The sequence below is a fragment of the Dreissena polymorpha genome, chromosome 9 (assembly GCF_020536995.1).
Source record: "Dreissena polymorpha isolate Duluth1 chromosome 9, UMN_Dpol_1.0, whole genome shotgun sequence".
NCBI lineage: Eukaryota > Metazoa > Mollusca > Bivalvia > Myida > Dreissenidae > Dreissena > Dreissena polymorpha.
The window spans coordinates 71,079,589-71,140,536 of record NC_068363.1 but is presented as its reverse complement, the minus strand read 5'-3'; the positions used below and the strand labels follow the sequence as shown (position 1 = coordinate 71,140,536).

Genomic DNA, 60,948 nt, shown 5'->3' with positions numbered 1-60,948 from the left:
AACATTTGCATGCTCACACTAACGCCAACGCTAAAGCTAACGCAAACGCCGGGTGAGTAGAATTGCTCCACTATATAGATTTCATATATAATAGTCGAGCTAAAAAGGGTATTTCTGTAAATCTTTAAGAGAACAAATTAAAAACTCAACAGGCCTTTTTTATTATTAAATAAGCTTGTTTCCATATATAATTTAAGGCCCTAAAATCATTCAGGATATAACTTTGAACATTTTTTACAGAAGTAAAATGATCTTAAAGTTATCTGCAATGCAAAGTAATTTTTACACACTGGATATTTAAAAATAAAATTGTTAACTTGTCCATGCTATTCGGGCCGGCTGTGCTCTAACTGCCTATGGAAAATCTTGATTATATATATATTATATATATATACCTGTTGTGACCCTTGAGATCCTTATGAAATGTTCATAATTCACTAATAACTGTATGTAAAAAAAATAGTATTACCAGATAATCGGGTTCAAAAGTTATTTCTTTCAAGACAGGATGGTTGGTGGAAAATGTCTTCCGACGAAACTGAAAAACATCTAAAACAAAAAGAAAGTGACTTCTTGTATAATTTGAAGCACTATTCATTTTAATACAATTGTGTTTTGACAGCCATAGTTCTGCTGAGCCTAAAAATTAAAAGTAGGTCAACAAAACACAAAATGAAATCCAATGATTGCATCACCAAATCTTCAACATATCCAATTAATAAAATTAATTTTTATATATAGACGGTTTTGATACATGGCACAACATCAGGGGTGTCAAATGTCCCAAATTTGAAATCCTAATGATAAAGTCTGGAGTCTGAGGCTGTAGGTCCCTTACAGGTAGAGCCCCCCAAAGCCATAGTTCATTGTTCTTTTTATAGTCTTAGTTGCTATTTCTGGTGAGTAAAATGCAAAATATTATAAGCCAGACCACCAGTAACACTCGATGTGTAATTGTCATTTTATATAAATGTTATAAAGAACATCGATAACAAGGGCTGTTTGTAAAACATGCATGCCCCCCATATGGGCTGTCTGTTGTAGTGGCAGCCATTATGTGAATACGTTTTTTGTCACTGTGACCTTGACCTTTGACCTAGTGACCTGAAAATCAATAGGGGTCATCTGCGAGTCATGATCAATGTACCTATGAAGTGTCATGATCCTAGGCAAAAGCATTCTTGAGTCATCATCCGGATTTTTTTTTACTGTTTCGGGTCACCATGACCTTGACCTTTGACCTAGTGACCTGAAAATCAATATGGGTCATCTGCATGTCATGATAAATGTACCCATGAAGTTTCATGATCCTTGGCATATGCGTTCTTAAGTTATCATCCAGAAACCATTTTACTATTTCGGGTCACCATGACCTAGAGCTTTGACCTAGTGACCTCTTAATGAATAGAGATCATCTGCGAGTCATGATCCATCTTCCTATGAAGTTTCATGATCCTAGGCCTAAGCGTTCTTGAGTTATCATCCGGAAACCACCTGGTGGACGGACCGACAGACCGACTAACCGACATGTGCAAAGCAATATACCCCCTCTTCTTCGAAGGGGGGCATAATAAATGTTAATCCACTAACCATACAGTAAAACAACTGTCCAAAAATATATCCAGATATGTCTTTTGCAAATGAAATAATATATGCACTTAGTTTGACAGCAGAAAATGGAAATTTAATGATGGGGGACATATGCTACATTTTGTAGTATGTAAGATTTCTGGATAGTAGCCAAGAGTCAGTTACCTGGTCAGTTACCTTTTAACTGGTAATTTAACTGGTAAACTGGTAATTTCTGGTCAGTTACCTTTTATGTCCGTGTCAGCGGATAACCAATCAGACAATAGTAAAACAAGGGACAAAATTGTCACAAAACCAGGTTTTCAATGTAGAAAAAAGTCTGATAGAGGGAGACAACTCAAACTGAACTTATTGTTTATAATTAACCCCCTTTGTTTCAAAATAAATATATTTTTAGTTGTGGCGTCCTTGACCTTGGAGATATTGACGTAATTCTAAAGTGCGATACAACGTCCCACGATGGTGAACAAATATGCCAAATCATTTTTAAGTCTCACAATGAATGACATAGTTTTGGCCCGGACAAGCTCTTTTATGGCCATTTTTGACCTTTAAACTCAAAGTGTGACCTTGACCTTGGATATATTGACGGTATTCTTTTGAGCGACACACCGTCTAATGATGGTGAACAAATGTGCCAAATGATTTTAAATTCTCACCAAGAACCACAACGTTATGGCCCGGACAAGCTTGTTCCGTCCGCCCGCCAGCCGGCATTTGCCAATCTAATAACCCGTTTTTTTCTTTGGAAAACCTTGTTAAAAAGACCAGGAAAAATCCATACTAAGCGCACATGCCCGGCATGCCAATGAAGCAATTACAATATTTGTTCACACCCCCTTAAAACAAATCATCGGATTTACACTGATCTAAAATTCAATCCTGAATGGCTCAAATCGGGATTTCCAAATAATCCCGACAATTAACACCCTTGCAACATGCATGGGTTGCTAAGTTACTAAATGTCCTACATATAACAAATTCAGAATTTGTGTACCATCCCACTCACATAAATAGCAATTGCAAGATGATGTCCATTACAAACCTGTTTGTTATCATTCTGACCTTTTTGTACTTCTATAGTTTTTCAAATTTTAAAGTGATTAAAGTGCAAACACCTGATTATAGAAGGTATACCTAAGATCATATTGCTTGCCATGAGTAATAATTCAACAGATTGGCTTTGTTTGTATGCCAATAGATAGAGCTTGCACATTCTTTTTCAATATGTGGTTATGGACAACTGTAAGCATTACTTCATATATTTTAAGGGGCCTTTGCATGTTTTGGTAAATTGACAAAATAAAACAAGAGCTGTCACCATAGGATGACTTATGCCCCCTATAAATGCTTGATAGAAGTTATGAGCTTTTTTCGAAACCTAAACACAGATTTCGAAACCTAAACGCGGACCCTAAGTTCAAGGTCACAGGGGTCAAAATTTGTGTGCGTATGGAAAGGCCTTGTCCATATACACATGCATACCAAATATGAAGGTTATATCTCAAGGGACATAGAAGTTATGAGCATTTTTCAATATCCAAACGCAGATTTCGAAACCTAAACGCGGACCCTAACTTCAAGGTCAAGGTCACAGGGGTAAACAAAATTGTGCGTATGGAAAGGCCTTGTTCATATACACATGCATACCAAATATGAAGGTTATATCTCAAGGGACATAGAAGTTATGAGCATTTTTCAAAACCTAAACGCAGATTTCGAAACCTAAACGCGGACCCTAAGTTCAAGGTCACAGGGGTAACAATTTTTGTGCGTATGGAAAAGCCTTGTCCATATACACATGCATACCAAAAATGAAGGTTATATCTCAAGGGACATAGAAGTTATGAGCATTTTTCAAAACCTAAACGCAGATTTTGAAACCTAAACACGGACCTTAAGTTCAAGGTGAAGGTCACAGGGGTAAGAATTTGTGTTCGTATGGAAAGGCTTTGTCCATATGCACATGCATACCAAATATGAAGGTTATATCTCAAGGGACATAGAAGTTATGAGCATTTTTCAAAACCTAAACGCAAAGTGTGACAGAAATACGGACCGAAAGACGGACAGTCTGATAACTATATGCCCCTTTTCTTTGAAAGGGGGCATAAAAATTGTTTCAGACTTGCACATTTTTGTTGCAGTTATGATATTTGTGAGAAAACAGTTATACTTAACATTAACAACCTGAAAATGATAAATCGTTGCAAAGCAAAACAATTGAATAATTTGGAGTTCTGTTGTCGTTTTTTGTGACACTACGAGCTTTGCTTATAGAAACTAAAAGTATAAAATATTGTACGAGCATGGATGGCCGTCTTAGCGTTAGACTTTTACTCCAGAGGTCAGTGGTTCGAGCCCAGATGAGGATTACTTTTTCTTTTAATTTGTTCTTGTTTTTTAATTGAGCTTTTTAGATTTAATGTTTACATTTATAAATATAACGCATTTAATGACAAACTTCAATACATGCCATAATCTGTTATAAGGTCCCTTAAATACCAAGATGAGTATCAAGGAACCTGAGTGAACCATTTTATTTTATTTCGGATATATACAGGACTGCTTATTGGAAACAAAAAGTTTGCTCGATTCTTAAATGACTTACAAAAATGTTTATCAAATCAAGTAGGTTCGTTTATTCTTCGTCTGTTGTCCCATCTCGCCAACAGTCAACCAGCTCCCTCCAGGCTTGTCAGTTCCAGGCGAGTCTCTCTAGCTGCCCCCATTTTGGCTCATCTGCTTAGAATCTGCATCCAGGTCACGGCGCCAGGTGTTACTGTATTTGAAATAAAGTGGGTTGGATGCCATTAAATGTGACTTTAAACACCATAATGACAGACAAAATAACAGGTTTATTTCCCTTCAATTAATAACAAGCAAATTCATTGAATTGATATCCCCCGCTAATTAGCTTCTGGACACAAAAGTGTTATATTTGACACTCAGGTAAAAAAGGATTTTTTTTAGGTTCGAAGGGCCATAACTCCGTTATTAACAGATAGTGTACAATGCCATTTGGCATGCATCATCCTCTTATCTATACATATACTCATACCAAGTTTCAATGAAATCCACCAAAGCACTTCCAAGATATGGCTCCCAACACAAAAGTGCCGGATGGACGGAAAGACGGGCGGACAAGGCCAAAACAATATCCCTCCGCCTATTGCAGGGTGATAATAACATGAATGTAAATTAAAGCCAGCACATATATGAATTAACTGCCTAGATGGGTTACTGTATTAAATATAATTTAGGGCTGTACAATACTTACTGATATGTGAGCATATATTTACTTTTAGTAAATATAAATAAATGTAACAGTAATACTTACACACTTGTGACTGTGAGTTTATACATGTAACTAAACTTCCTTTATAATTTTATAACAGTTTTTTTATTCCTGCCATAGTATTAAGAAGTCACTTGCTCAATAACACATTTAAGCATGAGCTGTTTTTTTTTAATCTGCATACATAAGAAAACATCGAAAAAAACACAAGAGGAGCATGTATCCGAAAGTAAATTACGTCCGAAATCAGGCAAGTTTAGCATGCGCGAAATTCACCAAAACATCGATTAAATATGGTTTAAACAGAATCATATGTAAAACGTGAATGATAAATTAAACATTATCCAACAAAAGCATGCAGCTTTAACCAATAAACAAGGTGTCCAGTCATTACACCCCCTGGACGTTACACCCCTGGTCTTTACACCCTCTAAGCCTGGACATTACTGTACACCCACCAAGATATTGATTAGATTAGAAAGGTGTAATCAACTTATGAACCACTAATTGGATTTGTCATGTAAGATGACACTGATGAGATTAATGGTTGCTCAAATTATTTAATTGAGCAGCCATCATTTAAAACATTAATTTTTATTTCACCAGAATGACTGTAACAATATGCATCTAAATAATAAATACTTTTTTTCAAGAATATACAGACAGAAAAAACTTGAAGAAATAAAAATAAAGATAAATAAAATAAATAATTATGGAAACGGCCTCAAATACATAAGGACTAAGGCAATATCTTTATCTCAGTGTATCACATCTGTTACTTAAGTTTTATTATTATTGTAGTAACCATAGTATTTCACTTATCTATAGATATATCTATTTGATTGGCAGTGCATAAGATGCATGCAGTGTTATGTCTCTGATATTGACAATGAAGCAAATCTGCCCTTAGGCTATTTCATATCACTCAAACAAAAGGAGGTAACTTGCTATTAATTTAAAGCCAGTATTAATAAAGTAAAAATATCCTATATCTGTTGGTTTCAGTGAGTTTGTTAGATATTGAAATAGAAGTAACATATTGTCACTGTATGATATATAAAATTTTACTGCAGACTTCAAAGTTCATTAATTACAATATCATTAAACTTTAAAGTCAGAATTGATAATGAGGGATCATTGAAGAAAAACTTTTTTATATTGAAACACAAGTAACAGGAATCTGTCACTAACTGTAGCAATCAAAACATGTTTTCACAGTTTATGGGAGGGCCCTAATTGACCAGTCGCCAAATTATCGATCGCTCCGCCCACATAGTCACGTGGTCTAGTGATAAGAAAACTGCGACAAGCAGATCGCAATTATAGCGGATTACGTGAGCGAAATACTATATTTGTAACGAGGTATCATGCTCTTTTCTATAATATAAATTATTTAAAGCCGCACAGTAAACTAAACTGCTTTGTAAAACTTTAATACAATCATAAATGCTTTAGAGAAAAATGGCGTAATCAAAATAAATAATATTTTATGCACACATAAAAGATTTTATGTCATTGTACGATTTCTTAATTGTTGAACATTATATTGGTTAAAGCCTTATATTTAATTACTTGTGTATAACCTCAGTGTGGGGTCACATGGGCTCTTTTGACCAATCAAATTCAGTGTTGGCCATTGTGGCCCTTTTGGATCCTTCTTGACTAACGTGGCATCCAATATGGTCGAAATTAACAATTACGCTCTTAAGCGATACTTTCAAGGATTAATTTTAATATGATATGATGCCGTTTCATTCCATTTATGTGAAGGATTATCTCTAGTTGTACGAAGATTTACACCATTGGTGTTATCCCGTGTGATACTAAGTTTAAAGGGCAGTACTGTTGAACATGTACACATGCTTCTCAGTGCCGTGTGCAGAAAACTTTGCGCAGTCTACCGTGAAAGGTTTCCAAGATGGCGGCGCCCACAGCGTAATTAGCGCATCACTCCAGTCACTTTTTTATGCTGGTCAGCTACACAGTTGTCGCTGCCCTGTATCCGTCATACTGATTCAGTTCAGATAAGTATTCAAATATCGCGTTAACATTTGTGCCTGACTAAGTTCTGGCTGTTAAAATTATTTTTTTTTCTGCCTTTTTAAATTTTTAATAATAATAAATAATGATCAATTCGGGTCAGCTCTATAATCTTGTATATTTATTATTGTCTTATTTAATTTTAAGTTCAGCCTGGGCTTATACTTTATGAATATTAACGACACATTTGTATTATCAGTTTAGCTGGGTTTCCCACTGTCACATTAACAGATGTCATCACGTTTTTATGAAATAAACAATAAAACACCCTTTCATTTTAGTCTATATTACCATACCTCATTTATATGGTCAATGTGTGTATTTTAAAATTCTTGTGATGTGTTTTGTTGTGCTATGTTGTTAATGTTTTCTTTATGGCAATTATTTGGTTGTAATATTTTCATTAAACATATCCTTGTTAAGTCTGTAACTACTAAAAACTATATAGTAATTTTAATATTCTTAAAAGCTTCATATTCATATATATATCTTATTTGTATGTGGTGTGGTGTGTCTTATAGTCACACTGTAATTTTAACCTTCAAGTTTTGTCTTGTAGTCACATCGGGTCAGTCTATTTGTGACTTGTAGTCACAATAGTTCACCTAAGGTTATACCCAAGGAGTGTCCGTACAGGTGACCGGTAGCTGCGGAATCCACAGCCCGAGCCAGAGAACAGAAATATCCTTTCACGTATCATTCAGTTAACGAAAAACTGTGTCTTTATGATGCCAAAAACTTGCTGAAGTTTCTTTCTACATTTTTATTTATCAAACTATTTTCCATTATTATACTTTCATTAATGCTTCATAATTGTAATATCTATCAATCTTAATTTTTATATCAATTTTATGTACAGGTATATGTTTTGTAAACACATTTTGATTTATATAATTATATACATAGGTGTTTCATCAAATTAGCAAGTTTCAGGTTTCAAGTATTTGTGTACGTATAACATTTGTGCTAATTATAAGCAAGACATATGTATTTGTATCTATCTCTAAAACACACTCAAGTGTTATTGTAACTAAAGGCCATGCTCGCTATTTAATATACTATCATTTACCGGTATGTGTCTTTATGTACTTCAGTCATTAACAATGTGAATCATATTCACAATCTTGAACTCATGGGTTATATACTGTATGAATGATAAAAAAGCAGCTCTTCTTAACATTTGATTATGTTTTCGACTCACAGTATATTTTACAATAGGATTTTGGAGACAATTATTTATAATCTCTTTCGCAATATAAATGTAATTTTTGTAATCTGTCATTATATTTTCAAGATTATACCAAGTTTAAATGATTTTAATCATCTGTATGCTGCTGGTTTTATAATATATGCACACTGTTAGTTATCATTTCAGGCCATGCCTACCTCTCAACAGTGCAATACAAAGGACCTGTCCGCTGGCTGGCCCTTCCTGTACAAGTACTACAAAGGGGCGATAAGGCACGTTTCCAGCCCTTTCTTTGAACACTACATTAAACCTGCCTACCTCTCAACACCCCAATACAGAGGACCTGTCCACTGACTGGCACTTCCTGTACAAGTACTACAATGGGACGATAAGGCACGTTTCCAGCCCTTCCTATTGAACACTACATTAAACCACGAAGGACCGGAACGAACAATTACAGCAACAGGAAGACTTCACTCTTCAGAACATTGTGTTTTATCTAGTGAACTTCAGTTTTTTAGTTCTCATTTCATACTTATACATTTTTAATGTTATGTCCGATTATAGTTATAAGCTCAGGCTGATACTAATGGTTTAGTTCTCTCTGAAGTAAGTATGTATATGCCTGATTTAAGTTTTCAGTTTAGACTGATATTGATGTTATAGTTCTCTACGAAGGAACTATTTTTATGCAGGCCTTGATTATATTTTTCAATATTCGGCCTGATTTTGCTTATACCGTTCAGGCTGATATTGTTGTTATAGTTCTCTACGCAGGAACTATGTTTATGCACGCCTTGCTTATTCATTTTTCAATATTTGGCCTGATTTTGCTTATACCGTTCAGGCTGATATTGTTATTATAGTTCTCTACGCAGAACTATGTTTATGCAGGCCTTGCTTATTTATTTTTCAATATTTGGCCTGATTTTGCTTATACCGTTCAGGCTGATATTGTTATTATAGTTCTCTACGCAGAACAATATTATAGTTCTCTACGCAGAACTATGTTTATGCAGGCCTTGCTTTTATATTTTCCATTATTCAGCCTGATTTTAGTTATACAGTTCAGGCTGATATGGATGTTATAGTTCTCTACGCAGAATGAAAACGGGCATTTATTATAAAATGCCATAAAAAAAATATAAAAATAGAACAGATTCTTTACAGAAAGGCATAATGGGTGGTAAAAACACACTGAATTTGAATGTGATGACGGCGGGAAAAACACGCCCAAAATAAGTATAAAAGAAAAATATTTGATGTGTATAACAGAAAATAAGAAACAAATGTGTTTTACACACAGGTAAAAACATACATAGTACGGGAGTAAAACCTTATGGCGGAGAAGGGGTGGAGGTGGGTTGTTAATTTCGACCATATTGGATGCCACGTTAGTCAAGAAGGATCCAAAAGGGCCACAATGGCCAACACTGAATTTGATTGGTCAAAAGAGCCCATGTGACCCCACACTGAGGTTATACACAAGTAATTAAATATAAGGCTTTAACCAATATAATGTTCAACAATTAAGAAATCGTACAATGACATAAAATCTTTTATGTGTGCATAAAATATTATTTATGTATTGTCCTCGGTGGTAATGAAAAGGTCATAGACCGGACGGACTCGTATGACTTGAAGGAAAGAACAAACACAATATTGTTGATTGAAAACGGGCATTTATTATAAAATGCCATAAAAAAAATATAAAAATAGAACAGATTCTTTACAGAAAGGCATAATGGGTGGTAAAAACACGCCACAAAGGGGACCGGAACGGGAACCCCGCCGCCCGCCGCCCGGTGGCTATTTCATATATAATTTTGAAAATATTTTTTATTAAATGCAAATGACACATCCATATCATGATGGGGTTTTTGTTTATTACAAATGTTTAGATCTTTGTTTTATTGTGTTATTTTTAAAAAGACACCGATTTTTTTATTTAGATATAAATTAAATTTTGATTGTAACCATAATTTAATACAGGCCTAATTTCGTGGTTTCATTAACAGATAGTCTAATATGCATTTTATTTCATTTATTTTTAATGCGAACCTGTTACATTTCACTATCGAAAAATGAAATGTTGGTATCACGGTACTATTCAGGAACATTCGAATTGAATACATTTAGCCTATTATGCATGTCTTTATTTATAACAAGATGGCCCTTATATGTTAATTGCAATTTTCACATTTCTCCCCGTATCAATGTATGTTGTATTATAAATGTTGTTATTGTATTATAAGTCGTACATTTTACACTTGAAGTCGCTTTAAGCTGGCTAAGCCGCGTTGAAATCACCTTTTTGTTGTTTTTACTTTAGTTAAAACAATATTTAAGTTAACAATTTATAATGATTTCCCTTGTTTATGATCCACTGAAAATAAATATATAATTGGAAATCATTTAAGTAATTAAATAGTTTTCTTTTCTTGTGAACAGTACCTAACAATGCCATAATGTTCCTTCATTCTGAGATCCACGCAACATACTGTCATTTATTAATCATCGACAATTACGCTGAGATTAATTAGCACGTGTGGCAATTATTATGTTGCCCAAACTGCTTAATAATATTGTGCATCAAACGGTATAACACGTTTTTATAGAACACACGATTTATTGTGTTTGATTTCTCATTAATCGTTCATATGTTCAATAAATAAAGATAAAATAATAACCTTTTATAAAGTATGTATAGCACCTACAATTTTGAATAATGATCGAACAGTTATGATCATGCATTTGATATAAAATCTGTGTAAACTCTTAAAAATTACGTCCATTCCATATGAACGACACGCTTTGTTTGTCGGACAAAATGGCGGCCAGATAAGCGTTGCTGAGGGGTGTGTGAAAAATCGATATCTGATTGGCTGATCGACAAAATGTGGGCGGAGTTGGCGACTGGTCAATTGGCACTAGTCTGTGTATCTTTTATGGCCCCTAATAAACAGTTAGAGGGTCTTTGTCTGGCCCTAATGTGGCCCAAATAGGTCCAATCTTTATCTAAGTGGCCCAGTGTTACTGTTAGTTTTACAAACTGTGTTTCATAAATGATGACACAAAACTGTGTCAATAATTTAAAACACTAAATTGGGGCATGAGTCTTAATGCAACATAAGATCAACTTAATTATTTGAATAATAACAAAAATATATATTACATGTATAATCCCTCATGTCTATACCCATTTCCATTTTCCTGCATAAATACCATTCTGTTACATATCATATCATATTTTTAGAAAAATAATATTTTTGTTAATAAAATGTAAATCATAAGACCATCAAATTGAATTTCATTTATGTAAAAATAAGAAAGTATTATTAGTATTCCAAACTTTCCACATGATGTAGTTGGTTAATATGTAACAAATAGTTTCTAATTATTAATAATTAATGGTATGTTTTTATAGAGACTAATAATTATATAAGTTATATAAACAGATAAAACACAGATACCAAGTTATACCCAGTATTGTCCATAAGACCATTAAATTGAATTTCATTTGTGTAAAAATAAGAAAGTATTATTAGGATTCCAAACTTTCCACATGATGTAGTTGATTAAAATGTAACGAATAGTTTCTAATTATTAATAATTAATGGATATGTTTTTATAGAGACTAATAAATATATACGTTATATAAACAGATAAAACACAGATACCAAGTTATACACAGTATTGTCCATAAGACCATTAAATTGAATTTCTTTTATGTAAAAATAAGAAAGTATTATTAGGATTCCAAACTTTCCACATGATGTAGTTGATTAAAATGTAACAAATAGTTTCTAATTATTAATAATTAATGGATATGTTTTTATAGAGACTAATAACTATATAAATTATATAAACAGATAAAACACAGATACCAAGTTATACCCAGTATTGTCCATAAGACCATTAAATTGAATTTCATTTATGTAAAAATAAGAAAGTATTATTAGGATTCCAAACTTTCCACATGATGTAGTTGGTTAATATGTAACAAATAGTTTCTAATTATTAATAATTAATGGATATGTTTTTATAGAGACTAATAATTATATAAGTTATATAATTGTGTAGGTTAAAGTTTATAAATGAGTATTTACAAAAATAAATTGGTCAAGAATGGCGCAGCTAAAGGGATCTTTTCACGCTTTGGTAAATTGACAAAATTGAAAAAAGTTGTTTCAGATTCGCATATTTTCGTTTAAGTTATGATATTTGTGAGGAAACAGTAATACTGAACATTTACCATGGTCTTATATAGCCATTATATGCATCTTTTGACGATTTTAAAACCTAAAAATTAAGCTTAAACCAAGTTGGTGTTTTAAATTATTTATCAGTTACAAGACCATTTGATAACAACGGAAAATGCCCTAAGGTCCAAAATCGCATGATGTCATGGAGCTCAAATTATATAGATCTACAATGTTTATAATAGGAAGAAGAAAATCTAATATGCTGCCATAATCCACAATTATCACATGAAACAGCAAAATCAGAACTATTAACACGCTTTTTTTTACAATTTGAATCAATACACCAAAATATTTGTTTTGGGGGCATTTCGACAGAGTAACAATGTATACCTATAGTATGATATTCTCTAAAATTGTTCTGGTATATATGGGGACAATGAGTAAAAACAATTTGCATTGAGTATTTGTCTTATTAACTTTGTTACCTTTGATGTTTTGATATTCTTTTGCCACGACATAAAGATGCAATATTCTTAAGAATTCATAAAATCAAACAACATCTTCAAATGAATTTTAATAATAATGGTGTGAACAAACTCCTTTAATTTTAGGTGTTATTATTACACTTTGATAATTAACAAATTATTTGAAAAGATCAAAGAACAATGTTTTTCACACCAAAAAATTGTTATTTCTTATTAACACTGCACATCAATAAGACAGACATACAGACAAACAAACAATAAAAAACACTTGGACAGACCCCCATTAGACACACATTAAAGCAGAAACATCATTAATCAAGTGAAGTGTGCCCCATGGTAGGTGTGATCACACCTTAGTAACCTAATCAATTATGTTTACATCTTGGTGGGTGTAATGTCCAGGCTTAGAGGGTGTAATGACTAGGGGTGTAACGTCCAGGGGGTGTAACGACTGGAAATCATAAACAACAGCAAAAATCAGCAATATAGCGATGTTGTTGAATAACTCAGCGAAGGCTAGCAGCAAGAAGAGAATTTTTCAGGGGAAACAACTAAAAAAGTAATGCAAACGGATTTGAATGCGAAAGATTTTTTTTAACTATTACTCAAAGATTCCTTAACTAAATAAAATATCAATAAAAGTTAAAACTTTGAGTTTGACCTACTTAGCAATCAATGGTCAAAACAACCTCGAAATAGCTTTTTCTTCATGTCAACAATACAATTGTTGAGTTAATGTTGACGTAATACTAATAATGATAATACTATCCATATTCTCTACCTAGAATATTCATCATATTAAAATATCCAATGAATGTAGTATATTTCTTTTCACGCCAACAATTCAAGATGGCTTTCAATCGGTTTTGCTTGGGCATGCGCATTGCAAGCCTATTTGGTTTGGTCCCGCCTTTTTCTCCATATATGGTCATTTGAGCTTGTGGACGGCCGTGGACCATCCACCTACAGCATTACACCTGCACTTAGCTCTATTCTTTGGGCCGCATGATGAGGGCATATAAAGAATAAATGTTCGAAGGTGTCTGGAACGTTGCATTGGGGGCAGAGAACTGTTTCGTGGTAATCGCCGTGTAATCTAGACACCATTAGACGCATGCGCGTATATGCTCTGTCTTCTTGTTTAATGGCGCTATAGATATGAATCTTGTGGCTGGGGTTAGTGATAAATGGTAAATCATGATCAGCGCAGTATATTGAATAGTGGTGATCTTGTTCAGTATACGCTTTTTGGTTAATATTGGCGATAAGTTCGCGTGCGCTGGGTTTTAACCCGTAGAGTATACCCTCTTGTGATCCTATTTTTGCAAGTTTGTCGGCATAATCGTTGCCCGGGATGCCTACATGACTCGGTATCCATATTAATTTCAGAGATATGTTTTTGTTAGTCAATTGCGTGATACCTTCTAAGACTGCGTATATTAAGTCTGGTCGCGTTTTTGATGAGCCTGCGTTTAGTGCTTGTAATGCGCTAAGAGAGTCAGTTAAAATCGCGTAGTTTGTTTGATCGTGAGTGTCAAGCGTGTTTAGCCATATTATTGCGTCATTAATGACCGATAGTTCACAGGTGAATATGGACAATTCTTTTTGATGTTTTACTCTGCCGTGATGGATAATGGCATTTTGCGGGTTATAGACTACGTACGCAGCGCCGGCTAGTTCTAATTCCTCATTTTTACTACCGTCCGTGTAAATCTGAGTGTGTTCGCCGTATGTGGTATTAATACCTCCTTTGCATGCACCAAAATATATTTTATTTCAAAAATGCCTTTAAACAATTATAGAACTGAATTTACTTACCCTACCAAAATTCTTTGAAATATATCGGCTACATCTCCTAGCATGTCCAGCTTCTCACAGCATGTCGGGTTTCCGAGGGTGTTCATTGGCCCCATTTTAGGATTATGTTTTTATGCCCCCGGTAGGGTGGCATATAGCAGTTGAACTGTCCGTCAGTCTGTCAGTCTGTGCGTCCGTCCGAAAACTTAAACATTGGCCATAACTTTTGCAATATTGAAGATAGCAACTTCATATTTGGCATGCATGTGTATCTCATGGAGCTGCACATTTTGAGATGTAAAAATTCAAGGTCATCCTTCAAGGTCAAAGGTCAAATAAATGGCTTCAAAGCGGCGCAGTAAGGGGCATTGTGTTTCTGACAAATACATCTCTTGTTTTAAATGTCACATTGAAAAACATGGCCACAAGGGGTATGTCAGTTTTCCTTATTTGGCTTAATTGAAACCTTTTGCAACACACTAACCTTTGGCCCAAGCAGTATAGAAACAGCAACCATGTCGTATGACACAAAGTCGGGTAAACATGTAATTATTAATTCAAGGCCTGTTCTTGTGCAAAGGCAAACCATGGCTTACGAGCGTGTATGCGCTTAAAAATGGCAATGGTCCTTTAGTTTTCAAACACAAACAAACAGTAGCACACCCTGTATTTACATATTCTATGTGCAATCTGCTACCGGTCTGTTGCAATCAATATCCCTTTCTTGCATCGATATGATTAAGCTTTGCCTACCATCAAACTGAATATATTGACTAAAGTTTCCATGACATGAAGACATTATTTACTTGGTAATATTTCCGATGATTATCCCAGACAAATTGAACAGTTAAATATAAACTGTTTTGTCATTGTGGTTTAATATTTCATTACGATACGGCTATTTAATACATACTTTATTGTCATGTTATTTTTTTAAAAGCGAATGGTTAGCAACATGCGTTGTTTTATACACCACGGCCTTTCAGAAATCAGGTCGAAATCAGATCATTTGATTGAAGAACAAGGATATTCTTTAACTAGCCTCACAATTGTGCGTATAACTAGAGATAAAACAGTGTATCATCTTTCAGCCCGTACTTGTGTATGCGGCATATGCATCATTGTTTATTTTGCTCGTAACTATGTGAAGCACACTTAAAAATAGTTAGTTTGCAAATGCTACAATTGTATACAAATAGGTCATGGCTGTACTTATTGTTGCAAACTTTATTGCAGGGGCTTTTTCAATTACATACGAGACTATTTAAAATGATTAAGCTATTTACTGTGGTCCATGGTGTTATAACATACGCATTTTCCTTCCTTTTTAAATCTTGAGGTACCTCAATCATGCTTAGTGTGGCAGTTTAAGCAAGGATTAAGCAGCAAATGATTCAATTCATATAATGCAAAAACCTGTTATGGGTTAACTACTGAACACTTCATGTATGCATGCCTTTAATACGTGTATTCAAGTCAATAGCATTATTGTTTTAATAAACGTAAAGTGTGTGTAAATGTATATATCTTACACATACTTGCAGAACTTCATTGGTTAGCTGTGACAAGTAGGATACTTTTTCTATGACAGTAGCATAATGAATGTATACTTATTTTCTCAAGGTCATATTGAACACAATAATCTGCGAGGTACAGAATTCACTCTATTTCTGGTATGCTAGCGCGGTCTAAATTTTCTCGCAGACCATGTGAACAAATCCTACAATGTTTAATAAGAACAACAGTTGAAAACGCCCTATTATACCTGTTAAGATGTTAAAGATACTGAAACGGACATAATGCTAATCAAATACATGGTTTATTCCGTGTATGGTACATGGAAACAAAATAAAAATATTTAGAGCCATCGAAATTAACAATTGTAATTTCTCTCCATTTTTCCCCCAAAACAAACCAACGCCGAAATTCAAAGAGCATTGTTAAACCAGCGCAACGAACAAACTCTTAAAACAAAACTTAATTGAAAGCCGTTCAAGGGAAACAATCGTGTCGCGTCAGGAGCCAACCAAATAAACACACGTTACAAACAGTTTTACTTTTGATTGTTTAAATGTATTAAAAGAACTTTAAAAGGCCTTTTTTAGACAGCAAACATGGTGACCTAATAACTGTGTCAGTATATAAAAGATAATGCTGTAACGAGAATATATTCTATCGACCGAATATTAAAATAATCCGCGATTCAGCCCAGCGAGTCACTTAAACGGTTTCGTCCACTGTTTGCAGCGTGTTGAAAACACTGAGTATGACCTATATGTCGGAGATCATCAAATAATTGGAAAAACGAGCATTTGTACGCTCGAACAAAATATATAGTTCTATGGGGAAGATATGCTTTAAGTAATCAATTTACAAAATTTAATATTATAGTATATCAGCTTGGCACAATCTACAAGTCCTCTAAAGATTCTCCTACAAATCGTCCAGTTTCCACTCGTAATGGCAGTATACCCATTCTTATTTGGCACTACATTGTATTATATCTTATTTATTGCTCGAATGGTTAGTGTAATGACGTTAACATAAACACAATACAGTTTAACATGCAATAAATTAAAGGGGCCTTTTCACAGATTTAAGCATGTAATGAAGTTTGTCTTTAAATGCATTATATTGATCGATGTAAACATTGGATCTAAAAAGCTCCATTAAAAAAAGAGAATAAAATTAAAGAAAGAAAAAAGTAACCCTCAACTGGGCTCGAACCACTGACCCCTTGAGTAAAAGTCTATCGCGTAAACCACTCGGCCATCCGTGCTTATATAATGAGTGATGAATTTCATACTTTATATAAGTAATCCGCGAAGTATCACAAAATATAACGACAAAAACAGAACTCTCCAAATTATTCAATCGTTACGCGTTGCAACGCTTTATCGTTTTCAGGTTTTTAAATCGTCAAAAGATGCATATAATTGATATTTTAGAGCATGGTAAATGTTCAGTTTTACTGATTCCTCACTAATATCATAACTACAACGAAAATTTGCGAATCTGAAACATTTTTAAAATTTTGTCAATTTACCAAAACGTGAAAAGCCCCTTTAAGAGTGTTCATTGTAATTCGAACTAAATATGCATTCTACTCCAAATCAAATGAAATGCTTTGTTTTCAATTGCTGTGTTTTAGATGTTTTGTTTATATGTTTCACTATGTTGTATTCGAGGTGAATCGTGTTTGCCTAAATACATATTCACTAGTTCATCCATAAATGTATATTTTCTTATTTTTAAGGGTGTTATTTTTCCAATCTAGCTTTTACAAGTACTCACGTTTGTGGATGAATCGTCAATGTATACATGTACATTTCCCTTTTTTCGCGTGCATTTTCCATCACTACATAAGTATATATGTTATTTTAAAATTTGAACTTATTTCCAATGAAACCAAGCACATTCACTGAAATATTCCAACTTTGTGTATACATATGAATAATCAAAGTTCTGTTGTATTAATCATTAAACATCAAAATATCTTTCAATGTGGCATTTTATTTCCAGTCAGGCATACACAGTTATTTAGTCATATTTTATACAAATCCCACATGGACTTGATTACCGTGCTCAGCATTTATGTCAATGTCAAAATTTAGTACAGTCGCAAAGTATTGCAAAGCGCAAACAGGTAGTTGATTTAGAAAAAAAGTGTCTGCAATCGAAATCACCGGATCCAAAACTTATATACCATGAATTACAAATGGATGTAAAACACGGCCTGCAACATTTTTGTATTCTATGGGAACTTTAACGGATCCGTAATAGGGGTTGGATGTGCATTCCACTGTCCGGCAATAGCAAGAATTGGTCCAACATAAAAATGACTCAGTCTGCAATAAGAAGAATGAGTTGACATACATGATATTCAGACAACACATAGGAATGCTTCTTTAGTGCTCGTTGAATTTTTATTAATTGTTTAAGTATTGACTTAACTAGTTAGCATGTTTAGATTGTGCCTTTTTTGTGGCTGCATTTTAGATTGATATCGCTAATTTGATCATTTTTTTTCGAAATGCTGATGATACATATTTAATGTTTAATGTAGAATTGAACAATGATTTATACGTGCATTAAAATTGTGTGGAAATTCATTGATTTGTAGTCGAGAATATATGAACAATGTTAGTGTTGATTTAAAGGTGCGATTGAGTGTTTGGTTCGATTCATTTAACTAGACACACATTCGCAAATGGCATTCATAGATATGAAAATTGAAAATTAGCATGCCTTTTATTGAAATTTAGTAAATGCAATAGCATACCTGTTTAAAAGAAGAAAATATAGGTATATATGCAGGTTGGTTTTCCACAAAAAGTATTGGCGGAACTGACCATAGTAAACTATTTAATAACATAACATTGGCACGTACTTTATTGAAACAAGTTTAGAATCAAATATGAATTACAATAACAAGCAGCGCGTGCGATATTGAGTTTAACATGTTTTAAACCGAACGCTTGCAGTATTGAATTGACTCATTATGTGTCGAAACAAAAAATACTATAATGGTATTGGAATACCTCGCGATCTATGGACTATGCAAACATAACGCCCAGCAATACGCTTTAAACACGATACTGCATGCTTTACCGGCGCATTGTCCCATTTAAAATGCATACAATTTAGAAGTCGGTTTATTTTGCAGTATTCATGTGAAATAACAATGTGTCGACAGTTACAGGTAAGTTTTTTATTTTATCTATTTGGTTAGGGCATGTTTTTGCGGTTTATTCTTAATAATATATACAATACATGTACAGTTTAATATTGAGATAAGAAAATTAAAATAAATAATTAAAAAGACATTCATTTAAATTCTGAACTTCTAGTCTAAGTTTTATTTACAATGAAACCGCAGAACAGATACAAACAAAAATAGCAGATTTTGAAAGTAGACATCGGTGACTAAACTACGATACAAAAGTACTCTTCTATGATATGCATTTAATAACATAATTTTAACTTTTTAATATATTTTTTCAATTTAAGGTCGTCGGCTAGAAAAAACCGAACACATCATTTACGTTAAACCAACGTCATGTTCATGCACTAAAATAGCGATATACGATGGCTTTACTTACCCGAATACATGCATTTGAATGCAGTGACGAAGGCATAGAGGAATGTCTTGAGCGTCCATTGCTCAACAATGAAAAAGAGTATTTAAAAGCTGAACGTAGCAGAGTCGTTTTTACTCCAAAGAAGTACAATACCACCAATGAAGGATTTCAAAATGAGCCAGAGCATGCATTTCCAGTGAGAGGAAATTGCACAACGCTTAATGAGAACAGCATAGGTTGTCTGAAACCTGGCGACCATGTAGCATGGCAACGTACTTACGTAATATGGCACCACGCAATTGTACTCAAAATTAATACTTCAAACAGAATGATATTAGTTGCGCATTGGAAAAAAGTAAACGACGAACAAAGCACATATCAAATTACTGAAGAATGGGTCCCGTCGTCGCAAAACGGTCAATTTTATCGCATTGACTACGAAAATGAGATATCGACACAGAATCCAACCGCCCTTGTTATATATAGGGCACGTTGTGAAAAAGGTAAAACAAACTATAAACTGTTAAATAACAACTGTGAATCATTTGCGACATACTGCAAGACTGGACAATATGAGAGTTCTCAGGAACATTGGTTTTGGCACAATATAAAGCAAGCGATTGTCGAAGCTTCATCAGCTTTATGCAAGTATTTAGTGACGGTGGGAGGAGATTTTGCGAGAGAGATGTCTAACATGACTTTAGTAGAGGTTAGGAACAAATACATCAGTGGAACCGTCGCCTTTGCCGAAACAGTGGAGAAACTAAAAAACGCAACCAATATTGTAGGGGCAGCCATTGTTGTTTCCATAGAAGGTTTCTTTTTGATTTGGGACTTGAGTAAAATGTACGAGCGAAGAAGAGATGGTAGAATTTCTAAAAATACATTCCTTGACTTTGCCTCCCAACGATTTTGTATAGCTTTATTTGGCGCTGGACTTTGTATCGGTGGTAGTGTAGTTGGAGCAACACTAGGTGGAGCTTTAGGCGGGTTAGCTGGTAGCGTAGTGCCACTTGTTGGAACAGCATATGGAGCGACAATAGGAGCATTCTTAGGAAGTGTTATCGGTGGGGTTCTTTCAGGTATCATTGGCCGCGCATTAGGTGCTCTGGTTGGACCATACGTAAGTAAAGTTTTCAAAAAAAGAGACGATAGAAAAACCGACATATCTGCAATTAAAACTGGGGACCATATTGTGGTTTATGGAAATATGTTTCACCAAAATTGTAACGCTATTGTTATTGAAAGATCAGGGACCACAATTACTGTCATTCGCAACACATATTCCGGGGGAGTTGTGGAAGAAGAAATCACAATAAATGATGGTGATAAAGTTTCTAAAAAGGAATACAGCCAGTCTGAAAGCTATGACCCGGCAGTCGTAGTAATTAGAGCCAAGTCTCAAATTGGACAGCAATATTATTCATACTGGTCAAACGATTGTGAACGATTTGCCTATTGGTGTAAAGCTAAAAATTAAAAAATCAAAAGACGTTCAACATTTTTCTTTTTTAAATCTGTTAAATAGAAATATTCGCTTTTCGAGAAAACGATTGTGTAAAATATATTTCACGTTTAAAGCTTTATTGAGCTCGAGAGTTATGCAATATGAATGTATTTCTATAGCAATATATCCATATTACCATTTATCATATAACAATCCCGAATTGTCATGTTATGAGTTTGTATATCTTGTCAGCTTTTAAATAAGACAATGTTAAGAGGCAAGTTTTACAATTTAGAATCAAAATGAGATCGGCAGCGCCAAAATTAGTTTGAACAAAAAATCTATTCTAAGATCATCTAAAAATGATTATTTAATTAATAACTATATTCTGATATTAAATTATGCTTGTGTTGGATCTTATACATGCTGTCAATATATCTGACCTCATGGTTACATGTAGCTCAACATGCAATTAATTATACTAACGTACAATAACGACGCACAAACATGTGAGCAGGTATTCCAACATCTTTATTGTTTTTATCACATTTACAATTAAAATGTGTATGTGGTACGAATACTATCATAAGATGACGTCATTGTGTATACTATTATATGATATCAATTCCTATTTTCCAAACTGCTCTTGTGCTTGTTTCATGTTTAAATTACATATCGCCATGATTAAAACAACATCAATCTTAAAAGGTTTTTATCATATAATCGATAGATTATAGATGTTGACTCAGATACTGCTGTATGCGTTAATAAAGTACAATTATCTTTCCAGATTTTTCGTATGTAACGCGTAACAACTCAAATCTAAATTAAACGTGTGGAAAATCATCATATAATTTGTATAACATACGAAAAGTTTCGATTGGCATTACGAAAAACGATTTCACATTAATAGTGGACGTACTTCAGTGTTTTTTTTGTCTGTGTGTTTACATATTATGTATATTTTATTTACATTGTGACAAAAGGACATTCTTTTTTGTCAGAGAGAAGAGATCAATGAGAACGTTTTAGAATAGTTTTACAACAGAACATTTTGCATATTTTAAAATCTTCGTTTGTTGGTAAAACGCATATCAATAGAATACTTTTGCATTGTATGATTTTTCATTCATAAGTTCATACAAGTTCAAAAGGTTAACGAAGGTCAAGTTAGCAATCACTTATGTCGCATCACATTTCCTTTGTATACCCTATGTGTAACTCAATTCATCTTGAGTTCCAGAGAGAGGTATTGTGTGTAACGCATATTTTTCATATCCGGCGGTATAATAATGTGAGATCTAGAGAATACAAAAACTTTCCTGCTTCACATTTCGGCCAAAATATCTTTCACTCTTTTATTTATTGTTCTCATTTTTTCTCGCTTAAACTTCACAAATTAGTACGGCCCAACCTATTTCAATGTGAAAGATACTCTCCTTACAAGATTACTGGGTAACGTAATAAAACGGAAAATAATGTTCTACATAAATTCATCGCCATGAATGCTGAATTATTTTTGTGCGAAATAGTTTTTAGAGCAATATGCATTGTATAAGAGAAGGTCGTTGCAATTTATTTTTTATGCCCTCGAAGGAGGGCATATAGTCATTGGAACGTTCGTCTGTCCATCTGTCTGTCTGTCTTTCCGTCACACTTTGCGTTTAGTTTTTGCGTTTAGGTTTCAAGAAATGCTCATAACTTCTATATCGCTTCAGATAGCAACTTGATATTTGGCATGCGTGTGTATCTCATGGCGCTTCATATTTTGAGTGGTAAAAAGTCAAGGTCAAGGTCATCCTTCAAGGTCAAAGGTCAAAAAACAAATCCAAGGGAAGTAATAAGCTTCAACGGGAGATAATTATCTGTACCTGCCAAATAATATTGTTTTTATAAATCAAAGCGGCGCAGAAAGGGGCATTGTGTTTCTGACAAACACATCTCTTGTTCGCAACTGGAACACACACGAAGGTGCATAGCAAACAGATGTATTAGTTTTAAGGCGGCGCAAATAATAAACAAACACTGTCACCTTTACAGTTAACATTACTTTCCATCTACGTGTATCCAGTTCTCCGCTGAACGTTATTAGCCATAACTGCTACATATTAGTTCAAACTCGGTATGAGTACCATACACGACATTGGGCATGATATATACAATAACACTTGTATATTTAAGACAACTACACATGTAGTGAACAGGAACATACATGAAGGTTAGATTGTTTATCAATTTAAAAGTGCTTTTTTTTAGATTTTGTTAGAGTTTTGAAAGTATTTCTTTCCAAGATTTCGAGATTCTAACGCATTTTACAGATTGTACAACAAAGAAAAGTGAACGCAACTATTGTCAGTGCTCAAATACTTGCAAATTCGCTTGCGGTATAATAAAACGAACATAACAAATATATTATAATAAAATTCAAAACGTGGTTGTAGGAAAATTATTGGTACACATGCTACACAAACATGTCATACATACAGAATACTGTTACTTGTGTAAATTAATAAAAACCAATATTTAATTTAACAAACTGTTTTTATCAATATACCGTTAGTATCGTTATTGTGTTGCTTCTGATGCGTATTTCATTTCGAACATTTAGATTGTCGCGAAATCTGGTTTGAAAACACATAGTAAACATGGAAATGGTTTGTCATGGGTACACCATAACGTACATGAAAATGAAGTGTAACATTTCCTTTCATTACACTTGAACTTATTGTCGTCGGTTTTCGAATTCTTATCTAATTTTGGTCACCTGTTTACATTGTTTTGTTGACAATCGATAAATTCGGGTTGCTACACAAGATGAAGTAGAAATAAGGAAGCCATTTGGTAACAAAGCTTAAAATCGTCTACTTAAAAGTATATACAAATACAAAAAGTGAAAAATGATCAAATGATTTGCATTAAGTTGTTTGAATGTTGTATATTTCATTTGATGATTTTTAAATCCCAATTTATGTTTTCTTTAAATATGTTGTTATTTAAATACAATTTAAAATTTATTAAAACATCATTTTAGAGAGACAGACATTTTCATTTAATGAAATGCCAGCACTAATGTTCGTTGTACATGTCTCAAACACCATGCATATCGTACTGCGTCTGAATTATTGCAAACTGTAGAATATATTTTAAAGGTTGTGATATAGTGAGGATTAGTACGTTAGAAATAAGCGTTACAATGTGCTTGTTTAACTTTACTGTTTTAAACTTCATCCATCCTGATAAGACAACAAGAACGGCATCGCGAAAATAGAATATAAGAATGCGTTTTCGTACATAGTTTTTCATGTTGGTACTATATTTATGCAAACTGTAAATAACGTGTCCAAAGTAATATTGTTCTTGTAAATATGTGTTTGAATTTGGCAAATATTGTTTATAAAGTTCTCTATACTTAATTTGTATAATAATTTCATTAAACAATTTAACAAGTATATTCATTAATGTCAAAATAAAGTAAGCTTTTTACTTAAATCTTTAAATTGGAATTCCATTATCCAAGTCGTCATGTTAAAGAATTGTTTATAAATTAAATTGATATAACATATAATCTTAGATGAAGTACCATATAACCAAAATAAAATTAGAAATAATATTGTTATTTCCGCTTGTTTGCGAAAAATAACTTCCACAATGTCATCCACTTTTTTATTGTGCATGATAAGAGGCTTTATTTGTGTTGTATTGTTGACCTATATATGCATATACAGTCTAGAGCGATGGTTGCGCTGTTGGAGTCGATTTCGGATTTTTTAATTAGTGTTGAGAGGTGAAAGTCGATGTTAGGTTTGGATATTTCACTCAGGCTATAATAGGAAGGTGGCTGTACTTTAATATTATCGATCTCATAATACTCATTTAGCTTTTGAACATTCATCGCGTACGAGGGTTTCTTGTTTCCTTTAAGGTAGACCGGGTCGTCCTTGGTTACGCTTAAGTTGATGGGGAGATCATTTCCTAAAGCCTTTGTGCGCGCGTGGTATTTAAGCTGATTGATTTCTCTTTGATGGTTCAGTTCAAGCATCCCACATTCGATGTGGAGGAGAACGGTTCTTGTGGATTTATGCGTACCCGTGATAATTTTTAGTGCTGTATTTTGTATTACTTGAAGCTTGTATAGTAGATTGTTGTTGGCTGAGTGGTATGCTATGCTTCCGTAGTTTATTTTTGCCCATATAGTGGCTTTGTAAATACGCATCAGCGCTTGCTTATCTGTACCCCAGTTATTTTTCTGGATGCATTTTATGAAGTTAAGGTCTTTTTGGCATCGCACCAGTAAATTAAAGATGTGGTCTTTCCAAGTTAAGTGTTTGTCAAATATCATCCCAAGGAAGGTAATGCGCGTTGTATGGTCTCAAGATACACATGCATGCCAATTATCAAGTTGCTATCTTCAATATTGCTAAAGTTATGACCAATTTTAAAGTTTTCGAACGGACTAACAGACTGACAGACAGATGATCTGATGGACAGTTCAAAAACTATATGCAACCCTTTGGGAGCATTAAAAATAGAAAGTTTCCCCATGTATAGAAACAGAAAATAAAGAATAAAAACTATATCACTAGAATTGAGGATTTTTTTTCAAGCCAATGTAAATATGTAACTCCTATCACATAAAAAAACAGGCTGTTTGGAAATATTTAAACACACTTATTAATAATTGACATTGTTTGGAGATTGTTAAACAAACTAATTATTAATTGACATTATTACGAACCTCAGATGTCTGTGATGACTGCGAATACACATTATCAAAATGTGATTCAGGATCACTGATCCGAACAGCCGACTGTTCACAAGACATTTCTTCACAGACATCTGGCTCTTCCACACATGATGAATATGGGTCCTACAAATAATTGTCATGTTACTTTTTATAAATTCACACAGAATAATGACAGAATGACACAAATGTTTATATCACTTAATATAAGCCAAACTATGCTATTGAACTTTGAAATAATATGTGTCGCACTCTGAGAAACTGGGCATAATGCAGGTGTGTAAAGTGTTGTCGCAGATTAGCCTGTGCAGTCCGCACAGACTAATCAGGGACGACACTTTCCGCTGTAATGGTATTTTTTGTTTAAAGGGAGTCCCTTCTTACTGAAAATCTTGTAAAGACGGAAAGTGTTGTCCCTAATTAGCCTGTGCGGACTGCACAGGCTAATATGGGACGACACTTTACGCACAGGCATTATGCCTAGTTTTCTCAGAACGGGACAGATATATTGCAATCATTAGCCTTTTAGTGATAGTGGGGTTAGTCTTATCAGCTTCCTTTTCGGATTTTGAAATTAAACGGTGCTAATTCTTAAAAGAGCTCTTCAGTGCACAAAGCCATATTATCTCATTTGCATAATTTTAATATAAAAGCATGTGTTTCATTATAATTACTAAGTAAATATTTCTAATAACATGATTGTTAATTGAAAACACAATTTCTATTATAAATAAAACTAGTTTCAGTTTGAACATTTATATTAATTTATTGACAAATACAACTTCCTTTATAATCATATGATAAAATCCACACAAGAGCATGGTGTAGGGCATAGTGAGACCTTGGGTGGGACTTGGAATTGCACCCCTTGGTTAGCTAAGCTTGGGCACTGGTCTGATAGTAATACATTTTATGATTGTTTGTTGATTTAATTGGGCTAGGAATAATCTTTTATCTTGAAACCATACTGTGTTCTACCATAATCTTGTGATATATCCAAAGATAAGGCGCTATTCAACAACCAAATAGCCATAAACTCCAAAACACTGATGGCAGTTCTGTATGGATTAATACACAACACTGGTAACTGGTGTCAATTTGACTGGTAACCATGGACATTCTTGAAACTTAAGAAACTAAGAAGCAATCCTGTGCTTTGTTATATTTAATTTAATCTAGAGAATATTATTTCAGAGAAATGCAAAGCTGTTCATTGTTTAAGAAATAATAAATTGTACAAATAATTACAGTCCATGCACAAAACCCTTCTCAATTTACATTTTTATCTGAATAATTCAATACAGCATGCTGAATGGTGTTAGTAAATACTATTAATATTTTTATTAATACTATTCTAATTTACTTTTACAATGTCTTTTAATCATCTGTGTAAGTCAGTACTTTTTTTATTTTTGTTCAATATATCAGTATAAGAAAGTTTACATAATTATTGTTTTACCAGCACTTTGATTCTCTCATACTTTCTTATCTTATGGAAATGTAATTGAAATAAGCCCAATATTATTTTTATACTTTGAATATTTTTGGTGAGTTAGCTAGTCTTATTTATTTATCAAATGGAATGTTTTTGTCAGTTTTAAAGCTGTTCCACTGATTAACCTATTTTTCCTTATTAATAAGAGAAGTGTTTTAATTAATTGTTTGTCACTACGCCATTAATTCATACATGCATACAAAGTATAAGAAAATTTTGAAAAATATATATTAAAAGGTAAAATAATTAGGCATATCCATACTGGGCATAAGGCTGTACATGATGAAACCCATGTGTGCCCCAGCATTAACTGACTAGACTTTTAAAGTGTGGATGAAATTGGAATTATCATATAAGCAGCATTTTCCAGCTACTTGGTACAGAAAGATTTCCATTTTTTGCGGATGTGTTCTGAGTGGAAGGCTCATTATCCAGAAAAACCTAATCTATCCTGTATGTTGACCATCAACAGCTCTGACATTTCTCAACAATATACAGGAAATGGCCTTGAGCTCAGGTCACCTAGCTGAGAAGGACACATATCAACCACTGCGCTTATAAGACCACCTTTTTGTCATTGATAAAATATAATTTATTTAAATATAATGCATGGTTAATACTGTGAAGAAATACTTATAAGTTGTTTGCGGATTCAAATGTTTGACAAAACAATGTGTGAGAATACTATAGTCTATAGGTCAAACAATATTTCTACAGTACAGCTTCCTCTTCTTTGTATTAGCCTGACCAGTATTTGAAATAAACTTGCATCGGAGACTATTGTGCATTATTTTCTAACCAGATGTCAACGCATTTTTTAATACAAATGTCTTGAAATCATTTGTAATAATATGCTGACTAATCAGACTAAAATTATTCAGCACTGTGAATATCAAAATAAGCAAGCATAGATTAGTCATTAGAAACATAATTACCGGTTTCTGGTTCCTTTTAGAATAGGTGCCATACTTCGCTCGGTTGTGCTTCCCTGGTCCAAGGTCGTTGGGATTTAGTGGAGCTTTTTTTTGAAGCTTTGTATGCCTCTGTTTCCGGAAATATCGTTGGAATTGCACCAGCTTTGAGTTTGAGCTTTAACTCCATTCCAACACTATCCATAACACTTGGAGGATGAAAAAAACAACTGTCGTCAAAATGTTTCAAGCACAATCTAGATGCCTTACTCGGTTTGAAATCAACCAGTCTCCCATCGATTACTCTCCTGGAATTGACTGCCTTTATCAATTTCTTACAAGTAACATCATCCTTCGGAAAACGGAAAAAAACTTCTTTCCCTTTTCCTAACGTTCTTTGCACCCGAAAGCAACACACTGAACCATATCGAATAACGATTGTCATGCACAAAATACAGAAAAAAGCACACGATTTCAATAAAACTTGTGTAAAAGAATTGTATTATGCTAACGTGATAGATCTATTGAGTGTCAAATTTGACATTAGGCGCGAAGTATTCACGCTTCGATTCGTAATAACAATGGACGAGTTTCCATTCATGCGCGTTGAGTGCCTGTGACGTCACAACCAAAATAGGTGGCGGAAATACCCGGGCGGTTTACGGAAAACAAAAACATCGTTTTTTAGTATCGTAACATTTTTTGCCATAGCTCTTGATGATTCCACTCGTTTTAGAATATACATATTTATAGAAATGCATTTTTCGTTATAAAATCGACAGTTCACCTTTAAGATGGGAACAGTTGTGAATCAGTTATGCGTGAATATCTCCCGTGTCACGATCAATCGATAATTCAATTGGTTTATTGCAGTTTTATGGCTTTGTGATACCTACCGCACGAATTGGTCCCGACAGTGATCTCCTCCACGATAAAATCGTGGCCAGTTACTTAAGAGACTGATTATTGCAACCGGGTGTAATCCTCCTGGCAATCGTGCTTTTCATGCATAAATTATAAAAAACATTTTTTCGCCGCGTAAAGGGTTTTATCAAAATTAATATATTAAAATAATTGTAAATATAAAAACAAATGATATATATATATATATATATATATATATATATATATATATATATATATATATATATATATATATATATATATATATATATAAATATATATATATATATATATATATATATATATATATATATATATATATATATATACAACAATTTATTCAACTCAAAATGACCCGAAAACAGAGTACATCGCTTTGAACAGCCATAACTTCATCAATTGTGCAGTGAGCGATTTTCATGAACTCGGTCTTATTCAACGCAGAAATGAATTTCCTTGCTGGAAATGTACTTATCTTGCAATATGTTTACAAATGCTGGGTCAAATTTTAAGAAATAACACGATACACAACTGGCATGACCTACTCGTCAATATCGGTCCTTTATGTTGTTACACTGTTCAATATGTACATGTAATTGTGTTTATCTGAAATCCTACTAAATGATCCTCTGTGATTAATTATATGTGTTATGCAAATTATTTCTCTTAATTATACCTCAATGATCTCACAACTCGTCGTATTTTATACAAATTAGTTATTATACGAATTTCACAGTTCATTTAAGTCACTTCAGCCTAATTAATAGTTATCACGATTGGATATGTATTTCCCAGAAAATATAATTAACTTAAGCATAAATAATAAAAGTAACCCTCAACAGGGCTCGAACCACTGACCCATGCACTGACCCATGGAGTCCTGGAGTAAAAAAATCTCCCGCCCAGACCACTCGACCATCCATGCTCATGCTTTGAGCGGATGTTTTTTTTTACCTATATAAGCAATCCTCGTAGTATCCCAAAATAAAACGACAACAACAGAACTTTCCAAATTATTCAATCGTTTCGCGTCGCACGACGCTTTACAATTTTCATGTTTCAAACCATAAATAGATGCATATAATAGATATTTATGAGCATGGTAAATGGTCAGTATTACTATTTCCTCAAAAATATCATAACTAAAACGGAAATTTGCGAATCTGAAACAACTTTTTAAATTTTGTCAATTTACTATCTGTTGGACGACCCCTTTAATGGAAATTTACAACCGTCAATAAAATTTCAATTGGCAAAGCAATTGCCTTTAGATTTACAATCATATATCTGGTAAAGTCGTTGAGGATCATTGACTAACATTTTAATACTGGCTGTGTCATCTTATATAGCAGAAAATTAAACTAAGGTTTTACCGTTTATTAACCTATTCCTGGATTTAGCAATTAACGAACGTGACGAAGGTAATTGTTTTGTTCTTATCATATATGCACAAAGCGAAACCACTAAATTAAATTGTAAAATAACAGTGACACAAATGTTACATACGGATTACACAGCCGAATGTACTCATAGGCGCTCGACGGCAATGTTTTTTATTTATTTTATTTTTTTAGGTACCCGTTGTTTATTATAATGCATACCCATACTTAATAAATAAAAATCTTCCGACAAAACGGCTTCTTAAAAAAAGATAGTTCGACTATGTACATAGATATTGACAAGGTATGCCACTCGCCATTTTCTCAACCCACGGAAGTGCGTCATTACTAATAATAAAATCGTTGTCACCCCGATCGCAATCGGGACACCTCGGACAATTCCGCCATATCGGCGAGACGGTGTGGTGTAGCCCACTGTCCGATGCGTTCAGATTGACCCCGATCGCTTATTGAAATGCCAATCGTGATACATCGGCTATCTCGGATTCCTCCGTAAGATAGGCCTCGTGGCTAACAGTCGCCATATTGCCTTGTATTACTACTTTACTACCCAAAAGGTTGTCAGTCTATTGTTATGAGGTTGTATACGATGCGCGTTGAACTAGCGCCAAACTTTTTACCGAAACTTTGATATTAAGAGCACTATTAACGTTCATTCGTGTTGCATTTTGACCTATTATCCAAGTGATTTACTTTTCCATTATTATGTAATCACCCTATCATCCAATTTTTAAGATGAAATAACGGTGTTTACAAAACCAACCAAACCGAAAGTGAAACTGGATGCATTACGTTTCGCGATGTAAACATTAAATATTTGTTCAGTTTGAGGAAGCGAATCGATAATAGACGTTGGAATATGTATGCAATACAGACTATCATTGCCGATTGTAGTACTGGCTAAAAAATACCTTTTATGACAGGTCATGTATAGAACGTTAATTAAATAGTGACCATAAATCACTACAAATGTCTGCGTTGTTCATTAATATAATTAATGCACGTTTCTGATCTAATTGCCTGTATCTAGTTGTAATTACCATGATATTGATAAAAATAAACGTTTTTTTCATAAATTAACATTACATGTTTTATTTTTATCATTAAGGGAATAAATAATTGTATCATTATCATCATTAAATATTCTGAAAATAATCTAAATTATCATGATTACTTTAAAGTAGAATTTTTAAATTTTACTCATTATTTTTAATGAATTTCCACATTTGCTTGATTCAAAATAAAATGTATTAATAAGGGTTTCAGTTGTTAGTTTTAACCCATTTTTAGTTCGATTAAATTTAAATTACTAACTACGTACATGTATGTGAAATGCTCTTGAGTTCATTTCCTGGGCCTAGAACCAGTACTTGGGTGTCTCTTGGAGATTTCTTAAGAATGCTCCCACACTGGGGATCAAACCAGTGACCTCCAGATCATTAGGTGGACACCACATCCATTACACATCAGCGACCTTTAATTAGTTATTTACTTTCGTATTGCAGCATTATATAATATAATGTTGCTACATATTTTTGGAAAATGATTAATGTGCAGTACTAAATAAATCTAAATGCATACAAGTTTAATTGTGTATATTGTGTGATTATTAGTTACAAATTCACTTTTTACAGGTATACTGGATTATGAAAGACTGATAAACATAAAATTGACAACTCATCTCCCCAACGATACTTTGTGTGGCTCATTCTCAGAACAAACCCATAGTCAGTGAGAAAACTACAGTGTAAAAAGAGCACTTGATTGTGACAATTATGGCTGACCAAGCAAATGTTATCATTTAAAATAAAGAAAACTTCCAGTTCAATATACATTTTATACCAATTATGACATTGACCAACACAGAAAATAATTATAAGGTTGATTTTCCCAAAATTGACTGTTACAATTGGATACTGTTTTAAGATTCACTCTACTTTGTCTGAAAATAAGAGTCCTAAATGATGTAATAGAAACATACATATTTAATTTTTAGTTTTACAAGTATATATATATATATACTAAGTTTAACTAAGTCTAATATATATATATATATATTATATATATCATTATATACATGTGTATGCTTTGATTTTTTCTATTGAAGCCAAATTAATATCCCATTAGATAGATAGATAATATCACAGCAGTATTCCTAGTTTGTCTGCAAGTACTGCAGAAATCATGGATTATTATTTTACTGAGTCAGCCTTAATCTTTATATTATAATTGTTAAAACAGATTAAGATACTTTTTCAGTATTGTGTGAAAGGATTTGAATTAAATGTTAATATGATTTATGTGAATTTGAATAAATATATAAAATTTAGTGATTTTCTCAGACAAAACTGTTAATTACATACCAAAGTATTCAGAATGTATTATTGTAATATTCATTCGAATTTTTTAGTACAAAAAGCACTTTTCCCTGGCATTTGTATTTATAGTAATTGCATATTTTATTATTCTGACAGCATTTATAAACTGTGTTCATGCAAGCATGAACACGGTTTCATTTTTTGAGTATTTAAACAAGAGGGCCATGATGGCCCTGTATCGCTCCATTGCTGAAAAAAAGGCTGAAACAAATTTCTCTGCATGTGCAAATACTTAAATATAGGCCCTATTTAAGCACATGTACACTTTTGTGACCTTCTCGGCTGGGTCAAATTTAACCCCAGAGGCATAATTTGAGCAAACTTTGTAGAGGACTACTATATCTCACTTCATACAAAATGTGGTAGCCCTAGGTCCTAGAGTTAAGGACAAGAATATTTTTAAAGTTTTCACAAAATAAGCAAGATATAAGCGTATATAATGTTCAATTTTGTGACCCGCGGGTCAGGATCAATTTTGACCCAAAGGGCATAATTTGAACAAACTTGGTAGAGGACTATACGATGTTATTGCATACAAAATTTGGTAGCCATAGTCTGAATGGTTTTCGACAAGAAGATTTTTTAAAGATTTCACAAAATAGGCGCTTTATAAGCGTTTATTCAGTTTTGTGACCTCCTGGGGCAGGGTCAAAGTTGACTCCAGAGGCATTATTTGAACAAATTTGGTAGAGGTTTATTAGATGTCACTACATACCAAATTTGGTAGCCCTAGGCCCAATGGTTATGGACAACAAGATTTTTAAAGTTTTCACAAAATAGGCCCCATATAAGCGTATGTTCAGTTTTGTGACCCCGGGCAGGGTCAAATTTGACCCAAGGGGCATAATTTGAACAAACTTGGTAGAGAACTATTACATGTCACTACATACCAAATTTGGTAGCCCTATGCCTTATGGTTAAGGACAAGAAGAGTTTTAAAATTTTCACAAAATAGGCACTATATAAGCATAAAATTGATTTTGTGGCCCCCGGGGCAGGGTCAAATTTGACCCCAGGGGCATAATTTGAACAAACTAAGTAGAGGACTATACAATGTCACTACATACCAAATTTGATAGCCCTAGGCCGGATGGTTATGGACAAGAAGATTTTAGAAGTTTTCACAAAATAGGCCTTATATAAGCATATGTTCAATTTTGTGACCCTCGGGGCAGGGTCAAACTTGATCCCAGGGGCATAATTTGAAAAAACTTGGTAGAGGACTATAAGATGCCACTACATACCAAATTTGGTAGCCCTAGGCTCAATGGTTATGGACGAGAAGATTTGTAAAGTTTTCACAAAATATACCCTGTATAAGCATATGTTCATTTTTGTGACCCCCGGGGCAGGGTCAAATTTGACCCCAGGGGCATAATTTGAACAAATTTGGTAGAGGACTATTAGATGTCTCTACATACCAAATTTGATAGCCCTAGACCCAATGGTTATGGACGGGAGATTTTGAAAGTTTTCACAAAAAAGGCCTTATATAAGCAAATTTTCAATTTTGTGACCCCTGGGATAGAGGCAAATTCGACCCCAGGGGCATAATTTGAACAAATTTGAAAGAGGTTCACCCCAGGAACATTCCTAAGAAATTTCATCAGAATTGGACCAGTAGTTTAGGAGAAGATGTTTAAAGGAAAAGTTAATGCACGGACGCACGATGGACACAGGACCTTTGGCCAGTGGAGCTAAAAATCAAATTAAACATTTAGTTTTGATGTAAAATCAGTTTTTATATGCAAGTGTCTATTTCACTTATTAATTAAAACAGCATATTATACATTATTGAAAAGATTATTCCAAGCTTGATGTCATATTTCAACTTTGCATAGTGTAGTTTATTGAACATTGTATTGAACTGTATGGGCATCTATATTTTTTAATTTATGTATGATGTATTATACAAAATGCATTATTTCTACCACAAGTAGACCATATAAGGCCTACTGCTACTAAATAGGCACTGGTATGAATTTGACACTGTTTTTGATGCTCTTACAAAACTTTAATTATTACTTCACTTTAGTATATTAAATAAGTTTTTGTTCAACATTTTTTGCAAAAGAGTGTCTTAATGCATTTGAAAATATACTTAAAACAAACTAAAAATGCATTTTAACATACCTTTTTCCTGGTAAAGTGTATTTGGGATGATAAAAAATACACTTGAAGAGTATTAATGCTGGAAAAATGCAGAAAAAAATACATTTGTTTCTGTTAGAAGTGTGTCTGGTCTGCATTTTTAAGTGTATTAAATGCACATCAAATGCAGATAAATACAATGCCAATACTGTTACATGTATTGTAATGGACATAAAATGCACTTGTTCTTGTATTTAAATGCTTAAGTGAATTGAAATAACCTTTTAAAACGTTTTAACAATTAATAATACCTTTTTATATAAATTTTCTTTTGAAATGTGACACTTAATTGATTTTTGCACCACTAGTAAGAGATATAATTTGTGCTCATATTGCTTTATCATTACACTATATAATATCATTTGTTGTATGAAAATTCCCCGTAAATTCATGTGAAAGCTCAAGAGATCAATAGCAGCATGCTATACCCTGCTCCTTTTTACATGACTTGATGGTATTTAGTCCCCAATTCTACATGGCCAAGGGCAAATTAATGTGCAGATTTGACAAATAAGTCATAACTGGGATCAAATAGGCAGACTTTCATATTACTTGTATTTAATTTAAATCATGATCTGAATTGCTCTTGACAAATCTTCGTTGGTCACAGAATTCAACTGAATTTTGTTCACGTTGTAGTGATTATATTTTCAATATTTATCAGACAACATCTTTCTTCAAAAGTTTAACATGATTGCTTGGTTAATTTAGAAACAAGATCAATGCATCATGACACAAAATGAAAAAATGTGTAATATTAAAAATGGCAGCAAAAAAGCACTAGATTATCTGCCTTAAATCTGAGACGTTATGTTGATGTACTGGAATTTCTCATAAATAATGTGTTCCATAGTTGTATAATTGTATAGTCGCATGCATGAGTGTTGTCAATGTCACAATACCAATTAAAGCCTATAATTTACTAAAACAATTTGAAGTTTGATGTGTGTTTTTTTCAAGATCTGTTATATATAATTATATATATATATATATATATATATATATATATATATATATATATATATATATATATATATATATATATATATATATATATATATATATATATATATATATATATATATATATATATATATATATATATATATATATATAATTATATATATATATATATATATATATATATATATATATATATATATATATATATTGTTGAAAAGTTAACATGCAATAAGTTTACTGTAATTAAGTGACAAATAGTTTTACTGATTTGTTGGATGCATATATGCAGATCATGGTTTGTGCAGAGGACAGTAGCAAAAAAAAGAGCTGTCTCCGTAGGATGACATACGCCCCCGATAAACGCTTTGATAGAAGTTGTGAGCATTTTTCAAAACCTAAACGCCGACCCTAAGTTCAAGGTCAAAGGGGTCAAAATGTGTGTGTATGGGAAGGCCTTGTCCATATACACATGCATACCAAATATGAATGTTACATCTGAAGCGACATATAAGTTATGAGCATTTTTTCGAAACCTAAATGCAAAGTGTGACGGATAGACAGTGCGATCACTACATGCCCTCATTTGGGAGCATAAAAATGTGTTTCACATTGTTTTGGTAAATTAGTAATGTAGTTAAAAGAACAGAATCATCAATTATAAAGTTATTGATTATAAAGTGTTGCTGGCATACTTATTTGATGCATTCATCTAGCTATAAGAAGGTCCCTGTTTTATTCCCACTGGCACTGAGCGAGGATTCTCAAAGTCTTTAAACAATATGAATAAGTACATATAGGGTCGAGAAAGCCTTGTTGATATGGGGGCTAAACACCTGAAATCAAAGCGACCCAGGTTAAAGGCCGAGGCCAAATAAATAAACCAGAGGCCGCATGAGCCTGCTATACTCTGAACAAGTATTGTTTCTTCTCAGAAAACTGGCTTAAGTGTCTTACTAAGCTTTAGACTTTGAGTTTCAGTGCAATCTATCTAAAATAAATTGGTTAAATTAAATAATAATTTGTAAAAAATAAACATTCTGCACAAATTCAATTATTTACTTTACCTGTGTGCATGAATCATTTCAGTCTTGATGGTTAGTGAACTATGTCAAAAGCACCATAGCTATGAAACACTTGTATTTTGAATATTGCAATGTTCCACAGAAATGATGCTGATGATAATTCTACACGATCATGACATGAACAATGATGAATTATTAGATATATCCTGGTACAACCAGTTTTCGACCGCTTAAGACTTATTTAGAAAACCGCTTACATCCACGAAGAGATACATGTTTAACTTGAATAACAATAAACTTGATACGCAAAGCAAAGTATGAACACAGATTTTTTATAGACTTACCTGTTTGTTATATCTTTTAATTTCACACTTCTTTTATCATGCCCAAATCGGCCATTTTTATTTTCATCCAACCTGTTTTCGACCACTTTCAGATAATTCATGTTTTTCCAACTATACTGCACAACAAAAGTTAGTACACAAATAAAATCATTTTAAAGTGCTTTAAACAACAGTAAATATAATCTAAAGTAATTTAAACTGCAAAAAACTGTTTTATTTTGGAACATATTTTGAACATATTTACAGAACTTGTTTAATTTTATATTCATGTTAATTGGTTGAGCACTGGGGGCACAAGAAGTTGTCTCCCCTTCTGATAACTCTGATAGTTGTGCAGAAAGACAGGTGGACCCAGCCAGAACACTTGTCACACTGTCCCCATTTCACAATAACAATGTATGGCCTCTTACTTAGGTCAGGGCTAAACTTTTTGCACACAATGCATTTTTCAGAGTCTGTTATATCTTCCTCAGAACTACATGTATCACTTTCAGTCACTGTTCTTATAACCTTAGGTTTTTTGGCACAACCAGATACACTTGGTCTTGGATTGATATTTTCTTTATTTGCATCTTTTGAACGTTTGTAACTTTGATTATGTTTATATGTCTGAATTTTGTTAAGGACTTCAGTTTCAGTAACAGCTTGTCCACCTACAACTTTGCTAAGTGTGTTTCTTTGTTTTTTTGCTGTGTCCACATTTTGCAAAATCTTGCCCCCACGCTCCTGTAAAAACTGATCTGCCTTTTCATTATCCTCCAACGGCTCTGACCCTTTACTACAAGCATCACCTGCAGCTGTAACGTGGAAACAGGTTGATGGGGCCACTTGGTGATCAGATATCACATTTTTGTTGAATGGGTAAACACCACTCTTGCGGAAGGCAGCTTGAATGTTGGTAGCTGTGAGTGTTGAGCTGTACACTTTACAAGCTAAACAGGCAACATCATATCGTGATAGTGTACGACCCCCAGATGCTCTTAAGTTGCTGTGTAGAGCTGCGTTCCAAGCAACCTCGAAAGGTCCAAAGCAGCTGACATCTAGGGGTTGCAATAGGTGGCTGCAATGAGGGGGTAATACAAAGAGGATAATATCTTCCTGTTTAGCCCATTGTATTAGGTCCAGTGAAATGTGACTACTGTGGCCATCATAAAGTATCAGGACTGGTTCATTTTGTGATCGTAGGGGTAAGTATTGTAAGACGTGCTCTTTCAAATAACCAGAGAACACCTCTGTATTAGACCATCCTGTTGGGGAAACAGTTCCATTTGTACCAGGTGTCACACCATCTAACAGACTTGGCTGCATTCTCTGACCTGGAAAAACAAAGTAAGGAGGCACTTGCTGACCTACCCCATTTACACAACCAATGACAGTTACATTTTTTCCTCTGCTACCTGTCACGGCAGGAGTTGTGCCATGCTTTGATGAGACAATTTTTGGTGGTTTATGTTCTAGACTGAGCCCCTTCTCATTAATATTGTACAACCGATGGGGTTTTGATAATAGATCATACTTGACAAGAATTTCATGCAATTTGTTGAAATATCGATCCACAGCATCTCTTGTCGCACGGGCTATATCAAGGCTCCTTGGTTTTTCACCATTAGTTTTGGCCACCGGTCCAAAAACTTGTACAACCAACGATCAGTAAGAGGTTTTTCTCTTGGTCTCAGGCCTAAGGTGAAGGCATAATCACTTGCAAGGTTTATAGTCTCTTGCCTGGTGTACCCAAAGCCTACTTCACCCATAGTTTGGATGTGACTTGCCAGTAGAGACTCCTGATCAAGAGTAAACAGTGGGTCAGGGCCTGGTTTCACAGTGTCAATACTAATTCTCCCATGCAACCTGTCAATAAGTGTTGTTTTGGGGACATTAAAGTACAATGCTGATTTTCTAATTGACATTTGATTGTCTTTTACAGCCATAAAGGCCCTTTGTAAGTCATCAATGTCATAGGATGACCTGTAGGGGCCACGGACAGGATTAGTTTTCTGAAAATATACCAATTATGTTCTATTTTAATATGTGCAATAGAATGAATATATAGCAATTACAATCCAATTAGTTGTTATAAAATGGTTTTCTGATAAGGTTCAGTGGTTATCAAAACACCTAATTTTTTATGCGCAGTATACTACTACTACCAAACGACAATTTAGGTGGCCCTGGAGAAATATGTAAAACACCTTCGTTACGAGAGGGAAATTATCGGTCAAGTTTAAAGCGAGTGAAACCGTTCTAGAAGCTAAAGATAATTAGGGATTAGTAAAAACTACGTAAAATGCAGCATTTCATATTAAAGTGAAACAATTTTACCTGTCGGATCTCCATTTTACGTCATTTAAACCTGGATGACATTTCACCGACACTTGTAAACAAAACTTGCGCGCGACGTCCGGAAATTCGCTTATTTTACTTATGCATGAATAATTTACCGGGGCCGGTCGAAAACAGGAAGTGGTCGAATTCGGGTTGTGACTGGCGACCATTAACCCAGAGATTGATTTATGAAATAAATCGTCTGCTGATCCAGAGTGTGAAATGCGCGCGCAAGGTCACTTGGCAATATGCCCATGCGGATTTGTTAAAAATTTAAAGATCTCAATGTTCTCTGCGCTACGAAGTTTTTATACAAAAATCAAAACACCCACGCGTTGAAGATGGTCCCTTGCCACTTTGCAATATGCCCATGCGGATGGCTTGACATTGTACATGCGCAGCATAATTTTCGCGCGCTTAATTATCGAAACAAACGATAAACACAAAATACATGAGAACTGATTCATTGAAGCCAAAAATTTTAACGTCGCGTTAACATTAAAATTCGGAAGTGTGTCTCGGATTATCAATTTAATTATGCTCATTAGAGAATTTAAAAAAAAATTCAGATGTGTGTAATTAATTCAATGATGATGTGTTAAAACGCTTTACGTATTTAAATTAATGTTTCGACAATATTATGCATGAAATGAACAATTTCCACGAGGATTACACCCGGATGCGAGTATCAGTCTCTAAAGTAACCGGCCACGATTTTATTGTGGAGTACACTTTAGGGACCGATTAATGTCAAGTCAGTGAAATACTATGGAAAATGCTGTTATATTTAAGAGCAGTTACCATAGTATTTCACTGACGGTATGTAATAACTTTTAAGTTAAAACAATTTAACATAAAAGCTAAAATGTATACAAACTGTATTTGATAATTTCCCCCCTGTTTTTGAAAACTCCCCCCTATTTTTCAAAGTGGGGGGGGGGGAATTTTACCCCTACTTTTTGATTTCTAGAATAGACACTGAAACTGTGCCAAGTTTATGTCAAAATTAATATTCCGACAAAGTTTCATCACGTTTGAGTAAAAAGTATGGAATAAAGAATCGTAACAAGCTTTTTTGTATGCTCCCCCCCCCCCTTCGAAGAAGAGGGGTATATTGTTTTGTATGTATGTCTGTCTGTCTATCGGTTTGTCTGTCGTTTCCAATCAATTATTCTTCAAATAATTGACCGATTGACTGGATGCTTCACATGGGCATTGGTCTTGGACAGTAGATGACCCCTATTAAAATTGGGGGTCACTAAGTCAAAGGTCAAGGTCACTGTCACAATAAGTGTGATTATCGTTTCCGATCAATAACTCATCAACGAATTGACTGATTGGCTTGATACTTTATATATGCAGTGGCCTTGGACAGTAAATGACTCCTATTGAAATTGGGATCCTTTGGTCATAGGTCAAGATCACTGTCACAATAAGTGTGGAAATCGTTTCCGATCAATTATTAATCAACGAATTGACCGATTGGCTTGATAGTGCACAAGTGCATTGGCCTTGGCCAGAAGATGACTTATATTGAAATTGGGGTCAGTAGGTCAAAGGTCATAGTCACTGTCACAATAAGTGTGAAAATCGTTTCCGATCAATAACTCTTCAACGAATTGACCAATTGGCTTGATACTTCACATGTGCATTGGACTTGGACAGTAGATGACCCTATTGAATTCTGAGCCACTATGTCAAAGGTCATGGTCACAGTCACAATAAGAGGGAAAGTCAGTTTTTATCAATAACTCGTCAAGAAATTTACCGATTGGCTTGATACATCCCATGTGCATTGGCCTTGGAAAGTATATGACCCCTATTGAAATTGGGGTCACTATGTCAAAGGTCAAGGTCACTGTCACAATAAGTGTGAAAACTGTTTTCGATCAATAACTTGTCAACGAATTGACTGAAAGACTTGCTACTTCACATGTGCTTTGGCATTGGATAGTAGATGGCTCCTATATAAATTGGGGTGACTAGTTCAAAGCCTTGTTTTGGGGGCATATGTCTCCGACCGCGGAACTCTTGTTTAATTTTAATGATAACCTTATATATTTTAGTTCTAGCGACCATCATTAGAAATTGGCCTATTCATTTATCAAGCAAAACATTCCGGCCATGTTTTACCAAAATTTAATCTTGAAGCTGTCTAAGATGGGCTTTGACCTTGATTTATTGCGTAAATTATACTCAGTTGTTAACCTTTCTGACAATTGCGCCAATTTTCATGTTGGGGAATGCACACTTACAACAACGGTTTGATAAATTTATGAACGATTTTAATATTGCATGTTAAAATTAGTATGATATATTCATTCACAGAAAGAAACAACTATTTTATTTAGTCTACAAAACGACTCTGTCAACGTAATTTCAATGGTTGGGAAGCAGGAATTAGTAAGTATTATCTGTGCGTCATGTCGGCTTTGTACGATATTATTTAATGTTTTATTGTAAAATGATAAATTTCTAATTGTTGATTTGTTGTTTTTTTCCAACCTAAACAGATAATAGAAAATTTGATAAAGATGATAAACCTTCATAATTGTGTACATCGCACTGTGTTACCAACAGGTTAATTTATTATAGCTTGTGACTAAAACTAGCTCCCCAAAATGAGCTTCTTTCTATACATAGCGCGCAGCTGTGTTTATACACACGAATTTAATTAATGTACGTATTTCTTAATTATCAAAGTATAGTCATGCTGTACGATTTAATAAGATTTATTTATATGTGCAACTTTATTATAACATCCTTATTTAACTGTTTCTTTGTGAACATTGTGGTGACAGAAGTGTTGTTCATGAAGTTCATTTTTGTTTTTGCTTTCGTTGCGTTCATGAATGTCTCATGCTGAGACGCACTTTCAGGCAGTTAGTTCCATCAACAATAAAGGACCACTTGCTTCAATACGATTTCTCTAATGCTGTTGCAACTGAAGATTAACTTTGTTTATTTTGGTAATTCGTAAAAGTTCAGATCTATTCGGGTTACTTGAGGCCCACAGCAAGAATACAAACGTTTCGATATGAATATGCAAACAATATTGTGCTAAATAATATTAGATCTAAAAACATTCGACTAGTTTAACATTAAAAAAAAATTACCCCTCATAATATTTCTGACAATGTAAATTAAAAAATGTGTCCATATTTCATTACTTACATATTTCAATTTACTGTTGTTTAAAAGTTATTATCACTGACGAACGCATGGTGTGCAACGTTATCGCATTATTCATGGTACTGATATTAATAATGATGCAGTTTATATAAAATTGTGTGTCATAGTGTCCGGACGATCTGGTGTTTGAGAAATCTCGTTAAAAAATAGAGAGCGAAATTCGGGGATCAGATCTTTATCACGTAGTAATACATTTAAGGACAAAAATGACATCAACAAAAACTTAAACTCCGATTGTCTTAAAAAATATTGTCAATATTATTGCAAGTGTGGGTAAATATATATATAATTATTTAAAACAAAGTCAAAAATGAAAATTTGGAAGTCCTGTTGTTGTTTAAGTGATATTTAACTAGCCAAGGGATATAACTTTTCTTTAAGCATGTAGAGTATTTCTTAAGACAAATTGAAAGCGACATGTTTTCATGATATGTTAATTTATATTTTTAATTATATATAGCCTTTTTATGTTTCATGTTTAATAACCATGAGACCTCTTGATGTAATACATATCAATTTTCCATATTCAAATTAACTATATTATCTTCCTGGCGTATATAGTAATTAAAAATTATGCATGGGTAACAATTCATAAATGGTCTTAAGAATGGACAACATGACGCATACTATAGAATAATTTACAATACGTATTCATTGTATGTGTTTTTCTTGTGGTACAAACATTATGTGATTGGTTAAACTCGCCCCACGTTAGTATGTTTTATTAGTTTAGTTAGATATACTGGAATACTGGGACAGGTCCTCATATAATAAAGTCTTACACATGGAAAGACCTAAACAAAACTTCAAAATACAAGAACTCACAAGCACTTAAAACATTTCATTATACTGGAATATTTGTTAAATATAATTGGGTATTCCTTTTTTACATACCAATGCCACTGATTGTTTACATTTCAAGGATGATTTATGACAGCATACAGACACATATCACGTTAAACCTGTTTACTTGTAATATTGCATTAAAGTTCGTCTATAGTAAATAGTCACTTGTGAAGTATAATAAAGAAAAATGTGCTGTGCAGTTTAGGCATACAGAACAGTGTTTTGGATTTTTTAATGTGTAGCCTTAAACTTCGTATTTATACATCATCTTGCGTTGTAAAATTATTTCCGTACATATGTAAGTTATGCATATAATAATATTTAAACCGTCATAAACAGAAAAAAACAACTTAGTAAATACATTTCTTTTATTTACAGATAAATACAACAAGGCTGATAATGGCAACGGCACTCTGGAAACACATTGTTGTCTGTATACTACTATTGTATACCTTGTCAGCGATTCAAAAACAATTGAAACATAAACATATCACAAAAGAAATAAGAAACAGAACAATGTTTCCCTACATGGTACCATGTTACTATGTCAAAGTGTTCATGGCAGTTCCGCTAGTTCCTGTGCAGGCTACTGATGCCACCGAGAACGACATAAATCGTCCGTTGGTGACATCTTTTAATTCAGAAATGACGGAAGCATCCAACTTTCCACTTCCAAACCTCTGCTATTCCAGTGATCCGGAAATATCTCAAGGTCATTTTCAATCTACCGTCACAAAAGGACGGTATAACTGCATCGTTCTCATTCAACGAAAAAGACGCCAAGAAAATCTTGTAAAACATATTTAGTTTGTTCTAAAAGTTGAAATTCAATGTCTGTTTTTCCTAAATAGATGATCACTTATTCTTTTATCGCTTTCATGCTTTATCATTATGACTGCAGCCGATAATTGCTACTAATACACATTGTAATTGTAATTTGCTACTGTTTCGATCTGATTGATTCGTGACCGTTGTTCTCAGTTCAAAAATGGCTTTTGGAGTGAAATATAATGGCCGTTGGCCGTTATGGACAGTTGACCGTTATTCTCAAGTGTAATATAGAGTGATTTTTGGCAGGGTGAATCTGAACTGACCGTTGTCTGTGGCTGACCGTTGTTATCAGTTGAGCGCTAAGTCAGTTTTGACTGTTGGTTCAGTGTGATTTCTGACCATTTTAGATCCGATGTCCACAGCAGAGGCTCGGTCAGTGATATGGATGGGGTATTCCAAGGCAGCTGTTCAGCTGGCCATTCATGAGTACAATCGAAAGAGTGAGTAATCCCATTAAACTAAGATATATGCTAACAAACCCAGTATAATTATGACCTCCTTCTGCGGAAGCAGGGGTATTTTTCCTTGCCCCTGTTTTTCGTTTGAAGAACGCTTGTTTTCCAAAAACAACTGTGTGATATACGGTGTAATGCTTTACATACAATCATTCAAACATATATAATGGCCACTTGCTATGAAACACCTAGTGATTTAGAGGTCAACAGTTCAAAGACCAATGTATCAGGGGCTTGTTCTAACAATTTCATCTCCGTAGAATGCTCAGAAAACACGTTGATCCGTAATCGGAATATTTATTCTAGTTGTTTTGATGGAGGAGGAATATCAACATTGAAATAAACAAATTGAAGGTCGAAGTCCCAAGAGCTTTGCATGTGAACTTTTTCCTCCATTTAACGTACGTATTGGCTGTTTAAAAATGAGTACCAAACCGAGATGTAATGCACACTTATTATTCCCCACGACATCGCGCTGCATTTAGCAACTTCCGCTGCTGTGTCGCTCCTTTGCGCATAGAAACAGGGCGTTACGAGGGCTTAAGTGCACTTGAACGAAAATGTCCGTTTTGTGGTAATATTGAAGACAAAAGCCATGCACTTATAGATTGCTTTTTGTACGATTACATAAGACATTCTTTATTTGCGAAGGCTAAGTTGGTGGATAATACATTTGCTAGAATGTCTAAACAAGAACAATTGATATTCCTTTTCACAAATACTTAAATGATACGTTATTGTGCCAAAACCTGTTATAATATTCTACAACGTCGTATTTGATTCCTGTGTAAATAATGGCATTGTACATTCTTTAATCATATGTACTTTTATTTGCGTTTAGGTAACCATTGCTAATGAGTTCACCATAGATCTGATCCTGGATGATATTCGGTATTTTATAATGTTTTTATACGCGCATTAGGGCCCGATTAACGACTTCTAGTATTTTATAAATTCACCAGTCTTATAGCAGTTTTTAATTAACCAGTAGCGATGGTTACCTAACGTTTAATACTTTGTGTAAATATCTTATACTCTTGAAGTAATGTAATCTTGAATAAGTATGTCTCAATTCTTCAATAGAATGGGCGTATGCATGTTTTATGTGAATATGTGTATATATGTATGTACAATTATGTATGTATGTATACGAATGAGACAATAATACAGTTTGAATATTTAAAGTTGTTGGTTTTTTAAGATATCTAGAGAAAGGTTTGACATACAGTCATCCAAATAACTGTTTGATGTTTTACAGATGGAAGAAGAATATCAATTTTCAGGTCATTAAATCAGAGGTCAAGGTCACAGGGGCTTGTACCATGAAAACTATTTCTACATAATATTAAGAAAACTTGTTTAACCTTAGATCATATTAAAAAGTATGCTTGTTTGTAAATTTCGGGCTTTTTAATATTAAAAAATCTCTACTTATTTAAGAAACAAACACCTGCTTATCAAAATTTTTTGGCTGTAAGTCTTGGAGGGGGAGGGGGCATTCATATTTTTAAGACAGTCTTGTCAACCAGTTATTAAAGATAGGGCACACTAGGTTGGAGATAAAGAACTTACGTTTAAAAGCCTGATAGTTATGATAACTAATGATTAGAAGTCTGTGTTTATAAAGGTTTATATAATTTGTTTAAAATTCAATATCAACTATGCATCTCTGTCACTTCCAGATCCGACGAAGGGAGCGCTGAGTTTCAGTGCTGCTGATCTGGTCCAGATCCTGGCTGGCCGCCAGGAGCGTGGGGAGGAAATACCACAGGACCTGCCATCTGAGGAGTTAGGTAAGAGAGATTGTGTAAAACTGAAAACCTTAGAACCTAAGACTGTTTGTGAGATTGCCTTTTCAGAATTACTGGTAAAATTGAATGCATAAGAGTGAATGAACACTCGTGAAACTGTCCCGATTAAAGGGACCTTTTCACAGATTTTGGCATGTATTGAATTTTGTCATTAATTTCTTTATATTGATAGATGTAAACTTTGGATCTAAAAAGCCCCAGTAAAAAAAACAAGAATAAAATTAAACAGAAAAAGTATCCATCAACTGGAATCAACCCCCTTATCCCTGAAGTGAAAGTCTAGCCCTTAGACCACTCGGCCATCCGTGCTCATACATTGAATGACAACAACAGATCTCTCCAAATTATTCAAGCGTTTCGCGTTGCAAAACGTAATAATTTTCAGTGTTTTAAATCGTCACAAGATGCATATAATGGATATTTTATAGCATGGTAAATGTTCAGTATTACTGTTTCTTCTCAAATATCATAACTACAACTAAATTTTGCGAATCTGAAACAATTTTAATGCGCCCAGTAGGATGTCATTTAGCACTTGAACTGTCAGTTTGTGCGTCCGTCCGAACACTTTAACATTGCCCATAACTTTTGCAATATTGAAGATAGCAACTTGATATTTGGCATGCATATGTATCTCATGGAGCTGGACATTGTCCGTTGTGTGTCTGTGCGTTAACTTTTTCTTTAAACATCTTCTCCTAAACTACAAGTCCAATTCTGATAAAACTTCTCACAAATGTTCCTAGGGTGAACCTCTTTCAAATTTGTTCAGATTATGCCCCTGGGGTCAAATTTTACCCCGCCCGGGGGTCAATAAATTGAACATATGCTTATATAAAGCCTATTTTGTGCAAACTTTACAAATCTTGTCCATAACCATTAGGCCTAGTGCTACCATATTTGGTATGTAGTGAGATTTAATAGTTCTCTACTTTGTTTGTTCAAATTATGCCCCTGGGGTCACAAAAATGAACATACGCTTAAATAAGGCCTATTTTGTGCAATATTTAAAAATCTTTTTGTCCATAACCGTATGGCATAGGGCTACCAAATTTGGTATATAATGACATGTAATAGTCCTCTACCAAGTTTGTTCAAATTAAGCCCCTGGGATCAAATTTGGCAGTTCTCCAGAGGTCACAAAATGAACATATGCTTATATTGGGCCTATTTTGTGCAAACTTTAAAAATCTTCTTGTCCATAACCATTGGGCCTATTTCTACCAAATTTGGTATGTATTAAAATCTTAATGTTCTTTACCAAGTTTTTTTCAAATTATACCCCTGGGGTCAAATTTGACCCTGCCCCGGGGGTCACAAAAATGAACATATGCATAAATAAGGCCTATTTTGTGCAAACTTTAACAAACTGCTTGTTCATAATTATAGAGCCTTGGGCTACTAAATTTGGTATGTATTGACATCTTAAAGTCCCCTACCAAATTTGTTCAAATTATTCCCCTGGGCTCAAATTTTATCATGCCCAGGGGGTCACAAAACTGAACATATGCTTATATAAAGCCTTTTTTGTGCAAACTTTAAAAATATTCCTGACCATAACCATTGGGCCTAGGGCTACCAAATTTGGTATGTAGTGACATCTTATAGTTTTCTACCATGTTTGTTCAAATTACGCCCCTGGGGCCAAATTTATCACTTGAAGGCTCCCATTAAAAAGTTGTTTTAGAAAATTTGATTCGTCAAAAAACATGGCCACAGGAAGTCGTTGAACTTTGCATGTTTATGCGTTTTTGCTATTTATTCATTCTGGGATGAATAAACTATTTTCTTCTCAAACTAAAAGTTTATCAAAATAGACTTGGAATAACTTTTTAATTATAAGAGATAAATGCATACATGTTGAGCGTGAAAGGTAGACCAACATGTTAACTATCCATTAATCTTAACCCTTTACCAAACGACACATTTTGGACTGCCCCAAATTGAAAGAGATTGCAGACGAGAAATAATATTGTAAAAGACTATTTATAAATTGGCTGGGTGGGGTAGAAATCATTGTGATAAAAGGAGAAATTGCTCATCATGAATTTTCAAAACGAAAACAAACTCTTCATAAGGAGTTATGGTCTATTGGAACATTAGAAAAAGTAAAGGAAAGTTAGGACAAGCTAATTGTTTGTCATGATATTTCTTTAAACCTCACGCCATATGCAAGTAGGGTTGCCATGATCGCAACATTTTGATGAATAATAATTCAATTTTTTGTCTCATAAACATTTACTTTGTTTAACAAACAACCTCTACAAACTATTCATTCCTACTGCCTTTCGGCACCTCATGAACCTGAAAAACTCGTAACTTTATGTTTCCTCAGGCAAATATCTGCTTTGGACAATAAACAATTTCTTCACCACGTTAACAATCCTTCTACACTCACTAAAGCCTCAAGAACGAAGTAAAGTTCAGGTGATCTACGTCATTAGGTATTTTGCATATGTCATGAACTGTATAAGTAACAGAAACTTTGAAACCTACAAACTCTTTTTGGAATTTTGGAAAAAGATTCATGATTGAATGAAGGAACTTTCATTAATCTTGTAGAGCATGCGTAGATTTGATCTTCAGCATCTAAAAATATGTGAAATAGAAAGAATGACAATATCTTTTGGAGAGATAAATGTACCTACGTTATAAGCAAAGGACCTGTGCGACAATTCCCGGGCTTTTTAGTCTGTTTAGTTAACACCGTAGTAACGTTTTCCATATATAAAAATGCTCACCCTTCCAACTTTAAGCGCCCAGTGCGACGAGGGATAGAACGAGAAAGTCACATGCTTGAGTACATTTCAACCCATGCGCATTGCACGCTTCTTTCACATAAAAAACAGTGGAGCGATACAGAGCCATCATGGCCCTCTTATTGTTTATAGGATGATTTGTTATTACATAAATGTGCATGGTACCTGCAAAACACAACACAAGTTGTTTGTGTATTCTGAAGTTTTAGTGATAATTTAGTTGGAGAAAATAAATAATAGGCCTAGTGACTCACCTTTGAAATGTCATAGATATTTGTAGAAGTCAATGTGTTTTACTGGCTGGTTAGATTACATCAACAAATGCAAATGTATAGTAACTAGGTCTTTGTCTATTATTATCTGCTCGCTATGCAACATGAAGTGTTTTATGCCCATATCTATTTGCCAGGTGCCACAGGCAGTTCACAACAGGCAGCAGCTGCAGGTCAGTATGAGGAAATTTGAATTAGTGTTTGGATGTCTGGGTTCGGAGGATAGTAGGTTGGGTATATATTTTATTTACAATGAAGCCCCCCTCATATCCTTGTTCCTTTCATTGGCCACCCCTATGTTTTCTCCCCACTCAGGGCATGTCCATTTGATTGGTAGTATAGTCACCATAAACAACTTCTAGTGTTTCCTCTGTGCACTCACAATTCCCCCTTACAACAAAAAACAAGACATTTTTCATTAAAACGTATATTGCAGCCATTTAATAAAGATGTGATATCAAAATATGACCCCCACCTCTCCTTAACCTTAAGATTGAACTCAGTAGAGGTTAGAAACCTCATAACCTTTGAAATTTTACACAGACCATTTACATTGCCAAGTAAAATGTGCCCAGTACATACCTTGTGAAATTTCTGATGTATAATCCTGGTAAGTAATATTGCAGCTGTTCCATTTACCTGTAGTCTTATTATTGTAATACTTGAAAGCAATTAACTTTCTTTCTAATTTTAATCAAAACCCCTTTTCATTTGTATATTTTGTATTTAATTAGATCCTATGGTTGAAAATCGACGCCTCAAACACATACTGAAGTGTCTGAAATGTCAAGAGAACGACTGCAACATGCTGCTTCTCCCCTGCACCCATCACCGCCTGTGTGAAAAGTGTGCACAGAATGTCACCCACTGTCCTGTGTGTGGAAGAAAGGTGGAGGATAAAGTCAGAACATTTATGTCATAACTCTGTCGGGCTGCAGTACAGCGGTGACTAAGCTGGCATCTTAAAACCACACCAAGGAATAAGTCTTGGCCATACTTCCTATTAGAACAAATTGTATGAGATAAGAATTTTTTTGGTAGTCCACATTGTCACAAAATGTCCACCCATTTGTTACAATTTTTATCACTCTAACATTATTATAACGGTCATTTTTTCGCAGTTCTTGATCAACCATTTATGGTCACAATTTAAAGCTTAGATTTTATTTGAAGGCTGATTTTTGTTTGATGTGCTTCTAAGGTTTGGTCTGCAGCCCAAGTAGATCATTGGCTTCTTGGTACATTGAAAACATTTGTAAAACAAAAACATCTTTGAAAAAAAGAACAGTTTTATCTTAATTAGACCTCATCAGTAAGAACAGCATGAGAATTGAAATAAAACCATAAACCCAATGATTTACTACAACAGTGACAGGTCACTGTTGTACTGGTCGCTTTGACCAGTTTCTGATTTGTTGCCACAATATATTGGAAATTTGGTACTGTAAAGAGCCTAAAATAAGAGTATTTTAAGAGAAATTAAACCAAAAGTTTTGATTTTAATCCTTTTTGTAGGAGATGTAGTATTTTATGTTCATACATAAATACTGGTTTATTACATGCATTATGCATGAATGAAACGCATATAAGCTCTAGAGATATTATATCATGTAGTCCAGATATGCTTGTAGATGTTGTGCACAGAATATTCATTTACTCAGAAACTTTGAGCCTTTGTGCTGTCCATAGGATTTACTTATTCCAGAATATTTCTGAAAAAGCTATATCTGTGGGCAGTGCTATGGCCTGAACTCCACGCATCACTGTAAGTTAGTTTGACAGGTTCTTTCTCTTTCTGATCTGACACGTTTTTTGACTAATATTATGGAATGTCTTTATTCACATCTTGTAAATTACGACAGTTACTCATCAATAGTTTTTTACATCCAGGTTCTTTATATGTCCTTTATAAATGTCAAGCTAACTTGCACTGCTGGGTGGTGTATGACATGAGTGCTTCTGACTTGTATTTTGTTTTATTGTTATGTATGTCTCTATTTTACATGTACATAGTGAATTTGCAATAATGATAAGGAAAGACGCGTTGAGCTTGCCAATATATATATATTTCAGTCCAACATGGAAGTTTATTTGCTTGTGCTTATAACATTGGTAAACTTTCACACATTCTAGTATCTAGATTGTTTAACCATGTCTACAAGTACATGGCTTGGAACAGTTAATAGAAACTCGACACTGGCCTAGTATAAGAAGACATTGAAGACCATTTCGTTTTCGTTTCATTTGGTTCCTTCAAATCTAGTATCGGGCAGAACTTGTATGTCAGTCTGTTAGATTGTACATTTGATATTTAAGAAATATACTACATTCGTTGTCTTGCATTCTTTTATTACGCAGACAATTTTTTGTTTTTTGTATTCTGCGGTAGTTTGTTCTGTTGTATGCATCTCAAGAGTCAAACTTTTCCAAGGCTTATGCATTGATTTGTGTAATGTTACAGGAGGTAAGTTGGTTGTATTACCGTATGAATTGTTTAAAAAATATGTGAAATGGCAAACTCAGCCAAGTAAACAATGTTGTACGTCTTAGACACAGGCTTATTTTGTTGAGGAAAGACTTGGAAAAGTTATAACTCTTCCCACTGGTGGTGGCTTTCATAAAAGCGTGTATAATACAAAATTCATCACATTAAATTTAGCTACTTATTGCTGTCTAATCAAACATTTGTATTAAGAATATGCTTGTTCGAAACGTTTATATTTGTTTTAAATATAACATGTAGTTTTTACTGGTTATTATGCCCCCCTTTGTTTTGCTGGATGTCGGTCTGTCTGTCTGTCGGTAGACCAGTTCTTTTCCGATCAATACCTCTTCAACGAATTGACCGATTGGCTTGTGCATTGGCCTTTGACAGTAGATGGCCCTTATTGAAATGGGGTCACTTGGTCAAAGGTCACTGTCACAATAAGTGAGAAAATCGTTTCCGGTCAATAACTCATCAACCAATTGACCGATTGGCTTTATACTTCAGAAGTGCATTGGCCTTAGACAGTAGATAACCCGTATTTAAATTTGGGTCACTAGTTCAAAGCCCTGTTTTGGGGGCATATGTCTCCGACCGCGGAACTCCTGTTAAATATGCATTGAACACTATGTACTTAATGTATTTATAATGTATTTTTGTGGCGACGACTCTTTTATTTGACACATTTTTTAGAATAAAAAGACGCCTTACATTATCAGTGTATTGTGCTTTTTTGTGTATCATGTATTTCCTATTAAGTTGACAGTTATTATTTAGAGCTTCATCCAATAAAAGTTTTATTTGAATTTGCGTTCACTTTGCTTTATGACCCAAACTGCAGCGAGCCGTTGTCTCTTTCTTACGTGCAAACAAAATATGATTAACTATCAGCAAAGAAAATACTTAATTTATTTGAGATCAGCTTCACCATAAATAGGGAATTCTGTTACTTTAATAACGGCACCAGTTGACATACCAAAACACGTAAAAATGAAAAACAAACATATACAACTGACCAATAGAAGCGTTAGTTCTCCAGAACTACACATAGAGAGTGTTAAGTTGAACCCTACGTATGTTTTTATTTTGTGCGTGATTAAAATGAAAAATGTAGTTTAAATATTTGTTCCATTGTTTTAATAAAGGCGCAATGTCAAAACCTTAATGAAAGGAGTAGAATCGAAGAAAGTAATATCATCAACATAAAGCGTTGCTCTATGATCAGCGGTGCGCAATTATTGATAAACTTACTGACTCGCATGCTGAAGAATAAGGTAATACACGATGAGGCCTTTAGAATAAACATCCGTTTTTATTTTGTATACAATGTAAAAAGGAGACGGAAAGTATTTTAATATAACTGTAGATAACTAGATATGTATTGTATCAATAGACATTTTTCAAATTTGAACGCACGAGACCTCTTAAGTCTATCCCAAGTAAGCAACATGTTTGACCTAATCTTGTTTAAGTTGTACATAATGTCATAAATTATTAAAATAACTTAACAAATTATATCTGATTCTAGCTCTTTTACCTGTTAAATTATTCAGTACATTAATTTGTGAACAGATCAGTCAAACCGTTATTTATTATTATGTTAAAGGGGCCTTTTCACAGATTTTGGCATTTTTTTTAACTTATTCATTAAATGCTTTATATTGATAAATGTAAACATTGGATCGTAAAAGCTCAAGTAAAAAATCAAGAAAAAATTTAAAAAAAGGAAAAGAACATTGCCCGGAGCAGGTTTCGAACCAGTGACCCCTGGAGTCCTGCCAGAGTCCTGAAGTAAAAACGCTCTAGCCTACTGAGCTATTCCGCCGAGTATACATTATTGACGTATTTTATACGTTATATAAGCAATCTTCGTAGTTTCACAAAATTTAACGACAAAAACAGAACTCTCCAAATTATTCAATCGTTTCGCGTTGCAACGCTTTATAATTTTTAGGTTTTAAAATCGTCAAAAGATGCATATAATGGCTATATTAAAGCATGGTTAATGTTCAGTATTACTGTTTCCTCACAAATATCATAACTAAAACGAAAACTTACGAATCTGAAACAACTTTTTTCAATTTTGTCAATTTACCAAAGCGTGAAAAGATCCCTTTAAGATGAATGTTCAATTTCCACCAATGAATATAATGGATTAAATATGCATCTCCACCGATTCTTGTAGATGTATAACTCGGTTCGTAAAAACATATACATATGTAATAATTATATTTTCTGTCTGAACTTAGAAAATGATTAAACACATTTTTTGTGTAAGGTCCAGTCGCCGTCTATATTGTGATATTTACCAGTTAGTCCGTTAATTAAAAAAAATTATTTAAATGTAAACCTTTTTTTGTATAAATCGTTAAAATGTACACGAAATTATAAACCATATAGCTCGGGCACTGCAGAAAAACACGTGATAATACATTTATCATACCACCGCATTGATATCTGCCTGATATAACGTTGCCTGATATATTTAGCTCGGCTGTTTTCGGAGAAAAACCGAGGTATTGTCATAGCCAGCTCGTCGTCCGACGTCAGCCGTCCGCCGTAGGCGTCGTGCTAAAACCTTAACATTGGCTCTTAAATCAAAGTGCTTCCACCTACAACTTTGAAACTTCATATGTAGACGCACCTTGATGAGTTCTACACGCCACACCCATTTTTTGGTCACTAGGTCAAAGGTCAAGGTCACTGACCTCTAATATAAACTTTAACATGGGCTCTAAAATCAAAGTACTTCCACCTACAACTTTGAAACTTCATATGTAGATGCACCTTAATGAGTTCTACAAGCCACACCCATTTTTGGGTCACTAGGTCAAAGGTCAAGGTCACTGACCTCTAATATAAAACTAACATAAACCTCTGCATTCGCTCTAAAATCAAAGTGCTTCCACCAACAACTTTGAAACTTCATATGAAGATGCACCTTGATGATTTCTACACGCCACACCCGTTTTGGGTCACTAGGTCAAAGGTCACTGTCACCTCTAAAAAAAAATAATTCTGAAAGCTTTCGCAGCCGAGCGTGGCACCCGTTATGCGGTGCTCTTGTTTTATATCATGGTCAACATGAAGTTCTTATATCAGTCATGTGTGGAGGATGATGATATTACTCATAGTCAAGTAAAAAGTAATCGTTTTTAGTAAAATCGAATCAGATTCAACCAAACAAACAATGTGATATCAAGATTTATTTTATGCTTTCCGGTGGTTTATAGAGAAATATCAGTCAAATAAAACTGATATTTCACTGTTTAAACAGTGAAAAATAACGATATTTTTCACTGTTTTACTGTGAAATGACGTCATTTTTTCGACGAAATGACGTCATAAATCCAGCGAAATTATCCAGTTTAACTCTTTTGCAATGTAAATAAACAAAAAAAGCATACAATAAAAAGAAAATTTGTTGGATTCGATGGAATATCGATTTTATTTCACTCGTGATCATAAAAAAATGCATTTTTCAATGATCACTCATGAAATAAAATCGATATTCCATCGAATCCAACAAATATCCTCTATAATCCAACAAATATCCTCAATTTATTTTATGCTTTCCGGTGGTTTATAGCGAAATATCAGTGAAATAAAGCTGGTATTTCACTGTTTTACACAGTGAAAAATCACGATATTTTTCACTATTTTACTGTGAAATGACGTCATTTTTCGACGAAATGACGTCATAAATCCAGCGAAATTATCCACATTAACTCTTTAACAATGTAAATAAACGGTGAAAAAAGCATAAAATAAAAAGAAAATTTGTTGGATTCGATGGAATATCGATTTTAATTCACTCGTGATCATAAAAAATACATATTTTCACTTGTGGCTGCGCCAATGTTATTTTATATGATCACTCGTGAAATAAATTTGATATTCCATCGAATCCAACAAATATCCTCTATGTAAACTATTTAAACACAAAATGCAACACAAACAGCAAAAAAAAAATTATAGTATATATATAGAGAGGATATTTGTTGAATTCGATGGAATATCGATTTTATCTCACGAGTGATCATATAAAATACTATTTTCACGAACAATAAAATCATAGTTATGGAACTGCAATAGCTCTTCCAGTTGAAAAAAAAAACATTCGTATAATCACAGTTGTAAATGTTATTTCCTTTTTTCTCTTCATTTAGTCATTACAGATTATCTTAGTAAGGGGAAGAACAGATTCAAACAGTTAATTTTTATATTTGTTGCAATTAAATAATCTTTATTTTGAAATTGTGTTGTTTTTTATGTACCTGAGGCCGCACCATTTAAAACAAGCATGAATGACAAAAATCTTTGTTTATGCTGATTAGTACTTTTTTATGACTTCATGTCTGGTGTTGTTTGTCATAAAATAAAATTTATAATTAATATAGGGCTATAAGTGAATTATGTTAAGTACTTATTGAGATGTATTCATATTTGTGGAAGAAAGGTGGAGGATAAAGTCAGGACATTCATGTAATAGGTTGGGCTGACTTAGTACAATACTGAACAGTGATCAACCTAGCATCTTATGACCATACCAAAAAAAGACTATGAAAAAAGGAAAGATAAGATTATGGAAACAAAATCAGACAATGAAGAATGTTAAAGAAAAAAGGTCCAATTTTAAAGCAACAACTTGCCTGCCCTTAAGAGAGTTTTTCAAGTTGTAAGTTTTGCAATATCAAAGCACAGCACTTGCTGTTGTATGTGATCTTTAGTAGATAATATTTTTTTTCACTTTATTTGTACATTGTTTTACATTTTTAAGGTATTTATGGTTGAAGGTCATTCAAAGCAATTTTTTCTAACCATCCAACACCACCATCCAATCTGCTACAATTTCAATAGGCTTTTTTTTTTGGTATGCTTCTAAGGTACGGTCTGAAGCGTAAGGTCAAAATCAAATAAATATTGAAATAATGAAACTTATTACTACACTTAAAAAGGCTGCTATTTCACACAATTCTTTTCTTAGTGCCCCCCCCCCCCAAAAAAAAAAAGGCACACCATGTTCAAATTATGTAAACCAAGCTTATAAGCTTATTCATTTCCTGAGACGTTCGTTTTGATAAATTAAAATGGGTTGTCAATTGAGAATTTAATCCTTAGACCTTACACTATTAAATAGGGACAGGTACTGTTGAACTGCCAGTTTCTGTTGCTTCTTGTTGTCACAACATTCGTTCTTTCAAGCACATGCATTGTACAATGAACGTTTTCTTCTTTGTATATTTGCTTCATATGTGTTTAATTAATCAATGTTGTGTACAAAAAGAGCACGGAAACTTTGAATATTTGTGCTGTCCTCACATAGTACATTTTTCTGAATTGACGATACAATTTCGGCATTAATGTGCGTTTGGACAGCACAAGAGTCAGCTCCTCCCATCAGTGAGTTGGCTTCATTATACATAACTGTGTCATAAAGGTTGTATGATTAAAATATTGTATGATTATGCTAAAAAAGGAAAATAAAGAAAAATTAAAAAACACAATGTTCATATAAAAACACACACATTAATTATATTGTATGATAATAGAAAAAGAGAAAAAAAAAATTTAAAAGCACAAAACATTAAAAAAAGGAAAAATATAAAAATACAAAAAAATTCCTTACAATATTGTATACATTTTATGCTCTAATATTATCTCATGTTTATCCAATGTTTTTATATCAGCCAACATAAAAAAATCACCTTTGTTATTATTTTGACTGATATTGTATTCATTTGAACTATTTGAAGCTCGCTTCATGCTGACTCCTGATGGGTGTGCTATGTCATGTTTGTTCTGATTGTTTTTTAATGTATTTTTGTATTATTTTTGTAGTTATTGAGTTATAAATAACTGTTACTTTTTGTCATATTGTGCATATTCTTCTGTTGATGTACTTGTTTGTGATTGTAATTTTACTAGTGTTACACTAGTTTTTCTTATTGAAGCATAAATATAATTGCAAATGAGCAATTTGGTCGTGAGTATATGGTAGCATATATAATGTTGACACATGACTAACTGTGATGTTTAATCAGATGTGTTGTTGTTGTAAGTGTGTGTTGTTGTTTTTTCAAATAAGTGTTTGATTTGTCAACCACCCCAGTATGTAGCAAATTAACTATTCAAGTATTATATTGGGTAAAACATTGTGTTACAAGTATATTAAGCGTTCCATTTTACACATGTGTACACTTTTTGAGGAGTAGAACGTTTTGTAGTATTATGCGTTCTAGTTAGCATATATGTACAATTCAAATGTGGTAGAAAGTTGTGAAGTATTGAGCTTCAAGTTCACATCATTTGTGTACACTTTGAAAGGGGTCAAAATTTGTGTCCTATTAAGCGATCAAGTGTACATAATTTGTGTACGATTGTACTTTGTTCAAACATTCTGTACTCAGAATGATTTATTTACATATCTGCTTTCTTTTTTTATCCAGCACAAACACTCCTTGGAGCGAAAACTTGCCGTCCAAGGTCTCAAATTATTTGTAAAGACATGTAAAGTAAATATCTGTAAACGTCAAAAACTTCTTAAATCATACGGCCTGGGAAGTGGTTTGACATTTAGTGTTTAACATAGTATATTTGTCATCTTTTCCACTTCTTAGTTTGTTCAAATCATGCATTGCACCTGTGGTCAAAACTAACAACGTCCAGGGTTCACGTGATTTTTATGATCAGGGGTTTAATATTTGTTTTGCGACATCTACATTTCTTAGATCATACCCTTGAGGGTCAAACTCCTCCCAGTTCTAGGGATTACTTTTTTATACGTTGACTGTAAGCAATGTATTTGTTCTAATACTGTCTTAGACATTACAAAGTGAATACCCTAGATAAACACTAGAATTAATACTAAAAATCTACAAAACCTTCACTTGACATGGTAGTTTCTACATGTCTCAGGTGAGCAAATTACGGCATTTCGGCCATCTTTTCTTGTAATCCATATATTACACGTGTTTTATTTTATATGTGGTTAAAAAGCAATTATATTCTCAAGAGATAGTACATTTTGTCGCTGTTGTTGTTTTTGACACGTATGAGTATTGTAACTAAACTGGCAGATGCATGCCTGAGTCGTTACGTTAGATTTATGGATAAGCGCATTTTTGCGGGGGTTTGTAACGATGGATTCCACGTCCCGCCTGCATCAAAACAAAAAATTCAGCTAACATATACAAATTTGGTATTATAACTCGACAAACAGACTCAATGTAGCAAAATAATAACATGCATCAATTACCGCTTGTTGCAAGGGATTTGACTTCGCTTGCGAATTTCTACAAACTCAACTTAAATTATGTATTTTTAACTGAACTTATAAATTCAAGTCAGAGTTATAACATTAAGGGTAAGTCTCATTGTTGTGACCGACTTTATGTTGCATGCGAATATAATAACATTTAGGTTACAGTTGTTATTCAAACGAATTTTAACGATATATTTCCATCACAAGTTCATTATATTTTGAAAGTAATGATTACACTTCTGTGCCGCACTTTTAATTACACGCATGTTTATGCGTCATGAGATCGTGCACATGCAGGATACAGAATCAACGGGGTTTACATGGGTTTACACACGGGCTGCGCAGAATGAAATCACACCGTTAAAAACTTTATTTTTGCAAATATCCCAAGTTATTGAAGTACATTTGCAAAAATCTATAGTGCACAGAAGACAGTTTTCTAAATGCGATTTCACTTCTTGCAGTTTGTGCCGATATCTTAAGGTATGAGAATTAATCATGGAATCGTCTGAAATAGGTGTCAAAATTTCACGTTGCGTGAAACATAATTGTGTACCATGAATGCAGTAAAAATGAATTTTTTTAACAAGAACACATGCTTATTAAATAAATTGATTCTGATGTATTTCACATTGCCATAAGCAACATAAAAATCTGTCTTTTATGAACTAGTTGGAATTCGTGAAAGAAAACTTTTTTTTAAGTTATTTGAAATAAATTACCACTTACCGTCGTGTATAAATCCATTAAAGTTAAAAGGTGGAATCCCAAAAAGTCACTTGATCCTGCACCGTGACATGGCATTTTAAAGGTTCTATAAAGGTCACAAATCCAATTATTATGCATATCAACTGGTCTAATTTTTACCGGATTTCAGTTACTCTTGCATAAAAACTGCTAATAATACAGCTTAGGTACAACGTTGTCAAGAATTATGGAAGATAAACCCGTTTCATAATTGGAAGAAATGTTTACATTTTTGCAACTAACGTGATGTGTAGCCTCAGAGCGTTGACATATGCTAAAAATAGCCGAAAGAAAATTCAGTTTAATTCTATTTTAACAACTTTTTACCAGCAGAAAGTAACTTATTAGATCACTTCAAATTTTTAAACCATTTAGAAGAGACCTACTTTGTGAGTGATACCGGAAAACGTTAAAAGTCATCGTTATCTTTTTAGTGAACTGAGTTACTTTCACTTTTTCTTTCGCGAGTAAACAGCGATGTAAATAAACTGATTGTTTGTAAACACAATTGACTTGGAGTACAC

General features: G+C 33.8%; 2 protein-coding genes and 1 long non-coding RNA gene across 3 annotated transcripts; 1 reads left to right on the top strand and 2 right to left on the bottom strand.

Annotated features, from left to right (window-relative positions):
- Nucleotides 1–428: 428 nt before the first annotated feature.
- On the bottom strand, nucleotides 429–13,611 carry LOC127845828 (uncharacterized). Its single transcript, XR_008033408.1, has 3 exons — nucleotides 13,473–13,611; nucleotides 4,202–4,372; nucleotides 429–549 (listed from the first exon to the last, which is right to left on the bottom strand). It is a non-coding gene; the product is annotated as an uncharacterized LOC127845828 (long non-coding RNA).
- Nucleotides 13,612–19,188: 5,577 nt separating this feature from the next.
- LOC127845819 (uncharacterized) lies at nucleotides 19,189–24,848 on the top strand. Its single transcript, XM_052376969.1, has 2 exons — nucleotides 19,189–19,306; nucleotides 19,615–24,848. The coding sequence occupies exon 2, from the start codon at nucleotides 19,693–19,695 to the stop codon at nucleotides 21,163–21,165; it is 1,473 nt and encodes a 490-aa protein (XP_052232929.1). The 5' UTR covers nucleotides 19,189–19,306; nucleotides 19,615–19,692; the 3' UTR covers nucleotides 21,166–24,848.
- A 14,169-nt stretch (nucleotides 24,849–39,017) lies between these two features.
- Nucleotides 39,018–39,852, bottom strand: LOC127846150 (uncharacterized). The gene is made up of 2 exons (XM_052377326.1): nucleotides 39,760–39,852; nucleotides 39,018–39,434 (listed from the first exon to the last, which is right to left on the bottom strand). The coding sequence occupies exons 1-2, from the start codon at nucleotides 39,772–39,774 to the stop codon at nucleotides 39,018–39,020; spliced, it is 432 nt and encodes a 143-aa protein (XP_052233286.1). The 5' UTR covers nucleotides 39,775–39,852.
- Nucleotides 39,853–60,948: the final 21,096 nt, after the last annotated feature.

Excerpts from the sequence above, each read along its gene's own strand:
- LOC127845819 (XM_052376969.1), top strand. The coding sequence starts at position 19,693 with ATGGCTTTACTTACCCGAATACATGCATTTGAATGCAGTGACGAAGGC.